Raw genomic sequence first — 72,089 nt, 5'->3', positions numbered from 1 at the left:
AATATCAGCATTTTGTACTTCTGTTTTACAATGTACCAAAGTTACTTCTCCATCATGTTGTATTTCCCTTAAGAAATAAAACTTGATTTTGAAGTGTTTTGTCCTTCCATGGAATACTGGATTACTTGCAATTGAAATTGCAGCTTGATTGTCAACAAAGACTTGTGTGCTCCCAGTTTGCTCCATATTTAAGTATGTTAGCAACTTTCTTATCCAATGTGCTTGATTTGTAGCAGCAGCAACAACAATGTACTCTGCTTCAGCTGTGGATTGTGCCACGATACCCTGTTTTTTAGAGCACCAAGAGAAAAAAACCTGAACCAAGAAACATCTTTCATTTTTTGAGACCTCTACATTCAACTTCAAGAGAAGAAATGGATAAGAATAAATTGACTAATTACATAACACATCATAAAGGTGTATGTTTAGATACTGTACAGTAACACATGCAATTCTTCGAGATGAAAAATATTTATTGAACTTAACATTTGTAACAATCAATGTTAATACAATATAAGCTTCTGTAAACCTACCTTAAGCCTTTCAAAGAGCAACTAATGTTTTATCTAGTGGAACCAAATTTAATATCGATGACGTGTTATATTCTATCAAATCCAAAAGGAACCTTCTTAGCTTTAAAAATACTCACTAAAATTGTTATTAGTATTTTGAAACTATGAATAAAGGTATATTTACATTACTACGTACAATCATTTTTGGATAAAAACATATATTAAAGAAGTTTGATGCATTTTTGCACCAACCAATATCATCACAATATCAAGGTTTATAAATCTTATTCAAGGCTCCGAAAGAGCCACTGGTATTGTTTTATTTGGTGGAATCAAATTTAATATCGATGATGTGTTATATTCTACCATATCCAAAAAGAATCTTCTTGGTTTTAAAAATATTCAATAAGATTGATATTATATTAAAACTATGAATATAGGTAGCTCACCTTAGTCATTTTTGGATAAAAGCATATATTAAAGAAGCTCGGTGCATTTTTGCACCAACCAATATTTAACACAATATCAAGTTTTGTAAACTTAACTCAAAGCTCTGGAAGAGCGACTACCCTTTTATTTGGTGGAACCAAATTTAATATTGATGATGTGTTATATTATACTAGATCCAAATGGATCTTCTTAGTTTTAAAAATATTCACTAAAATTGATATCATATTGAACCTATAAATACAAGTCTCTACACATTACTTTAATCATTTTTGGATAAAAGCATATATTAAAGAAGCTCGATGCGTTTTTGCACCAACCAATATTAACACAATGTCATGTTTTGTAAATTTGACTCAAGGCTTCAGATGAGCCAATGTGGTTTAGAGCTAAGCAAACAAGAGAAATGTTCTCTTCTAGTGAAAATAAAGCCAAAGAATGTTTTGATTTAATTCATTGTGATTTATGGGACCCTATAGAGTTCCAGCTTCTTATGGTGCACTTTATTTTTTAACCATCATGGATGATTGCTCTCGTGTTGTTTGGATATATTTGTTGGATGGGGAAAATGAAGTAGGTCTTGTTCTTAAGAAATTCATGGCAATGATTCAACGACAATTTCAGAAAGACATCAAAATTGTGCGTAGTGACAATGGTAGAGAATTTATGTGTCTGAAAGAATATTTTGATGAGATTGGGATTGTGCATCAAACTTCATGTGTTGGTACCCCTCAATATAATGGGAGAGTGGAGAGAAAACATCGCCATATCTTGAATGTGGCAAGAGCATTGCGATTTCAAGCACATTTCCCTCTTGAATTCTAGGGCAAATGTATTCTCACGGCTGGTTATTTAATCAATAGAACTCCATCTGTGCTGTTAAATGGAAAAAGTCCTTATGAAATTTTATTTGGATAGAAACCATTTTATTAGAGTGTTCAAATCTTTGGATGTTTGTGTTATAGTCACAATTTGAACCAAGACAAGGATAAGTTTGCTAGTCGAAGTCGAAAATGCATTTTTGTTGGGTATCCGTTTGATAAGAAATGATGGAGACTTTATGACTTGGAAATCGACGAATATTTTGTTTCTCATGATGTGGTGTTCGTTGAAACTAATTTTCCATTCGCCGATAAGGATGTTACTACTGATGATTTAAATGTCTATATAACACACAATTAGAGTGCTGGTATTGAAGTAGATTGTGATGAAAGGGAGTTGACCAATGCAGATGTTAGTGCTGAAGAGGGAAATTTAGAGGATGATGTTGTGGAAGAGGATAATACTGTAGAGGAATCTCTTGGAAGGAGACAACGAGTTAAGGTGTCATATGTTCGTTTGAAGGACTATGTGACTCACACCATCAAATCAGGTTCCTCAGTGCGCTCACCGTTCCAATCAAATTCCTTAGGTACTCTCTATCCTATAGCAAATTATGTCAGTTATGATAAGTTGTCTTCAATGCATCGGTCTTTTTTGGCAAATATTACCATAGGACATGAACCAACTACATATGTAGAAGCAGTAAAAGAAGAACGTTGGAGAGATGCAATAAGAAAAGAAATTCAAACTCTTGAGAATAATGGGACTTAGATTGTGGCCGATCTACCACCTGGGAAGAAAGCAATCGGAAGCAAGTGGGTTTATAAGATTAAATACCAATCCGACGGAAGTGTAGAACGTTGCAAGGCGAGACTAGTGATCCTTGGCAATAATCAAGTTGAAGGAATAGATTACCATGAGACTTTTGCTCCTACAGGCAAGATAGTTACTATGCGCACTTTTCTTGTTGTTGCTGCTGCAAAGAACCGGAATTTGCATCAGATGGATGTGCAAAATGCGTTTTTGTATGGTGACTTGGATGAAGAGGTTTACATGAAAATGTCACCTGGTTTTGCTTCCAGTTCTTCCGGGAAGGTATGTAAACTGCGAAAGTCTTTATATAGTTTACACCAAGCTCCTCGATGTTGGTTTGCTAAATTGGCAGAATCTTTGAAAAAGTTTGGTTTTCAACAATCAAGCTCCAATTAGTCTCTCTTCACTTTCCAAGACGGAACTGTTCAGATGAATATTCTGGTCTACGTTGATGACCTTATTATTTTAAGCACTGATGAGGTAGTTGTTCAAAGATTTAAGGATTATTTAAACCAATGCTTTCATATGAAAGACTTGGGCAAGTTGAAGTATTTTTTTGGGATTGAGGTGGCTCGGAATTCCGAGGCTTTGTTCTTATGTCAATGGAAATATGCATTGGATATAATTTTTGAAACTGGTTTATTGGGAGCTAAACCGGCCAAGACACTTCTTGAGCAGAATCATAAACTAGCACTTGCAACGGGTCCAGTTTTGAAGGATCCAGCTCCATATAGGCGCTTGGTGGGTCGCCTTATTTATTTGACCATCACTCGTCCTGAGTTATCTTACTATGTTCATATTCTAGCTCAGTTCATGCAGCAGCCGAAGCAAGATCATTTAGCAGCAACTCTGCATGTTGTTCGTTATTTGAAAGACAATCCAGGACACGACATCTTTTTAAGTGCCCATTGTGATATGAAGTTTTATGGTTATTATGACTTTGATTGGGCTAACTGTCCTCTAACTCGACGATCTTTGACAGGATATTTTGTTTTCTTTGGAAATTCTCCAATTTCTTGGAAAACCAAGAAGTAGCAAATTGTATCTCGCTCTTTTGCTGAAGTAGAGTATCGGTCTATGACTACCACTACTTGTGAACTAAAGTGGTTAAAAGGTTTGCTAAGATCTCTTGGTGTTGATCATTTTGGACCAATGAGTCTCTATTGTGATAGTCAGGCAGCGTTGCACATAGCTGCTAATCCAGTATACCACGAACACACAAAACATATTGAGATTGATTGTCATTTTATTCATGACGAGATCAGCTTTGGGAATATCGTGACCAAATATGTTCATACTTCAGTTCAACTTGCTGATATTTTAACAAAAGCTTTGGGCACGAATCAATTTGATGTTCTTTTACACAAGTTGGGCATTCTGGATATTCATGCTCGAACTTGAGGGAGAGTATTAGGCATAATTTCAGAAATATTAGGCATAATTTCAAGAATATTATTGTGTATATATTTGTTGTTAATATTTTCCTATATTAGAAGATTTCTTATTGTACTCTTTTAGGAGTTTACCTTATTTAGGACTCTCATGTATATAAGATAATCAAGGTGAATGAGAAAGACAGAAGTTTTTCTCCCAATTTTCTTTGTTCTCTACAAGTTCTACTCAAGAAAAGCAAAGTCTCAGTGCTTAATGAAGCTACTGCATCAATTGATACAGCCATAGATAATTTGATTCAGCAAACCGTTAGACAACACTCTGTCGATTCTACAGTCATAACTATTGAACATCGAATTACTTCTGTTCTTGATAGTGACATAGTTCTACTTCTGGATCATGGTTAGTACTATTAACATGAACTAATGGCACTCTTAACTTCATTTGCATTCTTCTTGATTTATTTCCCTAGAAATGTTGATGATGTAGGGCTAATTGAGGAAAACGATACCCCAACCAGATTGCTAAAGAACAAGTCATCATCTTTCGCCAAGCTTATAGTAGAGTAAACTGTGAGGTCAAATTCTGGTCTTGAAAATGCAGGTGATATCTGAACCAGCAAGCCCACGTGATGCACTCTTCAAAAACTTCAACTTAAAGCCTTGCTTGACAATGACGACAACTAAAATGCAGTTACAATCCCATATGCAATAGTTGATTAGCACTCAAAACTGATGTTTTTCCATATATAAAAATAAGTTTTTAAATAACTTTTGAGTGCATATCATTATCTTTTAACTTAAATATTTGCTAAGCCTCAAATTGAGGATCAATGTTTACATCTAGTGAGAAATGCAACGAAAAAGAGGAATTTTGATACGTAAGAGTGGATTTCAACATCACTTCTAAAAAATCGTGGTCCAATAGGGTAACACAGGGGATGCATGAGTGTAATTAAAAATTATAATATAAGGATTAAGAATTAATAACTAAATTTAAAAAGGGAGTAAAGTTTTTAACCTAATTAAACTCGCAAGTTATCAAGGATTAACAAAATATCCAAAATATTCAAAAAAGTAAACAAGCACGCAAAGAACACAATAATTTTTGTGGAAAACTCACACACTTACTATGGAGATATAATAATAATAATAATAATAATAATAATAATAATAATAATAAAATCATAAGATTTAAAACCTCTAATCTAAATCCATTATATGAGATCAAGTTACATAGATTTACTTTATTGTTTTACCCTTAAGACTTATTTTTCAATATCTACAACTTGATCCATGTTTGTCATGTAACAATCTCCAATTACTCTAATGAATACTCCTCAGCCTCATTGAAGGAATGCAAATCTTCCAACAACCCAAGATTCAATCTTTGAATCTTTCTTGAGAGATTGGGAAGGGTAAAGCAAGCTAGGTTGAGTCTCTCTCATCAATGTTGAAACCCAAAATGGTTGGAAATGGAATAAAATATCTACTTTCTAAAGATTAACTAAAAAAATAATTTTCTTAAAAAAAAAAAAAAAGAATATCAACTTTCTAAAAATTAATTAAGAAAAGAATTTTCTTAAAAACAAAATATCAACTTTCTTAAAAATAAAATCCCAAAGTTGTCAAAAAAAAATAATTAAGAGATTTTAACTCAATTTTAAAACTTCTAATTCAATCACATATCTTTTCAAAAAAAAAAAAACAAACAAACAAACAAATTGTCGTTTAACAAACCTTTTTATTTTTTTTTATAAAAAATATATTGATTTACTTTATTCTCTTTAATTACCTAACTTGTCACAAGTCAAACCTTCTTGGATATACCTGTGACTTTTTGGTTGGATGAACAACAACCTTGGATCTTCAATGGAGAGTAAGTCACTATCTAAAAATATTCTTAGGCCAAAAATAGAATGAAACAAAATTGTTAAAATACATTGAAGACTCATTGTCCTAACAACTTCAATATAAGGGAGTAGAGTCAATCCAAACACAATAAGTTTGGAGTGTTATTAGAATACATTTTGATGTCAGGCGATACACAATTTGATGAGAGGACACCATTTTGATACAAGAAATGCATTTCAATATTGATTTCAATGCCACAATAAGGTATTGAAAATCACCAACCTCAACCTCTCAAAGATCCAGTGAGTTTAGGAGTTTATCAAAATGCATTTCAATGCGAAAGATTAATTTTGATAAACATTTCAATATAGTGGAGGTATCCAAATTTTCCTACAAAAGCATTCTAAAGATACAAAAAATTTCAGGGTTTATCAAAATGAATTTCAATACATGGAGATACAATTTCAATACAAGGTGCAGCATTTCAATACATCAAGATACAAAAAGATTCATTAAGATACAATTTTGATATAAGATGCAATATTTCAATACATCATAATACAAAAAGATACATTATGATACATGTCATAATCAACCCAATACCACATTAGAAGCATGCTAGAGGCCTATAAGGTTTAGACATTTATCGAAATGCATTTTGACACCACTAAGAAGGAATCGAAATTTTTTATACAAACTATAATTTCCAAAATTTCACTTTGAGACTTTCCCCATTCGGCTTTTTTGCTTCTCATTGGACATTTTAGCACTTTTATTTATGTTTTTAGGTTAGGTTTTTTATAAATACCATAAATTTCTTCATGAATAGAGAAAGAAAATTAAAAAAGAAAAAAAACTTTTGAGTTTGGATACAACTTTTATAATCATTTAGTTTTCAATAAAATCTCTCATGATTTAGTTTAATTCAATATATTTACATTAATTTGAGCTAATCCTTTCTTTGGAGATGCAATAATAAATCACAAATGATCCGGGAGAAAGGGATGATAAGAAAAGGTGATGTCTTTCCAAGGTAGTAAGTTTCTATTCTTTAAATTTGGTATGAAAGTTTAATTATTTGCTAGTTCATCCATGTGAAACCAATGTTTGGTTAATCTTGATTTTGATGATAACAAAATAAGGTTTAGAACTAATGATCATATTTCAAGTGTGATTAGATTAGGCAAGACGACTTCCAAAGTGGCAATCCAAAGACAAATCAACACTACAAGAAAAAAAGGGAATAATGACGCTTTTTAAGTGTCAAGAAAGGCAAAAGATGACGCTTCCCTCAAGTGTCATCTCCTAGCCTGTCGTTATAGGTTTCAATCAACAATGACACTCTAAGGGGCGCCATATTTGATTTTATGTTTTCTATGACACTTCTAACAAGTGTCATATTTGATTAATGTTAACAATGACCCTTCTAAAAGCGTCATCTCTAAGTGTTTTCTATTAAAGAATTTTTACAAAATTGTCAATCTTGACACTTATAGAAGCATCATCTTTGACTTATTTTAACAATGACACCTATAAAAACATTATTTTTTAACATGTTCTAATAAAAAAATGATTTTATTTTTTATTAAAATAATGAATTTCCTATAATTAAATTAAAGAAAAAACAACTTTACACCATAAAATTGAATAAAACTTTACCAATTAAAATTTCCAAAAACTAATATACAATTACCTAAAATAAACAATTAATATAACTACTTATATAATGATTACATACAAATTATTGGACTATAATTTACAATTCTTTTAATATAAGAACAAAAGCTAAGGAAAAAAAACCATTAAAATAAACCATAATATGCAAAAACCTAGTTCAACCTCCTAATGAGTTCATTCACGGAATCTTCATGATTTCTGGAATCACTTTCTTCTACATGACAATTTCTCTTCTTTTGACACCTTGAAGATCATATTGATTTCATTTGCAACATGTAAACAAAAGAAAAAAAGAAACCTTTAAATTATACATATAACAACCAATAAACATTATTGAAACTATGACCTTCATAGAATTAATTTAGACTACTCAAGCTTGCTTACTAACCTAAACTTTAAAGTTAAAAATAAAAATAAAATAAATAAATATTTTTCATTGTTGTACCATATTATGCTCCACTTGGTTTACTTTGGTAATATTCTAAAAGTACAAAATTATTGAATAAACATTTAAGTCAATTCCTAAGATTTATGTTTTTCTAATTTACTACAACCTGGATTATCATTCTTTAACACAGAGAATTATTTTAATAATGGAAAAAAATGTGTGAAAAGGAAGAGAGGTCCTCGAGCTCCTAAAATTAGGAGTATCTCAACTTCAATGAACTTTAAGAAATGGTTGACTGGAAATTCTAATAGATGGAAATACACCCCACAAAGAGCATTGAAAAGCTAAACTTAGAAAGAAAATAGCATTACCTTAACATTTATATTAATAAGTGGATGGATCAAAATACATATTGTTCCATGGAAAAAATAAAAGTACTAGAGTTATGCTATACAATCATCATGAGATTATACTATAAGAGACATGATTTTAAAAACATTAAAAAGTTCATAAGATAATTAAGTTGATGAAAAAGTAAGTCATATATGAGAACTATGAAAATTAATATATAATTAAATAGCTTATAAGACTATATGTATGATATAGAAAATCTTATCTTGAAAGTAGTAATAGAAAAACAATTTTCATTCTATTATGTGAACAAAAATTTATACTTCAAAGAGTTGAGAATAAAAAAAAACTAATAAAATTTTAGAAGACATCCTTAGCAAAGAAAAAGGGTAAAACATAATAAGATATTGAGATCTTCTTGTATAATAAAACTATCTTTGATGTTTACAATATATTTTGGAAAATTTGAGATGTAAATAAAATAACTCAATACTAAATACTAAAAATTAGCCCACTCATCTTAGCTGTTACATGCATTTTTTATGCAACCTGGATGTCAATTCACTCCATTAGTGGGGTTCATGTTTTGAATTTGAAGACCATTACACTATTATTTATTTATATATTTATTTCAGTAGATTTTCCTTTCCTTTAAAAAATAAAAAATAAAAAATAAAATAAGAATAAGATCCCACGTAACACCATTTAATTGATTAACAAGTTAATAACTACTTCAACACTGATCAAAGATATAAAATAAAATAGCACCTTAATAAAATAATAAGAGGCTACTTTTGCTAGAGGTTTGTTGAACTTGTACAATGATAGAAAAAACAGAAAAAAATTAAGAGGCTGGTTTGAATAACAAAAATAAGAGGTTGGATTGGATAATAGAAATTTTTGTGTGGACAAAAAAGATTCAATGGTCAAGAATCAATTCAAGCATCTCTGAAAAGTCTACCCAACCATTTGACATGATTATGCGAGCAGCTACAAGGATAATGCAAATATAGGCAAGATATTGTTATTTAACAAGCCCCCAAACAAATAGGACCATGAATTCTAAACCTTTGAACCTCCTAAATCCAAGAGCTTCCCTGCAACCACTTTGTGCTTCTAACTTTATCCAACAACCATTCAGATAAAATAAAACACAGTATGTGAGCAGCTACAAGGATTATGCAAATATAGGCAAGAATATTGTTATCTAACAAACAGATAGCACAATTGGTCTTCTCATATTTCCTAGTTCTTGAAGCTCGCAAATCTAAAAACTAAGCCTACTTTGTACAAATAACACTCTTAAGGAACAGGTTAAAAATTGGGTAGCCTAATTTAATTTGATACTAGTTTATACAAGCAGTAGAGCTAGACAATAATCCGTTGGGCCTAATCCCAACTATTAGGCAACAATGCAAATTCTGTTCAGCTTTATCCTTGCCAATGGAATTTCTAACTACTAAGCATCATATAGTAAATATTTTAAACCAACTCTAAACAAAATCAAATTCTAAACCAAATTATAGAATTTTCTATGTTAAATTTTATAATTTGACCATATAAACAATGCACACAATAATGATCTAAACTTAAACTAATATTAAGCTTCCACAAATAGGATATATCATTAATCAATTCCATAAATAAGGTTATGGAAAGGACCACACAATAGATTCATAATAAAACCTACTTTTGACAAATGCTCTGCAATCAGGATCATCTCTTCCCCATGCACAATTGAACCAAGGAACTGCAAAATATTGGGATGTCAAAGCTCCCTTAAGAGAGTATTTTCTTTCGCAGACAATATCCTACATCATGCTCATAGAAAAAATTATCATCATCTAGCATTATATTTCTTTAACATTAACTCAAACAAATTCATCAAACTGAGAAAACGGGAAAGAGAAAGTATAATCTAACAAACATTGTAACACGATCATCATAAATTTGTCTTCTAATTACTGTTTTAACAACCCATGTTCCACACCACTTGACTTTTTCAGATTCACCAATAGACCCTGGCAAGTAACAAAAACAGAAATCTCTATATAATTGCTTCACATGGAGAAAATTATTGGACATAGCTTCAGAATGAATGCATAAAACAAATAGATAAATAATCCAAAACAACAGTCCTTAATTCAGCATTAAATAACAAATACATCATGAGATTTTGGTTGGTAAACTGTTCAAGGAATGATAAGATGACCAGATTCTGTACAAAAATATTTTTGGTAGGTCACCTCCTGTCCAAAAATAGTATGGCGCTTAATTATTGCACAGAGCCAAAATCATTAACATAAAATAAAGTTTTAGGATAACTTATTGTGTTCCTTAGTTTAAATGGTAGACCAAGCCAAACAATGATAGCACTATGACCGTTCTTTTACTTGGCCAAGACTATTACAAGACCAAGCCAATAATTATAACAATAAGACTTCAGTTTTATCACACCCAAGCTATCACTAAACATAACATAGATGGAAGTTATTTTACCTTTTTTTTTAGCATTAATGGAAGGATTTTAACCCTGTATATTGTGATCATTGTCTTCTTGATACATATTTCATAATCTTTTTATATGACCACTTCTTAAATATTTTTTGCAATCAGTAAGACAATCAGACAGTAAAACTCCCCTGACATACTCTACCAAGTTACAAAATGGTTGTTCAAAGAGTTCAAATATAGAAATATTTTGTGGCAATTAAATATTTCCATTCCATATTCTTGACTTGGAAGTAGCAATTAAATATTTCCACACAATATTCTTGACCAGGAAGTACACTTGAGTAACAAGATCCCAAATCCTCTGGCACATTAAACAGGTAAAAAGCCTCTATTAGCTAGTGATTGCAATCTATGTTAGAAGTAAAACTTGTGAGATTAGTTAAATTCAGGAAAAAGAAGAGGAAGAAGAAATAGAAAAAGAAAATAAATTAAGGTTTAGGTTTGTGTAACTTGATTTCCCTGTAGTTGTACTTTCCAATTTATCTATATTACCAAGGGGTATTCTATCTTAATTCTTATTTTGCCCTTAAGACCCATTTCTTTACCTACCTCACCAAACCCATACATCACCTTAAATTTTTGAAAACTCATAAAACCCCCTCTCAAATGCTCACCTTCTTCCACATCTTCCTCATCTCAAAGACTCATCATTTTCTATCATTTTCCTCATTCCATTTGAAATCCCTCTCCTTCCAACCCACAAAGCTCATAGAAATCATGAAAGGACTTTTCCATTGAATCTTTTCTAAAATCATATTAGAATACTATTAACACCAAAAACATGGTTCATAGCTTTAATTCCTTAAAGCAACATTTCTCAATGCTCATATGCAAGCCCGTGATCAACCAATACTATTATTGTAGTACACATTTAAAATTGGACAAGGAAAAAAAAAGACAATTTATTATAAAAACACCACTACCAAACATAGAATCCATCTATTTGTTTCTTAAACAAAATACGGAAGATAAATAAAACAAAAACGAAGGGAATAAGAAATCTAAAAGTACAAAACAAGTCTCTTAGGCAACTTCGATTTACCAAAAAAAAAAAAAAAAAAAGACTTGATAGGGCAACAAATATATATAATGGAGAAATTGACATTCCATAAACGAAAGCAATGACAACCTTGGGAAAAATGAAATTAACAGAGCAAACACAGAAACTAGAAACATATGTTAAAAACCATCAACCAAAATTCAATGAATGAAAGAAAAAAATGGAAGAGGTTCAACTGTAACCTTAATGCAATTTTAAAAAGTTACTGTAACTCAATAGATATGGAATAAATATTATACACATGTAGACTTACCTCATAGATGAGGTGCCACAGATTCCTATTTTTACAATCCTCATGATTCCTTGAAATAAAAAATACATTGCAATCCTCATGATTCCTTGAATTTTCAGGATTTTTTTTTTTTTTTGCCATCAAAACCCACTAATGGAAGTCATTTCTGCTTCTAGAGCACCATCTAGTTGGGTCATTTCTCAAACTTTCCCTTTGCAGGTATTTTAATTTTCATTAACAACATTTAGTTTTTTTTTTTTCTTTTCTCTAATCTATGTTGTAGAAGGGATAACTCTTGTCAAGAAGTTGCCATATAGATGGTGGATTAGACTTCTCAAAATCAAAAGTCCCACAAAATGATTTTGATGAATTTTCACTATCCTTTAAAAAATTCTGCTACTGCTTAGACAAACATCTAAGTATCCAAAATGATAATTTTCATTAAAGTGAAAACTTGAATCTAAGAACTGAAAAACCTATAAGACTGAACATAAAATCCTGGAGTTCAAAATGCTAAATGTCCAAATCTAATAACCAAAGCCTTATCAAATCTCTAAAGAACTAGAGAATTTTAGGAAAAAGGAAAACTCTTATTATACTCATAAAGGAGAAAAAAAAAACCAATGCCACTGATATGGAGCAATAACAAATGATTAAAAATCTAAAAGTCTAACACTAGAACAATAAATTGATAGAAACTTAGGATTAATTTTGCTAAATGATTCCTTAATTTGTAAATTTTAATAAACTTAATACCAAAAACAGAAACATTTTAACAAACACATTAGAAATCTAACTTTCACCTAATTGAGAGTTATGGCCCTACTAAAAAACTCACCAATATATAAGGAACCCAGTTCACCAAAATCTCTCCCATCCCTAAACCAGCAGCCTCATTTCCCTGCGATCAACATCCTCACTGTGGGACCCATAAATGAGAACAACCCATTACACCTAAAACTGTCTCATATTAGAATCACCAACCCCATTTGTGATCCACACAAAAAATCAAGTTCTACCATTGCATTAGAAAAATAATCCACAATCCTAACCTTTAACGTACCAATAAAACATAAATATCCAATCCTACAAATTAAATAAATCAAATTCCAATATTAAATCACAAGCACATTAAAAACTAAAAGAAAAGAAGCATACAAAACAAACAATAAGAACTAGAAACTAAAATTTGCACCTGAGGAGAGCTAAACTTTGTTCCAAGCCCTTATCATGCATACTCTTAGGTTAGATAATAACAGATGGTAAGGAACAAAGTTTTACATGGAAATTACAGAGGATGAGGTATTCGAAATGTCAAATAAGGTGGGGGTTGAAAAAATGAAGGGAAATTACCATAAAGACATGATAGTTGATATCTATAAGCAATAGGGGCTTCTATCTCTCTAGTGCAAAATCACAAAGGCTGTAACACCATCAAAAAAGAATTATAGAAGCTTTAATTCCAGACAAAGCATGAGAAAAAATAAACCCTAAAGAGAGGGATTTACCTGTGTTGATTATTTGAAGAAGTTCCCAAAATCTTGGTGATGGTAGGTCAATTAGGACCTCTCGACAGTGGAGTTCATCTATGAAGAAGGGTTAGGGCTTCTTCGTTCTAGATTTCTCCAGTGATGGAGATAGATGTTATTCACAACAGTTATTTTCTGATGAAAGGTCATCAACAGTGGCTAATAAACGTAGAGATTTAACTTGCCAATGATGTTTATCGAGGTTATCCTCTTGAGTGTAGAAGGAGCATCCCAACTAGTTGATGTTATCACTGATGCGGTGACAGATGGGTTTCTACTGGTTGCCATTGAGTTTGCCGATGGTCTTTGTCTTGGCTGTTGTTAGTAGATTTGGGGCTAGGGTTCCTATCTACGATATCGAGGGTTCATTAATTTGGAAAAGATTGGGAAAAAGAAGGGTATATATAGACTCATAAATAATGACATTTATTACAAATGTCAATGTTACTCCAACAAACAATGACACTTAAAAAAAGTATCAACATATTTAAAGCGCCAATGAAACCTTTAAAGAAACGCCAACTTTCAGCTAAATTCTTTAAGCGCCAATATATTTATTCAAAAAACGTCATTGTTAGTCAAATTTCTATAAGTGCCATTATTAATACAATTCCTTGATGTTTCTTGCAAGCGTCAAGGAAATGAATGTCATTGAATATATTTTTTGTAGTAGTGCAAGCCAAGGAGAAATCATGAAGAAGAAGACCATTTCAAAAAGAAGAGTTTTTCAAGACCAAAGCTTCTTAAGATCTATTTATAAGTTGTTAATGCACTAGGACTTTCATCCATTTCATTCTTTATTTATGCACCAAAATCATCCAAGAGTAATATTATTTTAAATATCTTAAGAATTGGATGATTTCATGTTTTCCACTAAAACCTTGTGTTAAATGATTTTCAAACTTGTATTAAAAGGTTTTAAGTTGAAAAAGGTTGAGTGTTGAGCCAAAAAAATGGCTCAACCGGTTCAACCGGTCGACCGGTTGTGCTCTTCCAGTCGAGGACTGGTTGAGGGAGGCTGTAGACCCCCATTAGGGGCTCACTTTCAGGCAACCTGTTTTGCCAAGTGTCACAATCCCATAGGGCCATGTGTCGCCTCGTGTTTGGTGGTCATAGAATCAAATAGTGCTTTTGAAGAAGCAACCAAAAGGTGACACCTGGCAAAGAATCTGCAGGAGGTTTTCTTTCTGTTATGAGAGAGAGAGGAGCGTATGAGTGTTGAGGAGGCCTGGAGACGGGGGAGAGAGGGAGTGAAGCGAAGGAAAAAAAAAACAGAGAGATTTCCGGAGCGAAGGGGGAAACAGAGAGAGAGAGGAGCTTTTGTTGGGTTTCTGTGAGAGAGAGAGAGCTTGAGAGGGAGAAGGAGATTTTTTCTGGTGAGGATTCCTGGAGCTGAGGCTGCGGCGGAGAGAAGGTGACTAGAGAGGAAAACCAGAGGGAGGCAGGAGAGATTCTGAGGAAGCAAGCTGAGGAAAACCAGAGAGAAATTAAAGAGACAAAAGAGGAAGAGAAGATACGAGAAGCTGAGTAAGCATTGCTTGGAAAAAACTCAGGTATAACCACTATGGTTTTCTTTACTTTGGATTGCTTCACTTTCCTTCTCTGTTATTGTTGCTTTTGAGATAATTTGTTGTTGGTTTGGATGTGGATGATCATAGGCCACAGACTTGTTGTTAATCTCTCTGGTTGCTGTGTTTTTGTTATCGCCCTGTTCCCTTAGTTCTGTTTGAGCATGATTTGCCTCTGCCATAACTTTCCTATAAATGTTTGAATAATACCTGTGTTCTCGTTTTAAATATGTTGATTTCACTCACCTTCATCCGAGCCCATTGATGGACGCATGACATGAGGCTCGAATGGTTTCCCTTTGTTCCCATTATTGGTGCTCTGTTTTGCCGTTTTCCTTTGTTCCTGGTTCTCATCTATGGTGCGCACCAGTTCTGTCATCCCTGCCTGAGAAAACAAAGGACTACTAAGGTGCAAATGTAAGGAGACTAAAGCCGGGATGTTAATCGGATTGTGACTATGTATGCTCTGTTTCTGGGACCTCTCAGCTCTCTGTACCCGGTTCTCAAATACTTTCTTAGTTTCATTATTTCTTGGGGACAGTGCTTGGTTGCGCTTGGTGCTTACTTCATGGTTCCAGTGGCCTGCATGTTTGTCATTGGTTGTCAGAGTTGTTGGTTGGAATTACACGGCTTAGGCTTTTGCTTTCCAAGGTTCGGATTATGGGTTTGGTTCTGTTCTTCTGAAGTCATCTGAATTAGAGGTAATATATGCCAAGTTGAAAAGGATTTAATAGCTGCTATAAAGGGGCAAATAAATTGTGTGAAGATTGATCTAAAAAGAATGGAAGTGTGGTAATTTCTTAACAGAATTCCTGAAATGTCTTGGAGAAACTGAGATAATTCAGTTGAGAATCCTGCCCCAGAAATTGATTCATATCTACAACATGTCGGTATTGTGCTTAGAGATGAATTTAGAAGCTTCTCAGTTTGCCAAGACAGTCCAGCATCGGGTCTTATAAGCAATTTATTCTCGATTGTTTTGCCTAAACTAATTCAGCATGCGCTTGGCCTGGAGCTTGATCTTTCAGAGAAAGGCCTTGGCACTCAGTCTAGGAGGTTTGCCCTCTTGGTGGATGACCTTAAGGTGAAAGTTACAAACAATCAGATTTAGCAAGCCAATGCATTCATAAGAGTTTGATGCCGGTGCAGCCACCAACAGTTTAAGAGACACTTAATTTATCTCCTAGAAAGAGCAAGTAAAGCTGTCTTCAAACGAGCCGCCGGCGGCGAAGTGCCTTCGCCATCACCGGAACGTCAAGCAACCATTGAAGCTCCTTCAGTTTCCCTCTTCACCGTCTGATGGCCGTGATCTTTTTCCTGGATCCCACTTCCAGTGCTCCGCTGCTGTGCCGGGTCAAGATCTCCTTTGCCGACAACATCTCTCTGCTTTGACAAGCTTCTAGAAACACCGCCCGGAATGTGGTGCACTGGACCCACCGTGTCACAATGCCAGGTGTAATTGATAATGCTGATAGTGACAGTGACCTGGAAGTAGTTGCAGATTTCTTTACTGTCAATCTACGATGTCCTATGAGTGGTTCAAGAATGAAGGTTGCTGGAAGAATATAAAGGGCCTCTATGTGAAGATGAAGCAACTGATCCAAGTCTGGAAGATGAACAGGGGATGTTTTGTCTCGATGAAAGGTCCTTGGCTGATATGGATTTGGCACTGGTGCAACTGAAGAGGAATGGAGAAAAATTATACGTGATCATGGAAATTTCTGTCTTCGATCAGATATACAAAGAACGTCTCGGTGGCGTGCGCCCAGGTGGTGATAAAATTTACCATGTCTTTGATAACCAACTTCCTGCTGCTCTGAAAAGGTTGCAATTTGATAAAGCAACCATTCTTTCTGATACAATTCAATTGCTCAAGGACTTGACAGCTCAAGTTGAGAAACTGAGAGCTGAGAATGCATCACTAAATGAAGAATCCAATGAGTTAACTCAGGAGAAGAATTATCTCGGAGAAGAGAAGGCATCCCTCAAATCGGCTACTAAGAACCTTAATGTTCAGTATCAGCAGAGACTTAGAGCTATGTTCCCATGGCCTGCCATTGATCCCTCAGTTGTTGTAAGACCACCTTCTTACCTGTTTCCAGTGCCAGTCCTAGTGCCTATCCCTACAGGTTCAATTCCCATGCATCCATCTATGCAACTTCAGTGGCCATCTGGTCGCATTGCTAGTGGATTTCCCTCCAATAAATTGAAGCTGCCCACAAAAGATGAAGATTCCTGTTTGAAGTCTCATTCATCTGTGTCTCCCTCGGGGAAGAAGCCATTGGTTTTCTCATTTATTCTCAGCTTTCAATTCAGGAATCAGTCTCGATCACATGAATGCCCTCATATTGTTGTTGGAACACTTGGAAGGATACTAGCACTTGCTAGAGACTAGGGCCTTGCTTCAAAGAATGTGAGACGTTTTATCCTTGAGGAATGTGACAAGATGCTTGAGTCACTTGACATGAGGAGGGATGTTCAAGAGATCTTCAGGAGGGCTCCTCATGATAAGCAGGTTATGATGTTTTCAACAACCCCACTGCTAGCCAGTTCTGTAAGTGCTGCTGGACGGTTAGGTCCTGACCCCTCACCAGCAACGCATAGTTATGTACCTCAATCCTATAGAAATGCCACAATTGGTAACTCTGTTTCTTCAAGATTCATCATTGGCAGCCCAGGTTCCTGATCCGGAGTTTCTCAGCCATCAGAATAATAGTGAGTCGGAACTGTTAGAACTTGAAAGACGGGAAGCTATTGGTGAGATATTGAAGTTAAATCCAAGTTACAAAGCCTCACCGGGTTATAAACCATTGTTGAAAGAGGCCAGAGTTCCTATCCTTGTGAAAGAATATCCTGGGTACAATTTCATTGGCTTAATATTTGGGCCTGGGAGTGATACTCTAAAGCGGCTAGAAAAGGAGACTGGAGCTAAGGTACAAGTATATGGTACCAAAACGGATACAAGACAGAAGGTTAAAATTGCTCCATCTGATGGAATCCAGGCTGCTCATGAAGAATTATATCTTCATATATCGGCCGAGACATTTGAGAAAGTTGATGCTGCAGTCGCACTGATTGAATTGCTAGTCACTCCGGTTTCAAGAAATCCAGCTGCTGTTTCCACCACACCAATTTCAGTTTCTGGGGCTAATGTGAATGTTCATAATCAAAGCCATGAGTGGTTTGATGGGATTGATTGGAAGAGGATGGCAGATTCTGAGGGTGCACCTAGTCAAACCTCATTGGCAAAAGCCTTGCATGCCCACCATTAAGCCACGTTCCTTTCTTTTGTTTATTTATTTATTTTTTTTTATTTCTTCACCTTTTATTTTTAAAATAGATCCTAAACTCTAGTTTGCAAATAATTTTTCAAATTCCTTTTTTTTTTTAAATAATTACATCTCTTTAATTTTTCATCCTTAATTTTTTTTTTTTTTTGTTTATGTTCCAAAAATCCGCTTTTCAATCAAATTTGGCCGCCATTTTCTTTTCGGTGAGCCAATTTCGAATTTTTCATCACTTTAAAACGTTTTAAAATAAATATGAATTTAAGTTCCGTAATTCCGAATAATGGAATTTATGGAATTAATTCATGCAAAAATAAACGGGCTTTGGTGGGAGCCCCACATATGTGACTAATTGATTGATTGACTGAGTGATTGACTTGATTATCATTGATTTATCCTGCTCTCTGGCATGCATGCTATTATTTCTTAATTTCACACTGACCCTCTCTCTTGATAGCGCATTGATCGTTTGATGCCCAGGTACGCCCCGCTCTCACTTTGGTCATTCATCATTGAGTGCTCTGATTCTCATACTTGCATAATCATTCTGGGTATTTATTGATTTACTCTTCAATTGCCATGATTGCTTCATTTTATTAGTAGAGACCCGACTTTAGGGACTTAGAGGGGTGCTATGGTTTTTACCGTACCTTCCCGATAAGTAACCTGACCCCCGAACCCGATCCGGTTTTTCACAGACCACCTTTTCCAAAATATGGAGTCACACTTAGGGTTTTTCTTTCTTATTTTGTTTACCCTTTTAAAAATAAAACAAAAATAAGTGGCGACTCCCAAGTCATTTTTTAAACAATAAATAAAATCGACTTTTCAAATAAAATGAAAATCGAGCTCGCCATCGAGTGGGAAACGCATAGAGCCAAAATGCGGGGTCCACAGAGGCCAAAAAGTTTCTCTCTCTTCCAGTGGCCTTCTCTTCCCGGTCAAGGTTGAATCTCAACCGGTTGAGGTCCGGTTGAGGCCCAACGGTCACTTTTCCTAATGGCTAGTCAACCGATCGACCCTTAGCTTGACCGGTCGAACCCCCAACGGCTACTTTGGATTAGCCTCAAATTCCTAACAATCCCTATTAAAGGTACATAGGATACATGCTAGGGATCCTTTGATGCATAAGGGATTAAGATCAATAGCTGACCTAGTATGATCATATGTGATTGATGACCAAAGAGAATCTACCAAATGAATATTAGGTTTTAAATATCTTAAAGGATGAAACATTTATCAAATTATTTGTTGGATGACTACTAAAGAATGGATTTTAAGTTTTAAAATATGGTTCCAAACTTGGATAACCTATATTGTGGTCCAATCTACGAAGACAAAAAATCTTTTAATTAGTATTTATTATCCCTTAATCCTAGGTCTAAGATTGGATTTGTGAAAATCTCTAGATTAGTTTATCATTGTTTCCTTAATTTATCCATCAAATCATAATTTCAATCTAATCATTTTTTCATAAAAATCACTATTTTTAGATAATAAAAAAAATATTCCCTAAGAATGATAACTTGAAATACTACAAGTTGTGGTAACTCTATTCCTTATTTTTTCTTAACTATTTTTATCATGTATTTATGTTTTAGTATTTTATTTGCAATAGATATTTTCAATCAAGAAAATGATGTCATTGCTGGGGAATTGATTACAAGTTTTATCGAAGTCAATTAAGTACTGATTAGTTTTTTGTTTTTTCTTTTAAATAGTTGATTTTCTTTAATAATATGAATTTTATTTATTTCTAGTTTTTAATTTAGTGTTTTTATTTTTATTGTCTTCTTCTTGCTTTTTATACTTTTTTGGAAAAGAGATATTTTCTTCAAAAACAAATTTAGCTATTCAAGCAAGTATGGATGACCTAATAAGTTGAACCAACAACAATAATCAACAAGTTAAGCTTTTCCAAGCCTATAGATCGATGAAAGATCATCTTAACCCTCCTAAGGTCAACAAACCCTTATGCTTCTTTGCCCCTGAAGAACATACCACAATCAAACCACAACTAGTGTCAATGTTACCTGTTTTAAGGGGAATAAAAAGGAGAATCCTTAATCTCACATTAAGGAAGTGAGGGAAATTTGTTTCACATTCCAAGAAGTAAATGTGCCTATTAAGGTAACGAGGATGAAGGTTTTCCCTTTGACATGAAATGACAAGGCAAAGATTTGGTTTAACACTCTTAGACCACAAAGTATCAAAAGTTGGACAAATCTACAATTGATGTTCCTATAAAAAATTTTATCCTCACACAACCAATGCATTGAAGAGGAAGACTTCTAACTTCATAACATTATAGTATTTGTATGCTAGGAGATATTCAACATGATGCTTGGTGCCTACCCCATCATGGATTTGAGACCTGGATGTTGGTAAGTTATTTCTATAAAGGAATGTCTCCCAAAATGAAACAACTAGTGGAAGTATTGTGAAAAAGTGACTTTATGAGCAAAAGTCCAAAAGAAGCCCTTCAATTCTTAGATTATATGGTTAGAGTATCAAGGAGTTGGGAAGATTCATTGAGCAAAGATGTCATCAAGGAAAAAAGCTCCATGAAATGCAAAAACTGGTGGTATCTATTCAATTCCTGAGGCATTCAATGTCCAAGCAAAGATAACTTCTCTATTAAGAAGATTTGAGTAATTAGAAGTCAAGGGAATTCACAAAAGTAAAGGAGATAAGTCAAAAAGTACATTGCTTGATCTGTAAGTTTATGAAGCATGAAGTTTCGAATTGCCCAACACTCCCAAAAGTGAGTGAGATGTTCACAAAGCAAACCAATGCAATTGGTGCCTTCAAGCAGGATTCCAACAATACCCCTCATAACATGTATGATCTAAGTTGGAGGAACCATTAAAACATATCTTAGAGGGAATAATAAAATCAAGGAACAACTTCAACTTAGTAGACAAATTAGTTTGGAGAAACTGATTCAACAATATTCAAGGATGAGGGTAGTAGTCATGCACTCTTTAAACCAACCCTAATGAACCCTCATTTATGAGCACTCATATTTAGGAGGAATTCAAGGATTTGTGCAGTAACCTCAATTAACTTCAACTATTTTGAGTATCAGGAATTTTCTCCAACAAATGTATCATCAATAAATTCAATTTACTGTTGAGTAGTGATAATTCAATGAGGACCACAAGATTGAAACAAAATGAAAATTGGAGGAAAATCAATGCCCAAACATCACAAGCAATCTTCAACGTTCAAGCCACTCTTAATCAAATCACTACAAGTAGGCCTCTAGAGAAAAGACATTTTCAGCCTAATCCCAACAAAATCTAAGAAATGCTTGTGAAGCAACAAATTTTAGGGAAAATGAAGACGTGAAAACTATAAATATTTTGAGAAGTGGGAAGGAGTTAGAAGCACCAAAGCAGAAAAAAAAAAAAAAAAAAAAAGGATGTCACAACTTCTCAAAATGAGAAACCGATTGTTCAACATGTCAACCAACCTATTTTAAAGGATGAATTGTGCGAGAGAAAAGAAAATGAGAAAAAAAATAAGGGATAAAATACAATCAAGAATCACCTACCTTTCCCTTTAGCATTTAAAAAACCTAATATCAATAAGCAAAGTTATGATATTATTGAAGTACTGAAGCATGTCAAGTTGAATACACCCTTCTTAAACATAATCAAACAAGTGTCCACCTATTCAAAAACTTTTTAAGGACTTATGCACAATTAAAAGAAAAATCAAAGTCAATAAGAAAGCCTTCCTAACAAAGAAAGTGAGCATTATAATAGAGAACAAGTCTATAGTGAAATATAAAGACTCTGGCTGCCCCACCATCTTAGTGCAAGTTGAAGAATCATATGTGGAGAAAACATTGTTTAACTTGAGAGCAGGTGTGAACCTATTACCTTAATTTATCGACAATTGGGATTGGAAGAATTGAAGTCCATGTCTATCACTTTGTCCCTAGCTAATAGATCAATTAAAGTGTCTAGAAGAGTGGTAGAAGATGTGTTGGTGCAATTGGACAAATTCTACTATCTAATAGATTTCATGGTTTTGGACAGTGAACATATGAGTAAAAGGGTAAATTCAATTGTAATTATCTTAAGATGTCATTGCCAATACAATCATCAATTGTTGAAATGTGCTTATCATTTGGGAACATGACCTTGGAGCTTATGTGTTTCACCTATGCAAGTAACTAGTTGATCATGAAGAGTTTGAATCTGAGGAAGTATGCTTGATTGACACATTAGTTTAAGAACATGTTGATTTACTCATGGATAAGCACTTAGAGAAACTACTAGTTGACTTTCCTAAGAAAGAAGCTTAGGCATTTGTTACTAAAAATGAGGGTATGTTGCAGAAAAACACTTGCTGGAAAAAGAAGGTTGAGCTAGTTGTTGGCGACACAAAAACAAGAGACAATATGCAAGATAAACCAAAATTGTTTTCGGAAAAGAAACCTAAGTTGAAACCACCAACACAGGGATTGAAATATATTTTTCTTGGTAAGAATAAAAACCAACCAATGATGATTTCATCTTTATTTCATGTGGATCAAGAAATGAAGTAATTCTAAAGGGGTATTCTTAAGACCAAAGGACATTATGTTCCATTCATAATGTCCAAAGGGTACCATAAAGGTAGTCTTATACCTCTCTTTTATGCAATCTAGATTTGCCAAAATCTTAATTTCATATCAAACTTAGAAAAAACTTTAGACTTAACTAACCTTTGAAAGAGGTCTTTCTTATTTGGAATAGGATACCTAATCCATCTTAATGCATCATTAAGAGGCTTGTAGTCGATTACCAGTCTAGGTGTTCCTTTTTCTAATCCAGCTTGTTTCTAAGCATAGAAGGTTGAACAACTCCAAGAGGACTTAGACTTTCTTATCAACTTCTTATCAAGAATATCCTGGATCTCTTTTTCACAATAGCTTAATAAATCCTTATTCATCTAGATAATTTTGGCTTTAGTGGGAATATTTTTCTCACTAAAATATGGTTCATAAGGTGATTCTACCTCATACTGCTTCCTGTGCCAAAATCCATTAGGAGTGTTAGAGCAAACTTCTCTAACAATCTTATTCTTAAACTTTTCTACTACATCCTGAGTTTTCTTAACTTTTAGTTGCGCTTCAATTCATACGAGATTAATTTCTTGTCTTAAAAAATTAACTTGATTTTCCTTAGCCTTAATCACTTGATCCCTTAAAGTGTTTATATTCCTTTCCTCAAGTGGGTCAGTGAATTCAAATAAAATTTTATTATCTAAGAGTGTTGGTCTTAGTCCCTGATCATCTACTTTTATAGGGTAGATAAAGTTTAAAAAGGGGACTCTAAGAAAAGCCTTTTCTCTTATGTCTGTAACTAGGATAAAAGTTTGCTTAATACAAATGCCTTGGTTACAAATGTGAGCATTTGACAATTTATAATTAATGATAAGTCTTTTACCATTGGAACCCCAAAGCGTTTGCCTAGTTTTCTCATAAAACTGGGTTGGTACAAGACCTTCTTATAGGCAATTCAAAGCTGCTCCTAAATCAATCAAAGCAAAATATTAAGGACAAACTCATCCTTGATTACTATAGTTAGGGAGACTTCTCACCTTTAGAAAATAACCCTGCTAACAGTATTCAAGTATGAATTTGTCGCTTAATCATTGACTTGTGAAGATTCTGGAACCTCTTCAAGGTTTTCCTTGTTATCAACAAGGTTTCCTTGGTTAATTACAATCTTGTTGATTTGATCTTGGAGGTCTGTAAAACCTAAGCTTGTGAATTATCTTGAATCCTTAATTTCCTTCTTGTACTATCTTATTTCTAAAGATCCTTAATGGTTAAGTCATTGGGAGACTTCTGATTAAATCTTGTTAAGATTTCATTCAGGTTATAAGGGCTTACTATCCTTTTAATTTCTAGCTTATTAACAGTTTTTTAAAGACTTCAAAAAGTTCTTGCTTAACCTTTTCATCTTCTACTTTTCTTAAAACATCTAAAACTAGCTCTTGTTCCTAACTTATGACATTTATAGTCTTATGATGGCAATCACAATTGCCCTTAATGCAATCTTCCTGGTCACTAGATGTTTGACTTGAAATCTCATCATTGCTATCTATCTTATTAATATCATCTTCATTGCATATCACCCTCATCCATTATGATCAACATAGTACATACATATATAATAGAGAGAAATTTTTATACATAATTTATTTGATGTTAAAGAATCGTATATTCAAAATTCTTCTGTTTTTCTCACCTACGTTGAGAAATGACCAAACATTTAGATGTGGGCAAAACCGATTATTATGGTTTAATATGGAAAACCATCTAAGTCTAAAATATTATCATTCTTAATTAATAAAAATATAATAAAGTATAATATTACACGTAAGTTTTTATATCTTGTATGATTCTACTATGTAGTATATGCATCTTGACAAGTCAGTATAATGCCAAACTCATGTCATTATAAAATAGGCATACTATGGTTTTTTTTTTTTCGGTTTTTTTTTTTAATTCTTGTTTCCAAGAAATTAGCATGCCAAAATTTCAACAAAGTAATTTCCAAGAAATATGGCAGAGTCCCAAAAGCAGACCACAAATATACCAAATAAACAAGAAAGCGGAAACACAGTCAATAGTTCATGCTCAGTCTCAAATGGAAGTCACTCTCATCGCCCACTGTGAAAGGACATTCAAGTTATGACTACCGTGGTCAGCCAACTGGTAAAATATATATATATATATATATATAGTCTATAACTTTCCTTCACCCAGTGAGTTTCTTACAAAGCACAAGGCCACTAGAATGACTTTGTTCCAATTCTACCTTCTAACATTTTTTATACATGCATTAACTTGTACATCTTTCAAAAAAGAGGCATGATGAAAGTTAACCATTTCAAGACTTGCATTATCTTCCTTAACCTGCTTTTCTTCTTCTCATCAATATCCCACACATTGTTGCACTGCCAATACAACTAGGACAAATTTACATGGTACCCATAACAAAACTTTGACATGAATACAAACTTACATTCAACATTAATTTCCAATGCTATAAGCTTGAATAATTTAAGAGGCAGTTTCTTACTAGGACTAAAGTCAGTTTGTTTGAGACTGATTTTGATTAAAGCACTAATTTTAGTACTTCACTGTATTTTTCAAATTTGATTTTTGGAATAATCACATAATAAGAACTGGTTTGATAATGATTTTGTGAAACGTTTTTAGGTGTTTGGAAAAATTTAGGAAATACTTTCAAAAATTTTAAAAACCACTTGTAGTTTTTTTTTTTTGTTTTTTTTTTTTAAATACTTAATAGACAATTCTCCCAAAAAATACTTCAATTAAAAACATTTCAAATAGAAATACTGTGAAACATATAAGTGATTTTTCAAGAATCATTTCAAGTGTCACTTAAAAAATGATTGTCTAAGTTTTTTAAAAGTGATTTCTAAAAATTTACCAAACACTTAATTTCCATAAGAAAACATTTTCAAACACGAAAAAAACACTTCTAAAAACTTTTAAAATTACTATCAAAGGGTCTCTCTAAGAGGATATATAAAATTAATAACTTAGGATTAGTTTTATATTTTTAATTCTTATTTTTTAAGCATTAAGGTTGTTTAAAAAATTAACCCAAATTATCTTTAGGTTATTAAATTTGACATATTTTTTCTTAATAATATTAAATGGTGTATTAACAAGAAAGAACTATGGAAAGAAAAAAGATGATGGTTGTGGTAAAAATAAATTATAACAAATTCAAAGTTTGAAACATGAATGAAGAATAGAACTATTTTTAATTTAGTAAATATGGTTTTTTTAATCATAACTTATTGTATTTTTAAATTAATTTTAATTTGTATGATTTTATTGTTCATATATACATAGATATATATTTAATTTTATTAAGTCATTAATTTAAAATTTATGCCAACCGGAAACAATGATAAAGCTTCTTTCCAACATTAATTTGAGTTTCGAAAAGCTTGCAATGGTTTAGGAAAAAGGCAATCTATTCTCCAGGAAGTTGCAAGATAGACATTTTATAATTAACCTCAAGGATGGCAGTAGGGCTAGTTTGGGACGGGTCACCTCCATCCCAATCCCTAGCCTTCCTATTTATTCAAAATAGTTCACATCTTTGTCCCATTTAAAAAATTAAACAGGGTGGGATGAGGCAAGGTGGATATGAAAAATTCTCATACTCGTCCCGCCTTGTCCCATTTAACTCTTTTTTGAAAAAAAAAATTAAAAAAAATAAATTTATTTTATAAATAATTGAATTATTATAATTTTTATAAATTATTTTATTAAAAAGTATTTTACTATTTTTATTATTATCTATATATTAAAAATAAGAAAATAAAAATTAAATTAAATTAAATTTATATATAATCAAGGTGGAGCGGGATGGGATGGGATAGGATAAAGCAATACCCAAACCCATCTCGAACTTACCTTAGGTTTAAATAAAAAATAAAAAAATAAAAATCTTAAACTCATCCTAAACCTGTTTATTTAAATTTCAAACCCGTCCTATTAAAAGCGAGATGAGACGGGTACTTGAAAAACCCCGTCCCATTGCCATCCCTAGACCTTATAACAGATAGTTTTATTTTTTTATAAAATTTCAATCTATCAATATGATGATGATCTTGATATCTTTGGTAATAAGCTATGGTTTGATAGCATTCACATTAATATTTTCATGGCTTGTTAAAACTTTGGCAAGATGTAGAAGAATAATGCAAGCAAAAATCTCAATGAGTACTGGTATTGGCTGGATTTACATATATCCTATTCCATCAAATTATGTAGTAAAATCATTTCAAACTACTAACAAAATGGTATGAAAAAACATACAAATATTCAATTTGACAAAAATATTTGATCCTAGTGGCGTGAGCCAAACTTATTCAATATTCAATTAGCCTTGGCCTTCTTCTTAATCATGGTCTTGGTCATGGTGTTGACCTTGACCTCGAAGGTAATAGAGCTAATGGGCATTTTTTTTTTTTAATTTAACTTATATATTTTTATAATTGGTAGTTCCACAAAGACTAACATATAGAAGTAAAAGCAAAAGCATTGGAATCAGCATTAACAATGATGTATATATTTTTAAATCCAAACCAAAACATGCTTTTCCCTCGGTTTTTTCTTGATTGGTAGACATCAGACACATGGTCAAACAGCATTTTGAAAGTGAGCTAAGTTTAATGTCCATGGGATGTGTTATATATATAGTTTAAGTTGGGAGACTTAGCACTATCAATTCCAATTTCATTGACCAATATTTGTAATGAGGTTCATCAGCATAATATTCCTCTCCCACGTCTTGATTTTCTCCTACTTTTCGTCATCATCGTCTCATGCAGCAACACCCCGTCTATGTCAAGATGACCAGAACTCTGTCCTTTTGCATTCATGAATGAATCTCTCTCAGAGCCTCATCCCAAATTAGCTTCTTGGAAGCCAGATACAGATTGTTGTTCCTGGGAAGGTATCACCTGTGACAATGCCACAGGCCATGTTATCACCCTCGACCTCAGCAATGGCTATCTTCAAGGCACTATTCATTCCAACAGCAGTCTAGTCAAGCTTCACACACTGCTGAGCCTCGATCTCTCCGGGAACATCTTTCTCACTTACAATTTTTCTTCTGAGAATGGTGAACATCTTTCTGGGTATTCCCAGGTTTCAAGTCTGACCTATCTTAATCTTTCTAACACACGATTCTCTAGCCAAGTCCCTCTTCAAATGTCACGCCTCGCAAAATTGGTCTCTCTCGATCTCTCTTTCAACATGGGGTGGCTCAAACTTGAAAGTCCGAACCTGGAAAGGCTGATCCAAAACATGTCTAGCTTGAGACTACTCTATCTGGATGAGGTTGACATGTCTACACACAACAGCAACTGGTGCGATGCTTTATCCTCTGCTGTCCCTAATCTCGTTGTGCTAAGCTTATCGTATTGTTCAATTTCTGGTCCCATTCATTCCTCTCTTTCAAATCTTCACTCTCTCAGAAATTGATCTCTCTGGAAACTCTCACTTCAGAAGTTCCTGAATTCCTTGTAAATGTCTTAATTGGTCTCTATTCATCTTCGAGACTGTGAACTCCATGGAGAATTCCCAACAAATTTCTTCAGACTTCCAACTCTACAGAAGATTGATGTGTCCCAAAACCCTGACCTCCTTGGCTCCTTACCAGAATTCCCTCATCATAATGCCCTTAGGAATTTGGGGATCAGAGGTACAGGCTTTCATGGGAAAATACCAGAATCAATAGGCAGTCTTGAATTGTTGATTGACTTAGATCTTAATGATCTTAATTTCAGTGGTCCTATCCCAAACTCAATTGGCGGCCTTGGAAAGCTACAGAATTTGGACCTTTCATCGAACCATTTCAAAGGGATAGGTAAGCTTGTACAGCTGAAAAGTTTGGACCTCTCGTCAAACCATTTTCATGGATCAATCCCAAGTTCAATTGGCAACCTCAGGCAGCTGCAGAGTTTGGACCTCTCATCTAACAATTTCTCAGGAAAAATCCCACATTCCATTGTCAACCTCACAAAACTTGAAACTATGGACCTTTCATCAAACCATTTCAGTGAATCAATTCCATCTCTGATTCTACCAAACAAGATGATTACTAGTTTGTCTCCAGACAGCGATCTTGTCTGCCTCACTTGATGGTGTAATAAATTATTCTTTGTTTATATTCCCATCATTGAAGGTATTAGATCTTCACGAGAACCGACTCCAAGCTCTGCCTACCCAGCTTCCTTACAAGCCTTCCCCATTTTTGAAGGAGCTAGATCTTAGTGATAACGTGTTGCAGGGCCCTATTCCAAGATGGATTGCTCAACTCACGAGTCTAGAAGTCATTTATCTTTCTTCCAATGACTTCAAAGGTAGCATGGACTTGGACATGTTCTCAAACTTGACCACTCCTCGTTATCTTGATCTATCTGATAATCACTGGTCATTGACTGCTAGTCCTAATTCAACCTTTCCCCAATTTCAGACATTAGTATCATATTCATGCAATATGGTAGAATTCCCAACTTTCCTCCAAAACTTTCAGAATTTGGTTGAGCTGGACCTGTCCAACAACAGAATCAAGGGGTCACATTCCTACTTGGATTTGGATTAGGCCATTGAGATTTCTGAATCTTTCTTTGAACTTCCTTACTGGTATGGATCAGCCTTTTCCAAATGCTTCTACACCTCTATATATATTTGCTTTTTCTGGACCTTCACTCTAACAACATACAAGGTCCTCCAGTTTTTCCCCAAGATGCTCATTTTCTGGATTACTCAAATAATAGTTTCACATCGATCATCCCTGCTGACATTGGTTCATACCTCTACAATGCAGCCTTCTTTACAGTTGCAGGCAATAAGTTCCATGGAGAAATTCCTACATCAATTTGCAGTGAAATTGTACTTGAAGTCCTTGATCTATCCAATAACAATTTGGATGGCACAATACCAAGCTGTCTAGGTAACTTCAGCAGTTCTCTGTCAGTACTAAATCTAGGTGGGAATGGTTTGAAGGGAGCCATGCCTCGGGTTTATGCAGAATCATTAACTATACTTGTGTTCAACGGAAATCAATTAGAAGGAAAGGTGCCGAGCTCTTTGTATGGTTGTCAAAAATTGGAGGTTTTAGACCTGGTTAACAACCAGATAAATGATATTTTTCCGTTCAGGTTGGAGAATGTACAACAACTGCAAGTTCTCATCCTGCACTCCAATAGGTTCTATGGCCAGATTAAACATCCCCGGATGAGGAATGCTTTTCCAATGCTTCATGTGATTGACCTATCTTCCAATGCCTTCGCAAGCCAGTTGCCCTCTGCGTACTTCCACACTTGGAAAGCAATGATGAAAGAGGAAGATGAAAATTCCGGACCAAATTACCTTGAAGTCAAAAGGGGTTATTATGAGTTTCAGAGCTCAATGAAGATAACAATGAAAGGAGGAGAGTTTCAACTAGAAAGGATTCTAGATGTTTTCACAAGTATTGATCCCTCCAATCATCAATTGGAAGCGAAAATCCCAGAGTCCATAGGAGAGTTTAATTCATTGCATAACCTGGACTTGTCTAGTAACAACCTTGATGGCCCTATACCATCATCACTGGAGAATGCTTACCAGCTTGAGTCATTGGCTCTCTCAAACAACAAGCTATCAGGGGAGATTCCTGTGCAGTTAACAAGTCTAACATTCCATTCCTTCTTGGACTTGGCAGGAAACAACCTCGAAGGAGCCATACCTAGCGGAGGTCAATTCAACACATTTCCTCTAAAATCATACGAGGGGAACCCAATGTTATGCGGATTTCCATTATCCAGGAAATGCAGAGTCGATGAGGAAGCAGAGGCATCAACTCATGAACGACTCTTGGACTCTGATCCGAGAATTGAATTTGATTGGACAGTGGCATGGATGGGATACGGGTGTGGGGTGGTGGCAGGGTTGAGTATTGGCTTCATTCTATTCTGGGGGAATGGAATCTTCGCCCAAACCATTCCAATAAACAGGCAGCATCCTCAATCAACAAGGAGGCGAAGGAGGAGGATTTAATGTAAACGTAGTCCTACGATAGCAGATTGTGAGAGAGAATTTTAAATCTAGTGCAAGTCATTAAGAAAATGCCCGTAATCCGTCTTTGAAAAAATAAAAATGTTGGTGAGATAGTTTTATCTATATGGTTTTAGCCAATATCAAACACCTTTTAATTAGTCAACTTAAATTTAGAAAAATATTAAAAAAAATTAAAACTTAAAAATGAAAAGATAAACGGTACAAAATTTAAAATGAAGATGAATGGGTTACCATTAAAAACTTTTCTCTTTGCCCTCTTGTCACAGGCCCAAGCAACTTGTCTCTTTTAGGCTTAGAGATGATCCAAAGATCTGAATCGAGACTCTCCCAATTCTTCTAACTCCATATGCATTGCTTGAGCTTCTCCCAATTCTTTTAGGCCTAGAGATGATGTAAAGATCTCAATCGTTGGCATGCTTGACATCTCATGCATATCAATGCAATCTTTTAAGATGGACGGCTAATATTTATTTCCCATTCAACCTTTGAGGGATAGGGTGTGACAACATCGTATTTTGCTACATCTATTTTTGCTATCATCTAGACTATGGTAGGCAACATACAATGTTTGAGCTTTATGGAAAAAAATTAGTGCTAGATATAATACTCATATTGGATAATAATTCTTTCCTACTTTAGTTATCAATCGACTGAAATAATAGACTGGTTGCTTTTTTTTTTTTGCCTATATTATCTTGGGCTGAAAACTACCAATGGAACCCAGGACTACTATATCATTGATATATACCTCCATTATTTTACCAATTAAATCATGAAAAATTACATTCATAGAATGTTGATATATAGCTTAGCATTTTTTTAATCCAAATAACATTACAACCTACTCAAAAGTCCTTAGAGCTTTAGGACACTTGAATGTTATTTTGTGAAAACCTAGGCACAAGTCATTTAAACCCATGGGATGGTCTATAAATACCCTCTTAGGGATTAGGGTTTCAATCTTTTGTTTTTTATCTTCCAAAGAGAAACTCTAACCACTCTTAGGGAGGAAGAGTAGTTTATACTTCTCTTGCGTGTTTGGATTCGTGTAAGGAGAGATTAGGTGGAAGAACACCAAGTAAACGAGATCTATAACTTCTTCGTCGACGACTTCAACAGATTGAAATTGATCTAGAAACGTCCAAATCACAAGTATGAGTTACTTTTTCTCTAGATTAATTAATTTTATTGGCTTTTATAGCCATTTTTTTATGCTTTGATCAGATCTAGGGAAGCCTAAGGTTAGAGGCATGCACCAATTATAAAAACCAAAAGCTTAATTTTTTTAATTTTTTTTATTCATGAAATCTATCTGTATATATAAAAATAATAATAAACTAAAAATTAGATAGAATAGCTTCAACCTTATCAATTAATAATGAGAGAATAAAGTCTGGGTAAATACTAATACCTATTACGGGTAGAAAGATAGAGATCAAAACAAATAACTATATATTCAATCCAGGGATAGGAAATAAAGTAATTTGACATTGCCAACAATTGGTTTGTACCAATTATCTTTTTATCATTTCAACTTTGAAGAATCATCTCCATGATTGCTTTGCCTTAAAAGATCTTGGTCCACTTAAATATTTTCTTAGACTTGAAGTTTCATGCTCCCGACATGATATTTATTTTTCCCAACAAATATATGCACTTGATATTTTAGAGGATACTAGCTTCCTTGGTTCTCGGCCTACCAAGACACCTACGGAACCCAACCTCTCGCTTACTTCAACTGATGGAGACCTTTTACCTAATCTTCTTTGGAACAATTGTGTTTTGGACCTAGTTGGACCCAAAAATTAAGCTTTAGTCCATATAAGTTCACCATTTAAGCCCAAGACCTAAAGAAAATGTGAAAATTGAGAAAAATGATATGGATATTTTATCTTTTCAAAATTGACCTTTATTAACTATGAAAAAAAGAGAGTACGAAAACATTATTTAAATTTTATTCCTTTTGTAAACCTCAATAAAATTTAATTTAATTTAGTGTTTAGAAAAAAATACACCATTTTAAAAATAAAAATAAAAAGAAATTATTATTATTATTATTATTTAAAAATCAAACATCTTGAAAAATGTATATTTTTAAAATTGTGTATGTAAAAAATAACTAAAAATATGTTAAAGTTGTTTTTTAAAATGATATATTTAAAAAAAATAGTTTTCTAAAAATAATAAATTTTCAAAATAATTATTTAAAAAAATTAAGATAAAAAAGTTTATCAAACATTGTGGTAGAAAATACTTAAAATAGTTTTGAAAGGTATATTGGTATCTTCACATTTTATATCCTTCTCATCAATTATGTAACTTTTATGGGTCAAATCTTAATTTTTGGGCTCAGTTGGGTTCAAAACACAATTGTTTCATCTTCTTTTATATCATAGGCTTATTAGATGCCTCATCTATCTCACTATTAGTTGTCCAAGCACTATTTTCTTAGTTCAAATTCTTAATCAATTCATGGCTAATCCTAAACAACCATATCTTGGATGTTGCTCATCGCTTGCTTTGACACATTGAACAATCACTCAGTCGAGATCGACATTCTTTTTTCTCCATCTAGTACACTTCAACTTAATGCGTTTTGTGACTTTGATTGGGTGACTTGTCTAGAAACCCATCGTTCCATTACCAAGTATTATATATTGTTGGGTTCTTCTCCTATATCTTGGAAATCCAAGAAGCAACACAAAATTTCTTGCTTTTCCACTAAAGCTAAATATCGTGCAATGGCTATAACTTCTTGTGAAATTCAATGGCTCCTTTCCAACATGTTTTGTGATAAGAGTTCTTCTCCATATTGCTGCAAATCTAGTATTTCATGAACGCACCAAGCTAGTATTGTCATAGGATTCATGAAAAAATTCGAGCTAGTTTAGTTTGTACTACATATGTTTATACTAAGAAACAATTGGATGATATCTTTACCAAGGCTTTGGAAGCTACTGTTTTTTCCTCCCTTAATTCGCAAGTTGAGTCTTCATAACCTCCATATTCCAACTTGAGGGAGAGAATTAGGCATCCTTTATTAGCGCTTTATGTATTGATAGAACAATAGGATAATGCATAACTTTTGCCCATTACAGTTCCAAAAGTTTCACTTATGCCTTTGATAACTTAGCACTAGCTAGATGATTAAAGAGTGACTGACCTTGAGGTTAGTCTACTAGTCACTCTTTATTGATATATGCATTTTCTACTACCACAATTATAGTATACTTAACTTGTATGATATGTGATCCATGCTAAATGAACCCTCCTTAGACTATTCCTTAAGAAATGATACTAAATTGATGACTGAAATATCAGTCAAACTTACACAATTCCTTAAGAAACGATATTAAATTGATGATTGAAATATAAGTCAAACTCTATCCGCACCATTGGTTTAAAACTAGATACGAATCCTTCCTCTAATTCATTGACTTAAATTAACTCAAAGAACAAGGACTTGCACTAGGATTCCCCTTCACAATTGTAATTAACCTATTATAACTTACTCCTACTAGGACACAATTTAAGAATATATATATATATATATGTTTATATGTGTGTGTTTATGTGCACCATTACATTAAGTAGGATAATTTGTTGATGAGACTATCTCCATAGAGTGTCCTTTCTATCTTAGGTCCAAGATTAGCGTCACTATCAAGTGTTAGCACACTAAGGAAAGTTTTGTTCCATTCTCTTTCTGTACTAGAATTCCAACTTCAAACTAGTAGTTAGTTGCAAGGCTAAAATAACAAAAAGCTAAATGAGATTCCCTTCATTCTACTAAAATTTCAACTTCAAAGTAGCTGCTAGTTGTAGCCAAGGTTTGAAAAATCAGATTTTTTTTTCATCAAAATATAGGTGAAAAATCGATTATCGGTGTGGTCGAAATGAAATCAACCATTGATAATCGATTAATCAAAAAATCGCATAAATGTCAAAAAAATTGTCAATATATCAGCGAAATTTCGGTTTTGGAGCAAAAAATCATTAAAAATCAAGACGTGGGAGTGACACATGCATGGCACAGGGCAATATGAAAAAATTGTCATTTTTTTTTATCCTATTTTATTTTTAAATTAATCATTTTTAATTTATCTTTGATTTTAAATTTATATTATCCATTTATTTTTCACTACTTTTCATATTTATCTCATTAATCCTATTTTAAAAAATTACTATCACTTAACTCTTAATTTTTTTTTCTTTTTAATTTTATTTAATTTTAAAATATTAAAAAATAATTTTCCTCAAAAATTGCTAGAATATAAAAAAATTAATGAAGTCCTAATCTTCTATAATTAAAATTAATTTGATAAGATAAATTATTAATAAAATATTTTATATAAATAAATTTTATTTTTTATTTAAAATATAATAAAAGTTTTTTTAAAATTTTAAAATAAATGAATATAAATATATTAAAGGAATTTTTAAGCTATTTTTTAAAAAAAAATTGATAAATATTATCTTTAATCATAGTTATGTCAATTACACTTACAAAATAACTTTAATATGTGTATTCTTATTTATTTTATCATTTTTATTTTTTATTTTATTTTTTTTGTGTTTTTTAAAGCATTCCCATGAATTTTGAATAATTTTTTTCCATAGATAATTTTTATCAAAATATTCATCGATATTTCTCCGATATTTCTTATATATTCGTAAAATCCAAGTACTGATATATCCATGTTTATCGATATTTCAAATCTTGGTTGTAGCCTAGAATTCTCTCTTAACAAAAATTTCAACCAGAAACTAGATATTAATTGCAAGGCCACAATAAATAGAAAGCTAAATGAGATTACCTTTGTTAAAGAGTTTAAATTCTTAAGTTAAAACAAATATTTAAATCAAAAGTTTTACACAAATAAATATGATATTCATAATAAAAATAAAAAATAAAAATTCCAGTAAAGTCTCTCAAATGTTCATATAATAAATAGAATAGCATACACCCAATATTTGAAGATGTTTAAAAATATATTTTTTCTTAAATTTTACAACAATACAGGAGTTTTAATAATAGACGATTGAGATGTGATGATTTTATCATTCTCCCAATATGCTTGATGTCGAAGTTATATAAATTTATATGATTGCACATGCCTAGATATGGTGGACTCAAATTTTATGCAACACCACCCCTCCATGGATAATTAACCATGGTTTTAAAAATTTGACTAGATCGGCTGGTCCGATTGTCCATTGGTCACAGTTCCAGTCTGATCCGGTCAATTGGTTCAAAAATAGGTTGAATTGGAATCGAACTGGTTAAACCGATGGTTCGACCAACGAACCGGACGGTTCTATTAATTTTATTTTATTTTTAATATTTAAAATATCAAAACGATGCCGTTTTGGAGGATATAAAATGTAACACCTCAAAATTTAATCTAGGGGCAAACTAGTAATTTATAAAGTAATTAAGTAATTCATTGAATTCATTAAAGGTGAAAGAGTCCTTTTACAATTAAAAATCCTAGGTATAAATTGGATTTTTCCTCTTGTCTTCTTCATTCAGAAAACCCTATCAACCAGAAATAGAGAATTGGAGATCATAGGGCCCAAGGGTTAGAGATTCAGAGTTGAAGTTCAGGTTTTTTTTTTTTCAGGTAAGATTCTAACTCTAAATTAATATATTATATTCTTTAGTTAGTTTTGGACACGCTAGTTATTCTTTCAAAAAAAATTTAATTTAGATTAAGGTTAGTTTATTTTTTTAATTCGTTTTAATATCAAAATATTGGAAATTTAGGATTATTGGTGGTTTTATTGTTAGAAATTGGGAAATCTTAGGTTTAAAAAACAATGATTCTCTGGAAGATTTTGATTTAGGTTAGGGTTAACTTATTTAAAACTTTTAGGTCAAAATTTTGAAATTAGAAATATGGATTATTCTATTGATGAAAATAGGGAAATTCAAAATTTCTTAGATGAATAGATCTAAGTAATGAATTTTTTTTAAAAAAAATAATAAATGAATAAATATATTGTTATATGTGGCTAAAAGGATTAGAAAATATTAGGAAAAAAGAGAATATGTGTGCACTAGAGGAAGTGTACGGATGGTGTTTGGTGGTTAATATATATATATATATATATATATATTATGTTAGCAATAATGGAGAATTGTTAGGGATACAGTTTATGTTTAGTGAAAAAAAAAAAAACTGAAAGTGAGAGAATAAAAGTTATCAATATTATTATACTAATGATGAGTGTAAGTTAATAAGTAGCATAAAATTTAATTAGTAGAATAAATTTTAATTTAATTAAATTATGTTGTGACCTAAGAAATAAATTGAAAATAAAATTTAAGTTTTATATGAATTTGAAATTTATTAATTTTTCTAAAATAGGAATAGATTAAATTATCTTTCATAATTAAAAACATTAGTTTGAATACCTAAAATTTTAGGATTGTTAAACCTATAATTTTATATAAATGTAATGGTTATTTCTCTTACACTTTGTTAGGTGAACCCCACCTTCTAGGGGTTTGGTTAGAGGTTACTAGTACTAGTAGTGTTTGGTTCCGTCCACCTTAAAATGAACGTGTAAGGCTAGCCACCTATTTGTGAAGTCCCACTTAAATGAGGACTATTTGTTATTTGATAACCAGAGTGAAAACAATTGAAATGTATTTGATTTGAAATGGATATGAAATGATTTTGATATATAGGAAAATGTATGGTTAAACACCTTAAAGTGTATTAGCATATTTGTACTCAAACGTTCTTATGAAAATGATTTTACACTAAATCTCCTATTTGTAAGCATGATTGAAACTATTTGATCCATGAAACTGTATTAATATTTCTTATTGGGCTTTGAGCTCATTCCCCTTTGTTGATTACTTTTCAGGTACCCTTAGTTCGGGCAAGGAGTGATGGCTAGGTTGGGGAATAGTCATCATTAGGATTTTGCTTAGGATGTTATTTTCGAACATTGTTAGCTTATAAGTTTATGTTCATTTGGATTATTTGGTTTTTGGAAGCTATTTATATATTAAACTTTAAAAATTTTTTGTGATAATTTGAAGTTGAGATTTGGAGATTATGAAAATTTTGTTAGCACTTGAATTGTTTGAGTTTGCAATTTATTTGAATGATGGATTTTGGTTGATGTGCTTAGTTTTAAAGTTAAGTTTTGAATATTTTAGAATTTTGTTCTACTACTCTAAATAGGTATTTGGTAATTGGTAACTTCTAGTTACAAGATAATTGTTTGGGTAAGGTTACACTTTAACGCTTCGGGTTTGAGGTGTGAAATGATCGTCACGCCCTTGGAGTGGGTCTTGGGGCGTGACAGTGTGGTATCAGAGCACCAGGTTGTGATCTTGATGAGAACTTGTTTAGTTTAAGTTTCAAATTCATCTAGTCCGATTTATTCCTTAAATTTTAATTTGCTTATTTGGCTTTTTAGTGACTAATTTAGTTATACCTGTTGCATTATAGGACACCATGCCACCAAGGAGACCTGCATCTTCCCAAAACAGTCAGCCTAATGATGATATACCTCCTCTACTTGAGGCTTTGCGCACTATGAGTATTGAAGGTCTTTATAGATATTTAGGGACTTTGGCTGGCTTGGTTTAGCATCAGGCTAGAGCTGTTGGAAGTAATGGTCAAGGACAATCCTCATCTACTAAGGGTAGCTCCTTTGATGACTTTAAGAAGTTGGGTCTCCCTTACTTTTCTGGTACTTCAGATCCAACAGAGGTAGAGACTTAGAATATGAAGATAGAAAATTTTTTTGATATCATTGATTGTTCTGATGAGCAAAAAGCCTCTTATGCAGCATTTATGTTAGACAAAGAGGCAGATCATTGGTGGCGTATGACTAAGAGGCTTTTGGAGGATTAGGGGCCTATTGTTTGGAGTCAATTTAGAAAGGCGTTTTATAAGAAGTACTTTTCTGACAGTGTTCGACGACAAAAGGTGGGAAAGTTTGTCTGTTTGGAATAGGAAAATTTGATTGTAGCCTAGTATGAGGCTAAGTTTACTGAACTATCACGTTTTGCCCCACTGTTGATTGATATAGAGGAGAAAAAAGCATTGAAATTTCAGGATGGACTGAAGCCTTATTTGAAGAATAAGATATCAATTATGAAGCTTAGTGTTTATTCACAGGTGGTAGACAAAGCCCTTATTGCAGAGAAGAATAATGAAAAGCTTCACCAGTATACGGAACAACAAAGGAAGTGGAATAGAAATGATGGTGCTCATGGTAACCAAGCACAGAAAAAGTCTGCTCTAAGTAGAAATCAGAATAAAGAACAAACAGTACAAAATTTAGATGGGATTTGTCCTACTTGTGACAAGAAGTATGGGGGTAGGCCATACTACAGAGAGATAGGAGCTTACTTTAGTTGTAGAAAATGGGGACATATGGTTTGGGATTGTCCAAAGAATAAGAAATTTGTATTTGGGAAGCCTAAGAAGGACAATAAAGAGGATAAACAAAAACCCAGGGCTCGAAGGCGGGTATTTACTATGACTCATAGAGATGCTCAAGCTACTTCTGATGTGGTGACAAGTACTCTTCAAATTCATACCTTATTTGCTAGAGCCTTGAATGATCCTGGTTCAACGCATTTTTTTGTTTCCATATCTTTTGCTGGTTTGTTGGGTATGTTGATTGATAACATGGACTTTGATTTATTTGTTGCTACTCCTTTGGAGATTTTGTTGTGGTTAATAAAATACTTAGAGATTGTTGTGTGATGATTGGGTATAGAGAGATGACAGTTGACTTAGTACTTTTTGACCTCAAGGATTTTAATGTGATTTTGGGGATGGATTGGTTAGCTTCATAGCATGGATCTGTTGATTGTTTTGGGGAAAGAGTGGCGTTTAACATTCCTGGTCAGGCTGATTTTAGTTTTGAGGGGAAGCATGTGGACAAACCATTGCATATGATCTCAACCTTGCGAGCTAGTTCTTTGCTCAAGAAAGGTTGTCAAGGCTTTTTGGCTTATGTTGTGAATAGGAAAAATGATTTAAAGTTGGAAGACATTCCCATTATAAGGGACTATCTTGATGTCTTTCCAGAGGATCTACCTGGCTTGCCACTAGGGAAGGAGGTGGAGTTCACCATTGATTTGGCACCAAGAACAGCTCCTATCTCTAAGACCCCTTATAGGAAAAGACCTATGAAGCTTAAGGAGTTGAAGGTTCAACTTCAGGAGTTGTTAGATAAGGGTTTCATTAGACTTAGTGTTTCACCTTGGGGAGCTCATGTTTTATTTGTAAAGAAGAATAATGGATCTATGAGACTCTGCATTGATTATAGAGAGTTAAAAAATGTGACGGTGAGGAACGAGTATCCCTTTCGTTGGATTGATGATTTGTTTAATCAACTTTAGGGTGTATGTGTGTTCTCTAATATTGATCTTCGGTTTGGTTATCATCAGTTAAAGGTTAGAAGTGAAGATGTATCCAAGACTGCTTTTCGAACTAGATATGGGCATTATGAGTTTTTGCTTATGCCTTTTGGTTTGACTAATGCACCTGCTGCTTTTATGGACTTAATGAATAGGGTATTCAAGTCCTATCTAGATCAGTTTGTGGTGGTTTTTATAGATGATATTTTGGTGTACTCAAGGAGTAGGGAGGAGCATGAGCGCCATTTGAGTATTGTATTACAGACTCTCAGAGATAAGCAATTGTATGTTAAACTAAAGAAGTGTGAGTTCTAGTTAGACAAAGTCTCTTTCCTTGGGCATATGGTGACCAAGGATGGCATCTCTATTGACCTTGGAAAGGTAGATATTGTGTCAAATTAGAGGAGACATAATACTGTGATCGAGATTGAAGTTTCTTAGGACTAGCTAGTTATTATAAGCAGTTTATTAAGTGGTTCTCTAAGATCGCCCTTTGAAGTTCTTCTCCAACATTTCAGATCTTCAATTCCTTTTTAAGTGTAAATCACTAAAAGTGAACCCCTTTTTAACTTTTAGAAACTTATACAATACATAAATCAAAAGAAAATAATTCCACAATAATTATTCATTAGTCAAACACGTGGCTAGAAAATCAGTGGCATCATAAATAGGGAATTGGTTATATGTCATTGTTGCATATAAAGTCATGTGAGTGGCCCTGATTTTCAAGGCTTTGTGGTCCACCAAAGTGGGACTTTCCAAATGGTGGAGCAGAAAGTATTTTGTGTTTCATGGATATCCACATGCTCTACCTTTCAAACAGTCTCCTTTTCCAAAAAGATAAATATATACATATATATAAAACCAATATTTTGGAATCTCCACATTTTGTGTAGTCTATTTTTAAGGTTATTTTTTGACCACTTGTTTAGAAGCAAAACACATGATGACAAGATGATGAACTGCCAATTCTGACTCTTACTATAATTTTGACTTTTAATAAATATAGTCATTGTGATGATGAAAAGGGGATTCAATGCATTTTCTACTTAAAAAGAAAAGAAATTTCATAATTGAATTTAAATTTAAATAAATAATGAAATTATAATTAAAGTGCTAAATAATTTTTATTTTTTTTATCAGTTTGAAATTTGTCTCCAAGAAATATTATAAAAAATAAGATAGTAGAAGAGAATTTTTTAAATATTTATAACCTTGAGGAGTAGTTTAATTGGTCCGATCTTAGGTTTGTTTTCCGTCACCAATTCGAGTTCTCTGAGAGTTACTAGAAATTTACTAGATTGTTAACTTCAGGTCTGTAAGCTGATCCGAATATCCACGATTATAAAAAAAAAATCCTATATATTTATAACACCAGCAAGTAATTGATTAGAATGAAATCTAAATGTGTTTGGTTTTGGAAATAAAAATTCTACTAAAAGGATAATCAATAGAATAAAAAAAAAAAAAAAAACAATAAAATTGTCTCGATCTCCTTAAGGTTCTCTCTCTTCGTGCCTGCCACGCTTCCTCACTATCTCCGTCAACTGAAGCTCGGCTGCCAAGTTATCCCGCGCCCAAGGAAATATCCTTTGACTGACTTCCTTTGTGGAATACACTCTTAAAACCGGGGACATACCGTCTTATTTTTCGTATATAAAGCACCAGAAATCATCCCTTTCGATTCATAAGCACACCTCCAAAATACCCTTTTAGCAGAGGCCAAAGATTCTCAAAAAATGGTGGGATTCGAAGCCATGGTTACGTATCCAGGTACTGGTTTTCTGCTAAACCCCGTTTTTTTACGTGCATGTTCTGCCTCATTGCATCTAGTTTTGTTGCTTCTCCTATTTGTATCATGGGTGTGCAAGAGAATCAAGGGGGGTGCTCCTGAAAATTGTAAGAGGACTAGGTTTTTGTACTATAAGCAAACGTTTGCTTGCTGTCAGGGTCTGTCGCTGTTGAATTTGTTGTTGTGTTTTTTGAACTACTTTTATTGGTATAGAAATGGCTGGTCTGATGAAAGGCTGGTGACCCTTTTGGATTTAGTGCTCAGAACACTTGCCTGGGGAGCAGTTTGTGTATATTTGCACACTCAATTCATTGGTTCTGTTGAACCAAAGTTCCCATTTTTGTTAAGAGTTTGGTGGGGATTTTACTTCTCCATCTCATGTTATTGCCTTTTTCTAGATATTGTCAAGAAACACCAGTCCCTACGAATTCAATATTTGGTGCCCGATATTGTCTACGTCATAACTGGTCTGTTCTTGTGCTATTCGGGGTTTTTGGGAAAGAATCAAGGCGAGGATTCGATTCTTAGGGAACCCCTTTTGAATGGTAGTACCAGTATAAGTAGAGTGGAGTCTAATAAATCCAAGGGGGAAGCAACTGTGACCCCCTTTTCAAAAGCTGGTTTTTTTAGCCTTCTAACTTTCTCTTGGATCGGTCCCTTGATTGTTGAGGGTAACAAGAAAACATTAGACCTTGAGGATGTTCCTCAGCTTGATACCAGCAACAGCGTTGTGGGGGTCTTTCCAGCATTTAGTAATAAGCTCCAGTGTGATAGTGGTGGAAGTAGTGGAGTGACGACGCTTAAGCTGGTGAAAGCATTGATCTTTGCATGCTGGGCAGAAATCCTATTGACGGCTTTGTTGGTACTTGTAAAAACATTAGCATCTTATGTTGGGCCCTATCTTATTGATACCTTCGTTCAATATCTCAATGGGCGGAGGGAATTCAAAAATGAAGGCTATCTTTTGGCTATGACTTTTTTTGTTGCGAAGCTTGTTGAGCGCCTTTCAGTGAGGCACTGGTTCTTTAGATTGCAGCAGGTTGGAATTAGGATCAGAGCAGTACTGATCACAATGATCTACAACAAGGGTCTGACTCTTTCCTGCCAGTCAAAGCAGGGTCATTCTACTGGGGAGATCATTAATTTTATGTCTGTTGATGCGGAGAGAATTGGGGATTTCAGTTGGTATATGCATGATCCATGGATGGTGATTGTGCAAGTTACTTTAGCCTTGCTAATCTTGTATAAAAACCTGGGCCTTGCTTCAGTTGCAGCTTTCTTTGCAACTGCAATTGTTATGTTGACAAATATTCCACTGGGAAAATGGCAAGAGAAGTTTCAGGACAAGTTGATGGAATCAAAAGATAAAAGGATGAAGGCAACATCCGAGATCTTAAGAAACATGAGGATTCTCAAGTTTCAGGGATGGGAGATGAAGTTTTTGTCTAAAATTGTAGACCTTCGGAAGAATGAGACAGGGTGGTTGAAAAAATATCTTTACACTTCAGCCGTGACCACTTTTGTTTTCTGGGGTGCCCCAACATTTGTGTCTGTGGCCACCTTTGGAACTTGCATGCTTCTAGGGATCCCGCTTGAATCAGGGAAGATCTTATCTTCACTTGCAACATTCAGGATACTTCAAGAACCCATCTACAGTCTTCCTGACCTAATCTCAATGATAGCTCAGACTAAAGTTTCCCTTGACAGAATTGCATCCTTTCTTCATCTGGATGACCTGCCGAGTGATGTTATCGAGAGGCTTCCAAAAGGTAGTTCTGATACAGCAATTGAGATAGTGGATGGGAATTTCTCTTGGGATTCATCTTCCCCTAATCCAACACTGAAGGATATTAATTTGCGGGTGTGCCGTGGCATGAGGGTTGCTGTTTGTGGTACTGTAGGCTCAGGCAAGTCAAGCTTACTATCTTGTATGTTGGGAGAAGTGCCTAAGATATCTGGTATCCTTAAGCTGTGTGGAACAAAGGCCTATGTTGCTCAGTCTCCTTGGATACAGAGTGGCAAGATAGAAGAGAACATCTTGTTTGGCAAGGAAATGGACAGAGAAAGGTATGAAAGGGTCCTTGATGCATGTTCCTTAAAGAAGGACCTGGAGGTTCTCTCATTTGGTGATCAGACGGTTATAGGTGAGCGGGGAATCAATTTGAGTGGTGGCCAGAAGCAAAGAATACAGATTGCACGTGCACTTTACCAAAACGCTGATATTTATCTGTTTGATGATCCTTTCAGTGCTGTGGATGCTCATACAGGAACCCATCTCTTTAAGGTAATTTCTCTCTTCTAAAAGCCTGAGTTTGATCAATATACATATATATATGAAATAAAACATGTTATCTATACAATGCCATTGCATTAAGTAGAAATTGAGCTATCCTTGTATGTTTAAATATGCACTGCTATGGGCTATATGAGATTTGGTTCTTGGTCTGGCTGAGGTAATTAGGGACCCTTGCCAACCCATTGCCCTTTGTTCTGTTTCCTTTCCCTTTTATTATATATAATAAATGAAATAAAAATAAAAATAAAATCTTTCATTGATCTTATTTGTAAGTAACCTTCATATAACAGGAATGTTTGCTGGGTCTCTTGGGTTCGAAAACTGTGATCTATGTTACACATCAAGTAGAGTTCTTACCTGCTGCTGATCTCATACTGGTGAGTAATTACCATTTTTTTTCTTCCCTGCCTTTGTTTCCATTAGATAAACTGAAGAAATGTAGCATACCCGCAGGTCATGAAAGATGGAAGAATTACACAAGCTGGAAAGTACAATGAAATTCTCAACTCTGGAACTGATTTTATGGAACTTGTTGGTGCACATAAGAAAGCTTTGTCAGCACTCAATTCTGTAGAGGCAGGGTCACTTTCAGAAAAATTAAGTATCCATGAGGATAGTGATAATATTGGTGGTACTTCTGAAGTAGTTGAAAAAGAAGAAAACAGAGGTGGCCAAAATGGTAAAGCAGAGGAGATAGATGGGCCAAAAGGTCAACTTGTTCAAGAAGAGGAGAGAGAGAAAGGTAAAGTTGGGCTATGGGTTTATTGGAAATACATCAGGACAGCATATGGAGGAGCTCTTGTGCCCTTTATATTGTTGTCACAGATTCTCTTTCAGCTGCTTCAGATTGGAAGCAATTATTGGATGGCTTGGGCAAGTCCTGTGTCAGATGATGTGAAACCTGCAGTTAGAGGTTCTACTCTCATAATTGTTTATGTAGCTTTGGCTGTTGGAAGTTATTTTTGCGTCCTTTCCAGAGCCATGCTTCTTGTAACAGCTGGTTACAAGACAGCTACTATACTCTTCAATAAAATGCATTTGTGCGTCTTCCGTGCCCCAATGTCATTCTTTGATGCCACCCCAAGTGGGCGAATTCTAAACAGAGTAAGTGAAAATATGAATATATATCTATTTCTGCCTTGCATTTTTCCCCATTTACCAAAGTTAGTGTTAGAATATCACTTAATTGATCCTTCCCTTTTTTACAGGCTTCTACAGACCAAAGTACGATCGATACAACCATGCCAATGCAGTTGGGGCATTTGCCTCCAATTGATTCAGCTCCTGGGAATTATTGCAGTTATGTCACAGGTTGCATGGCAGGTTTTCATTGTCTTTATTCCTGTGATTGCAACCTGCATCTGGTATCAGGTAACCATTGTGAACTTATTAGACCTCTTCTTGTTAGTTAATGCCACACATGGCTTTGTCACATGACATCTCATGCTCTGTAGTTGAGATCACCTTATGTTTCTCATATTACATTATTTATTTTCTTTGCTTACATATGCCATGTACTCTTCCACATTAGATTATCAATCATATGTCCGTGAAAATGCCAGTAGGCTCAAAACCATTTTGGGTATAAACTAAGCTTTACTCCAAAATGTTGCTTAGAAAAAAAATTGGAGTAGTGCATTGCTTACTGAGAAATTTGATTCGTTTTAAACCAACTGCATTAAAATGGAATCCTAATTCAGGATAACTCTTACAATTCATGGCATGTTCATGTTCCTTTCTGATCCAGCTGAGCTGGGGCTCAGTCACAAGCATTGCATATTAAGGAGGTGCAAATATGAATGTGCCATGCCAATTAATATGGCGTCAGAATGAAAGTTTCTTTAGTGTTGATATGGTGGTTTTTGAGTGCCAATTCACTTTTCAGATAAGAGTAATGAAATTGGCTGCAAGATAGACTGCAGGTTTTGCTGTTTAGATGCAATGTTTAACTAATGTATTTCTATTTTTTTATCATTTCCAAAACCATTTTTCTCCTTTTTTTTCAATACCCCTTGAAGCTTAGATTTATATCATATATGAGCAAAAGGTTCTTACAACATTATAATTATGCAGCAATATTACATACCTTCAGCACGAGAACTGTCAAGATTGGCCGGAGTATGCAAAGCTCCAGTAATTCAACATTTTTCTGAAACTATAGCAGGATCTATGACCATCAGAAGCTTTGATCAAGAATCTAGATTCAGGGATACAAACATGAAATTGGTAGATGGGTATATACGGCCCAAGTTCAACATTGCCGGTGCAATGGAATGGCTGTGCTTCCGCTTGGATATGCTATCTTCTGCTACATTTGCCTTCTCTTTGGTTTTCTTAATCTCTGTTCCAGAGGGAGTAATTGATCCTGGTATATTCACTGATTATCCATTTCACTCTCAATAGCAAATGGCATAGGAGAATTACTAACACTCTTTTCCACTTCCATTAAAGGTATTGCGGGCCTAGCAGTGACATATGGACTTAATTTGAACATGATACAAGCTCGGGTAATGTGGAATCTTTGCACTATGGAGAATAATATTATATCAGTTGAGAGAATACTTCAATACACTTCCATTCCAAGCGAGCCTCCTCTTGTCATAGAAGAAAACAGGCTAGCATGTTCTTGGCCTTCACATGGAGAAGTTGATATTCAGGATTTGCAGGTAATTTCTATTTATATATGCTAGAGGGTTATTCATGGCTTCCTCTGGTCAGAGGAATTTCCATATGTTTGATGACGGTGAGTGTGGATGTAGGTCCGCTATGCCCCACACATGCCACTTGTATTGAGAGGTCTCACATGCACTTTCCTGGGAGGAATGAAGACTGGCATTGTAGGGCGAACTGGCAGTGGTAAATCAACCCTCATACAGACCCTCTTTCGAATTGTTGAACCTGCCACTGGTCAGATTATGATAGATGGTACCAACATCTCTTCCATTGGATTACATGATTTGCGGTCCAGACTAAGCATTATCCCTCAGGATCCAACCATGTTTGAAGGGACTGTACGGAGCAACCTTGACCCACTTGAAGAGTACTCAGATGAACAGATTTGGGAGGTAGGTTTTGTTTATTCTATTGATTTACGTAAGTATGGTAGACATGTAGTTTTCCTCTACTATGTTTTCTTAATACAGTAGAAATATAGTTTCCTTTGCTGCATTTCTTATTACTGTAGAAATGCAATGTTGTTAACTAACTTATTGGTTCAGGCTCTGGATAAGTGCCAGCTTGGAGATGAAGTCAGGAAGAAAGAAGGAAAGCTAGATTCTGCAGGTTATTTCTCCCGCCATGCTAACGTAAAATCTAAATAGTAACCTCATATAAGACTCCTAATGTTGGCATGCATTTGGCAGTTATTGAGAATGGAGAGAATTGGAGCATGGGTCAGAGGCAACTGGTTTGTCTTGGCCGAGTTCTACTCAAGAAAAGCAAGGTCTTGGTGCTTGATGAAGCTACTGCATCAGTTGATACAGCCACAGAAAATCTGATTCAGCAAACCCTTAGACAACACTTTGTCGATTCTACAGTCATAACTATTGCACATCGAATTACTTCTGTTCTTGATAGTGACAAGGTTCTACTTCTGGATCATGGTTAGTACTATCAACATGAACTAATGGCACTCTTAACTTCATCTGCATTCTTCTTGATTTATTTCCCTGGAAATGTCGATGCAGGGCTTATTGAGGAATACGATACCCCCACCAGATTGCTAGAGAACAAGTCGTCGTCTTTTGCAAAGCTTGTAGCAGAGTACACTGTGAGGTCACATTCTAATCTTGAAAATGCGGGTGATATCTGAACCAGCAAGCACGCCTGTTGCACCGGTCAAAAACTTCAACTTAAAATCTTGCTTGACAATGACGACAACTAAAATGTAGTTATAATCCCATATGCAGTAGGTGATTAGCACTCAAAACTGATGTTTTTCCATATATAAAAATAGGCTTTTAAATAACTTTTGAGTGCAAATCATTATCTTGTAACTTAAATATTCGCAAAGCCTCAAATTGAGGGTTAATATGTACATCTAGTGAAGAATGCAAGGAAAAAGTGGAATTTTGATGCATAAGAGTTGATTTCAAAATCACTTCTAAAAAACTGTAGTCCGATAAATCAAGAAGAATGGGTGTAAATAAAAATTATAATATAAGGATTAAGAATTAATTACTCAATTTAAATAGGGAGTAGAGTTTTTAACTTAATTAAATCTATAAGATAGTAGGGATTAACAAAATATCCAAAATATTAGAAAAAAAAAAAAAAGAAAGTAAATATGCATGCATAGGACACAAGAATTTTTATGTGAAAAACCCCAACACTATTATGGAGATAAAAAAAACATGGGGTTTAAAACCCTTAATCTAAATCCGTTATATGAGATCAAATTATAGAGATTTATCGTTACCCTAAAGACTTACTTTTCGATAGCTACAACTTGATCCACACAACACAGCAATCTCCAATTGCTTTAATGAATACTCCTTAACCTCGATGAAGAAATGTAAGTCTTCTAACAATCCAAGATTCAATCTTTGAAACTTTCTTGAGAGAATGGAAATGGCAAGTTAGGTCAAATCTCTCTCAATAATGTCCAACCCCAAAATGTGTTAAAAGCCAGGGTTTATACATATAGGCGTAAAAGCTTAGAGACTTGGAAATGGAATTAAATTTCAACTTTCTAAAGATTAATTAAGAAAATAGTTTTCTTAAAAAAAAAGAATATCAATTTTATAAAAATTAATTAAGAAAATAATTTTCTTAAAAATAAAATATCAACTTTCTAAAAATTAATTTGAAAAAAAAATTACCTTAAAAAATAAAATATCAAATTTCTAATAAAAATAAAATTTCAAAGTTGTCAAAAATTAATTAAGAGATTTTAACTCAATTTTAAAACTTCCAATCCAACCTTACTTTATTAAAAAAAAAACTAATAATAATAACTTGCCTTTAACAAACCTTTTTAATTCATTAAAAAAAATATATTGATCCGCTTTATTCCCTTTGTTTACCTAACTTGCCACAAGTGAAACCATTTTAGATGTACATGTGACTTTTCAATTGGACAAACAATAACCTTGGATCTTCGAAGAATGGGACAAAATTGTCAACATACGATGAAGACTCATTGTCCTAACAACTTCAATACAAAGGAGTAGAGTCAATTGGAACATAGTAAGTTTGGGGTGTTATTGGAATGCATTTTGATACTATGTGATACACAATTTGATGTGAGAACACCATTTCAATACAAGAAATGCATTTTGATATTGATTTTGATGCGATAAGAAGGCATAAAAAATCGCCAACCTCAACCTTCCAAAGATCTAGTGAGTTCAGTTCAGGAGTTTATCAAAATGTATTTCGATACGAAAGATGAATTTTGATAAACATTTTAATATAGTGGAGGCATCCAAATTTTCCTGGAAAAGCATTCCAAAGATGTAAAAAATTTCAAGGTTCATCAAAATGAATTTCAATACAAGGAGATGCAATTTTGATACAAAGTGCAACATTTCAATACGAAAAAATACATTGAGATACAATTTTGATATGAGGTGTCAATACAAAAAGATACATTATGATACATGTTGTAATCAATCCAATACCACATTGGAAGCATGCCAAAGGTCTATAAGGTTTGGGCATTTATCGAAATGCAATCTGATACCACTATGGAGGTATTGAAATTTTTTCTACAAACTACAATTTCTAGAATTTCACTTCAAGGCTTTCCCTATTTGGCTCTTTTACATGTCTTTGGACATTTTAGCACTTTTATTTATGTTTTTAGCATTAGTTTTTTATAAATACCATAAATTTCTTTAGGAACAAAGAGAGTAGAGAAGAAGAGAAACTTTTGAGTTTGGATACAACTTTTATAATTATTTAGTTTTCAATAAAATCTCTCATGATTAGATTTAATTCAATGTATGACATTAATCTGAGCATGAGTGGCTAAATCCTCTCATTGGAGATGTAACAATAAATCACGAATAATTCAAGACAAAGGGATGATAAGAAAATGTGATATCTTTTAATGGTAGTAAGTTTCTAATCTTTAAATTTTTGTATAAAAGTTTAATTATTTGCTAGTTCGTCCCTATTAGAGATACATAGGATACATGCTAGGGGTCCTTTGATGCACAAGGGATTATGATCAATAGTTGACCTAATGTGATCATATGTTAATGTAATTGATGACTGAGGAGAATACACCAAATGAATATCGGGTTTTAAATGTCCTAAAGGATAAAACATTGTATCAAATTATTTGTTGAATGACTATTAGAGAATGGATTTTAAGTTTGAAAACATGGTTCCAAACTTGGATGGCCTATATTGTGGTCTAATCTACGAAGGCAAAAAATCCTTTAATCATTATTTATTATCCCTCAATCCTAGGTTTGAGATTGGATTTGTGAAAATCTTTAAATTGGTTTATCATTGTTTTCTTAATTTATCCATCAAATCATAATTTCAATCTAATCATTTTTTTTTAAATAAAAATCACTACTTTTATATAAAATTAGTTAAAAGAAAATTTATTCTCTCAGTATGATAATAACCTGAAATACTACAAGTTGTGATAACTCTATCCCTCATTTTTCTTGACTAATTTTATCATGTATTTATGCTTTAATATTTTATTTGTATTAGGGATTTTCAGTCAAGAAAATGATGTCATTGCTAAGGAATTAATAACAAGTTTTATCCAAGTCAATTAAGTACATACTAATTAGTTTTTAGTTTTTTTGTTTTAAATAGTTGGTTTTCTTTAATAATAGGAATTTTATTTATTTCTAGTTTTTACTTTTCATCTTCTTACTTTTTATGCTTGTTTAGAATATGGATATTTTTACTAGACGCGAAAGACAAATTTAGCCAATTCAAGCAAGTATAAATGACCTAACAAATCAAAGCAACAACAACAATCAACAAGTTAGGCATTTCCAAGCCTATAGGTTGATGAGAGATCATCTTAACCCTCCTAGGGTCAACAAACCCTCATGCTTCATTGCCCCTTAAGAACATATCATGATCAAACCACAACCAGTGTCAATGTTACCTATTTTCAGAGGGAATGAAGGGGATAATCCTTTATAAAGCATAAAAGTTCAGGAAAAAAAAAAAAAGAAGTTTACAAACCTTAAAGAATAAAAAAAAAAAATAGAAATTATTTTCTAGGCTTTCTTTGTAGTAGACTAGTAGTTATTTTTAAGGTTATCTTTTGACCAGTTGTTCAGAAGCAAAACACATGATGACAAAATGATGAGCTGACAGTTGCGATGCCTACTATGATTTTGACTTTTAACAAATGTAGTCATTGTCTGGATCTATATGATTGTAAAAATATCAATGGTTCTACTATGAAATAAAAAGGGATTAACTAAATTCCATAATTGAATTCTAATTTAAAATTAACTAAATAATGGTAATTAAATTAAATTGCTGAATAAAAAATATTATTTTTCTTTTTCTCTTGTGTGTGGTTTTTTTTTTTTTTTTTTTTTTTTTTTTTTTGTCATCCGGGTAATTTGAAATTTGTTTCTAAATTTTTTTATGGAAAATAAGATAATAATGGGGAATTTCCCAAATATTTATGATACCATAGAGTAGTTTGTTGGAATGAAATGTGAATCAAAAAAATAAATCATAAATCTTTTGGATTTTGGAAATAAAAATATTTGGCAATGAAAATTCTACTAAAAAGATGATCAATAAAAAAAAGGGAAACAAGAAAATTGTCTCTATGTCCTTGAAGTTGTCTCTCTCTTCATGCCTGCCTAGCTTCTTTGCCATGTCCGTCAACATTCGATGGCTGCCAAGTTATCCGACGCCCATGGAAGTATCCATTGACTGACTTTCTCATGTGGAATACACTCTTAAAAAACCAGTGACATCCCATCTTATTTCTCATATATGAAGTACCAAAAAATCTTCATTGTCAAGTGCCAATTCATGAGCACACCTCCAAAATACCATTTTTGTAACCACCCGCTCCCAACCATGTAGAGATTGTTCGCTTTGGGCCCAAGGGGGCCCTCACCGCTTCAAAACGCGTCTACTTGGTTAAGAGGAGTCTTTAACTATATAGCGTCAGGAACTTGCTCCCCTATCCGATGTGGGACATCACAAATACCCCCCCATGCAGACACAACGTCCTCGTTGTGTCCCATGGGATTACAGGGCCAAACAAGCAAACACCCCTTTCGAGGCCAAACAAACCCCTACACCGGGGTCGGGGATCGGCTCTGATACCATTTGTAACGACCCACTCCCAACCATGTAGATATTGTCCACTTTAGACCCAAATGGCCCTCACGGCTTTAAAACGCGTCTACTTGGTTAAGAGGAGTCTCTAACTATATAGCCCTAGGAACTTGCTCCCTTATCCGATGTGGGACATCACAAATACCCCCCTATGCAGACACAACGTCCTCGTTGTGTCCCATGGGATTGTGGGGCCAAACAAACAACACCCCTTACGGAGCCAAACAAACCCCCACACCGGGGTCGGGGATCGGCTCTGATACCATTTTGTAACGACTCACTCCCAACCGTGTAGATATTGTCCGCTTTGGACCCAAATGGCCTCACGGCTTTAAAACGCGTCTACTTGGTTAAGAGGAGTCTCTACATATATAGCGTCAGGAACTTGCTCCCCTATCCGATGTGGGACATCACAAATATTTGTAACGACCCACTCCCAACAGTGTAGATATTGTCCGCTTTGAACCCAAATGGCCTTCACGGCTTTAAAACGCGTCTACTTGGTTAAGAGGAGTCTCTACATATATAGCACTAGGAACTTGCTCCCCTATCCGATGTGGGACATCACAAACACCCCCCCCCCCCCCCCCCATGCAGACACAACGTCCTCGTTGTGTCCCATGGGATTGCGGGGTCAAACAGACAAACACTCTTTACTGAGCCAAACAAACTCCCACACCGAGGTCGGGGATCGGCTCTGATACCATTTGTAACGACCCACTCCCAACCGTGTAGATATTGTCCGCTTTGGACCCAAATGGCCCTCACGGTTTTAAAACGCGTCTACTTGGTTAAGAGGAGTCTCTACATATATAGCGCCAGGAACTTGCTCCCCTATCCGATGTGGGACATCACAAATACCCCCCTATGTAGACACAACGTCCTCGCTGTGTCCCATGGGATTGTGGGCCCAAAGCGGACAATATCTACATGGTTGGGTGTGGGTCGTTACAATTTTAGTGGAATCCAAAGGTTCTCAAAAAATGGTGGGGCTCGAAGCCATGGTTACGTACCTAGGTATTGGTTTTCTGCTAAACCCCGTCTTTTTACGTGCCTTTTCTGCCTCATTGCATCTAGTCTTGTTGCTTCTCCTGTTTGTATCATGGGTGTGCAAGAGAATCAACGGGGGTGCTCTTGAAAATTGTAAGAGGACTAGGTTTTTGTACTATAAGCAAACGTTTGCATGCTGTCAGGGTCTGTCACTGTTGAATTTCTTCTTGTGTTTTTTGAACTACTTTTATTGGTATAGAAATGGCTGGTCTGGTGAAAAGCTGGTCACACTTTTGGATTTAGTGCTCAGAACACTTTCCTGGGGAGCAGTTTGTGTATATTTGCACACTCAATTCCATGGTTCTGTTGAACCAAAGTTCCCATTTTTGTTAAGAGTTTGGTGGGGATTTTACTTCTCCATCTCTTGTTATTGCCTTGTTATAGACATTGTTAAGAAAGACCAGTCCCTACAAGTTCAATTTTTGGTGCCCGACATTGTCTACGTCATAACTGGTCTGTTCTTGTGCTATTCGGGGTTTTTGGGAAAGAATCAAGGCGAGGAATCAATTCTTAGGGAATCCCTTTTGAATGGTAGTACCAGTATAAGTAGAGTGGAGTCCAATAAATCCAAGGGGGAAGCAACTGTGACCCCCTTTTCAAAAGCTGGTTTTTTTTAGCCTTCTTACTTTCTCTTGGATCGGTCCCTTGATTGCTGAGGGTAACAAGAAAACATTAGACCTTGAGGATGTTCCTCAGCTTGATACCAGCAACAGCGTTGTGGGGGTTTTTCCAGCATTTAGTAATAAGCTCCAGTGTGATAGTGGTGGAAGTAGTGGAGTGACCACGCTTAAGCTGGTGAAAGCATTGATCTTTGCATGCTGGGCAGAAATCCTATTGACGGCTTTCTTGGCACTTGTAAACACATTAGCATCTTATGTTGGGCCCTATCTTATTGACACCTTTGTTCAATATCTCAATGGGAGGAGGGAATTCAAAAATGAAGGCTATCTTTTGGTTATGGCCTTTTTTGTTGCGAACCTTGTTGAGTGCCTTTCAGTGAGGCACTGGTTCTTTAGATTGCAGCAGGTTGGAATCAGGATCAGAGCAGTACTGATCACAATGATCTACAACAAGGGTTTGACTCTTTCCTGCCAGTCAAAGCAGGGTCATACTACTGGGGAGATCATTAATTTTATGTCTGTTGATGCGGAGAGAATTGGGGGTTTCAGTTGGTATATGCATGATCCATGGATACTGATTATGCAAGTTGCTTTAGCCTTGCTAATCTTGTATAGAAACCTGGGCCTTGCTTCAGTTGCAGCTTCCTTTGCAACTGTAATTGTTATGTTGACAAATGTTCCACTGGGGAAATGGCAAGAGAAGTTTCAGGACAAGTTGATGGAATCAAAAGTAAAAGGATGAAGGCAACATCTGAGATCTTAAGAAACATGAGGATTCTCAAGCTTCAGGGATGGGAGATGAAGTTTTTGTCTAAAATTATGGACCTTCGGAAGAATGAGACAGGGTGTTTAAAAAAATATCTTTACACTTCAGCCACGACCACTTTTGTTTCCTGGGGAGCCCCAACATTTCTATCTGTGGTCACCTTTGGAATTTGCATGCTTCTAGGGATCCCGCTCAAATCAGGGAAGATCTTATCTTCAATTGCAACATTCAGGATACTTCAACAACCCATTTACCATCTTCCTGACTTAATCTCAGTGATAGCTCAGACTAAAGTTTCCCTTGACAGAATTGCATCCTTTCTTTGTCTGGATGACCTGCAGAGTGATGTTATCGAGAGGCTTCCAAAAGGTAGTTCTGATACAGCAATTGAGATAGTGGATGGGAACTTCTCTTGGGATTTATCTTCCCCTAATCCAACACTGAAGGATATTAATTTGCGGGTGTGCCGTGGCATGAGGGTTGCTGTTTGTGGTACTGTAGGCTCAGGCAAGTTAAGCTTACTCTCTTGTATGCTGGGAGAAGTGCCTAAGATATCTGGTATCCTTAAGCTGTGTGGAACAAAGGCCTATGTTGCTCAGTCTCCTTGGATACAGAGTGGCAAGATAGAAGAGAACGTCTTGTTTGGTAAGGAGATGGATAGAGAAAGGTATGAAAGGGTCCTTGATGCATGTTCCTTGAAGGACCTGGAGGTTCTCTCATTTGGCGATCAGACAGTTATAGGTGAGCGGGGAATCAATTTGAGTGGTGGCCAGAAGCAAAGAATACAGATTGCACGTGCGCTTTACCAAAATGCTGATATTTATCTGTTTGATGATCCCTTCAATGCTGTGGATGCTCCTACAGGAACCCATCTCTTTAAGGTAATTCCTTTCTCTTCTAAAATCCTGAGTTTGAGCAACATACATGCATAGATACATACATACATACATATATTCATAATTCTATGAAATAAAACAACTATACAATGCCATTGCATTAAGTAGAAATTGAGCTATCCTTGTATGTTTAAATATGCACTGCTATAGGCTATATGAGATTTGGTTCTTGGTCTACCTGAGGTAATTAGGGACCCTTGCTCTGCCATTGCCGTTTATTTTGTTTCCTTTCCCTTATATTAGAATAAATAAAATAGAAAAAAAAAACAAGCCTTTCATTGATCCTATTTGTAAGTAATCTTCATATAACAGGAATGTTTGCTGGGTCTCTTGGGTTCGAAAACAGTGATTTATGTTACACATCAAGTAGAGTTCTTACCTGCTGCTGATCTCATACTGGTGAGTAATTACCATGTTTTTTCTTTCCTGCCTTTGTTTCCATTAGATAAACTTAAGAAATGTACCATCCCTGCAGGTCGTGAAAGATGGAAGGATTACAGAAGCTGGAAAGTACAATGAAATTCTTGACTCTGGAACTGATTTTATGGAACCTGTTGGAGCACATAAGATAGCTTTGTTAGCACTCAATTCTGTAGAGGCAGGGTCACTTTCAGAAAAATTAAGTATCCATGAGGACAGTGATAATATTGGTGGTACTTCTGAAGTTATAGAAAAAGAAGAAAACAAAGGTGGCCAAAATGGTAAAGCAGAGGAGATAGATGGACCAAAAGGTCAGCTTGTTCAAGAAGAGGAGAGAGAGAAAGGTAAAGTTGGGCTATGGGTTTATTGGAAATACATCAGGACAGCATATGGAGGAGCTCTTGTGCCCTTTATATTGTTGTCCCAGATTCTCTTTCAGCTGCTTCAGATTGGAAGCAATTATTGGATGGCTTGGTCAAGTCCCGTGTCAGATGATGTGAAACCTGCAGTTAGAGGTTCTACTCTCATGATTGTTTATGTAGCTTTGGCTGTTGGAAGTTCTTTTAGCGTCCTTTCTAGAGCCATGTTTCTTGTAACAGCTACTATACTCTTCAATAAAATGCATTTGAGCCTTTTCCGTGCCCCAATGTCATTCTTTGATGCCACCCCAAGTGGACGGATTCTAAACAGAGTAAGTGCAAATATGAATATATATTTATTTCTGCCTTGCATTTTTCCCTAATGACCAAAGTGAAGTGTTAGATTATTACTTAATTGATCCCTCCCTTTTTTTCAGGCTTCTACAGACCAAAATGCGATCGACACAAACATTCCCATGCAAGTTGGGGCATTTGCCTTCTCATTGATTCGGCTCCGGGGAATTATTGCAGTTATGTCACAGGTTGCATGGCAGGTTTTCATTGTCTTTATTCCTGTGATTGCAACCTGCATCTGGTATCAGGTAACCATTGTGAACTTGTTAGGACCTCTTCTTGTTATTTAATGCCAGCCAACACATGGCTTTGTCACATGACATCTCATGCTCTGTAGTTAAGATCACCTTATGTTTCTCATATTACATTAATTATTTTCTTCGCTTGCTGATGCCATGTACTCTTGCAGATTAGATTATCAATCATATCTGTTCCTGAAAATGCCAGTAGGTTCAAAACCATTTTTGGTATAAACAGAACTTTACTCCAAAATGTTGCTTAGCAAAATATTTGGAGTAGTGCATTGCTTATCGAGTAATTTGATTCATTTTAAACCAACTTAAAATGGAATCCTAATTCAGGATAACTCTTACAATTGATGGCATGCTCATGTTCCTTTCTGATCCTGCTGAGCCGGGGCTCAATCACAAGCATTGCATATTGAGGAGGTGCCAATTTGTATGTACCATGTCAATTACTATGGCCTCAAAATGAGAGTTTCTTTACTGTTGATATGGTGGTTTTTTAGTGCCAATTCATTTTTAAGATAAGGGTAATGAAATTGGCTGCAAGATGGACTGCCGGTTTTGCAGTTTAGATGCTGTGTTTAAGTAATGTATTTCTGCAGTTTAGGAGGAATGAAGACTGGCATTGTAGGGTGAACTGGCAGCGGTAAATCAACCCTCATACAGATCCTCTTTCGAATTGTTGAACCTGCTGCTAGTCAGATTATGATAGATGGTACCAACATCTCTTCCATTGGACTACATGATTTGCGGTCCAGACTAAGCATTATCCCTCAGGATCCAACCATGTTTGAAGGGACTGTACGGAGCAACCTTGACCCACTTGAAGAGTAGTCAGATGGGCAGATTTGGGAGGTAGGTTTTGTTTATTTTATTGATATACTTAAGTATGGTAGACATGTAGGGAGAATCGAGAGAATTGGAGCATGGGTCAGAGGCAACTGGTTTGTCTTGGCCGAGTTCTACTCAAGAAAAGCAAGGTCTTGGTGCTTGATGAAGCTACTGCATCAGTTGATACAGCCACAGAAAATCTGATTCAGCAAGCCCTTAGACAACACTTTGTCGATTCTACAGTCATAACTATTGCACATCGAATTACTTCTGTTCTTGATAGTGACATGGCTCTGCTTCTGGATCATGGTTAGTACTATCAAGATGAACTAATGGAACTCTTAACTTCATCTGCATTCTTCTTGATTTATTTCCCTGGAAATGTCGATGATGTAGGGCTAATTGAGGAATACAATACCCCAACCAGATTGCTAGAGAACAAGTCGTCATCTTTCGCCAAGCTTGTAGCAGAGTACACTGTGAGGTCAAATTCTAGTCTTGAAAATGCGGGTGATATCTGAACCAGCAAGCCCACGTGATGCACCCTTCAAAAACTTCAACTTAAAACCTTGCTTGACAATGACGACAATCCCATATGTAGTAGTTGATTAGCACTCAAAACTGATGTTTTTCCATATATAAAAATAGGCTTTTAAATAACTTTTGAGTGCATATCATTATCTTGTAACTTAAATATTTGCTAAGCCTCAAATTGAGGATCAATCTTTACATCTAGTGAGGAATGCAACGAAAAAGAGGAATTTTGATACGGAAGAGTGGATTTCAACATCACTTCTAAAAAGTCGTGGTCCAATAGGGTCACACAGGGGATGCATGAGTGTAATTAAAAATTATAATATAAGGATTAAGAATTAATAACTAGATTTAAATAGGGAGTAGAGTTTTTAACCTAATTAAACTAGCAAGTTATCAAGGATTAACAAAATATCCAAAATATTTAAAAAAGTAAACAAGCATGCAAAGAACACATTAATTTTTGTGGAAAACTCACACACTTACTATGGAGATATAAAATAATAATAATAATAATAATAAAATCATAAGATTTAAAACCTCTAATCTAAATCCATTATATGAGATCAAGTTACATAGATTTACTTTATTGTTTTACCCTTAAGGCTTATTTTTCAGTACCTACTACTTGATCCATGTTTGTAATGTAACAATCTCCAATTACTCTAATGAATACTCCTCAGCCTCGTTGAAGGAATGCAAATCTTCCAACAACTCAAGATTCAATCGTTGAATCTTTCTTGAGAGATTGGGAATGGTAGAGCAAGTTAGCTAGGTTGAGTCTCTCTCAGTAATGTCCAAACCCAAAATGGTTGGAAATGGAATAAAATATCTACTTTCTAAAGATTAACTAAAAAAATAATTTTCTTAAAAAAAAAAAAAAGAATAACAACTTTCTAAAAATTAATTAAGAAAAGAATTTTCTTAAAAACAAAATATCAACTTTCTTAAAAATAAAATCCCAAAGTTGTCAAAAAAAATAATTAAGAGATTTTAGCTCAATTTTAAAACTTCTAATTCAATCATATCTTATTTAAAAAAATAAAAACAAACAAATGAATTGTCCTTTAACAAACCTTTTTAATTTTCATTTTTTTTTAAATATATCAATTTACTTTATCCCCTTTGATTACCTAACTTGTCACAAGTCAAACCTTCTTGGATATACCTGTGACTTTTCGGTTGGATGAACAACAACCTTGGATCTTCAATGGAGAGTAAGTCACTATCTAAGAAGATTCTTAGGCCAAAAATAGAATGAAACGAAATTGTCAAAATGCATTGAAGACTCATTGTCCTAACAACTTCAATACAAGAGAGCAGAGTCAATCCAAACACAATAAGTTTGGGGTGTTATTAGAATATATTTTGATGTCGAGCGATACACAATTTGATGCGAGGACACCATTTTGATACAAAAAATGCATTTCAATATTGATTTCGATGCCACAATAAGGTATTGAAAATCACCAACCTCAACCTCTCAAAGATCCAGTGAGTTTAGGAGTTTATCAAAATGCATTTCAATATGAAAGATTAATTTTGATAAACATTTCAATATAGTAGAGGTATCCAAATTTTCCTACAAAAGCATTCTGAAGATACAAAAAATTTTAGGGTTTATCAAAATGAATATCAATACATGGAGATACAATTTCAATACAAGGTGCAACATTTCAATACATCAAGATACAAAAAGATATATTAAGATACAATTTTGATGTAAGATGCAATATTTCAATACATCATAATACAAAAAGATACATTATGATACATGTCATAATCAACCCAATACCACATTAGAAGCATGCTAGAGGCCTATAAGGTTTAGACATTTATCAAAATGCATTTTGACACCACTACGAAGGTATCGAAATTTTTTATACAAACTATAATTTCCAGAATTTCACTTTGAGACTTTCCCCATTTGGCTTTTTTGCTTCTCATTGGACATTTTAGCACTTCTATTTTTGTTTTTAGGGTTAGGTTTTTTATAAATACCATAAATTTCTTTATGAACAGAGAGAGCAAATTAAAAAAGAAAGAAAAAAACTTTTGAGTTTGGATACAACTTTTATAATCATTTAGTTTTCAATAAAATCTCTCATGATTTAGTTTAATTCAATATATTTACATTAATCTTAGCTAAGCCTTTAATAAATCACAAATGATTAGAGAAAGGGATGATAAGAAAAGGTGGATATCTTTCCAAGGTAGCTAGTTCATCCCTATTAAAGGTAGGGATCAAGGAGGAAAATATCGCGATATATGGCGATATACGAGAAGATCTGAACCCCAAACCAAAAGGTTTGAGGTTCAACCCACTTACCATCTGGTCAAACTTACCCTTGTTATATAATATGGACTAAACATATATATAGTTAAACTCATTATATAAAGAAAATATTAAAAGAATATTTTAAAGAGCAAATTAATTATAATTATTTTATAATTAAATGCAAAATTTTCTTTTAATTGATTACCAAAAATATAAAAATTATGTAATTTTCTTTATAATGTTTTTAATATCATAATAATTAATTAAATATTAAAAAATTATACATATATCATAATTTATTTTATATTGTTTAATACAATTGAATTAAATGAATCATAATTTTAATATTAATATATATTTTAAAATTAGACATTTTACAATCAAATATCATAATATTATATTAGATGTAATTTAATAATAAATTGACTTAGATCTTAATGGTCTTAATATCAGTGGTCCTATCCCCCAAACTCAATTGGCAGCCTTAGAAAGCTACAGAATTTGGACCTTTCATCGAACCATTTCAAAGGGATAGGTAAGCTTGTACAGCTGAAAAGTTTGGACCTCTCGTCAAACCATTTTCATGGTTCAATCCCAAGTTCAATTGGCAACCTCAGGCAGCTGCAGAGTTTGGACCTCTCATCTAACAATTTCTCAGGAAAAACCCCACATTCCATTGTCAACCTCACAAAACTTGAAACTATGGACCTTTCATCAAACCATTTCAGTGAATCAATTTCATCTCTGATTCTACCAAACAAGATGATCACTAGTTTGTCTCCAGACAGCGATCTTGTCTGCCTCACTTGATGGTGTAATAAATTATTCTTTGTTTATATTCCCATCATTGAAGGTATTAGATCTTCACGAGAACCGACTCCAAGCTCTGCCTACCCAGCTTCCTTACAAGCCTTCCCCATTTTTGAAGGAGCTAGATCTTAGTGATAACGTGTTGCAGGGCCCTATTCCAAGATGGATTGCTCAACTCACGAGTCTAGAAGTCATTTATCTTTCTTCCAATGACTTCAAAGGTAGCATGGACTTGGACATGTTCTCAAACTTGACCACTCCTCGTTATCTTGATCTATCTGATAATCACTGGTCATTGACTGCTAGTCCTAATTCAACCTTTCCCCAATTTCAGACATTAGTATCATATTCATGCAATATGGTAGAATTCCCAACTTTCCTCCAAAACTTTCAGAATTTGGTTGAGCTGGACCTATCCAACAACAGAATCAAGGGGTCACATTCCTACTTGGATTTGGATTAGGCCATTGAGATTTCTGAATCTTTCTTTGAACTTCCTTACTGGTATGGATCAGCCTTTTCCAAATGCTTCTACACCTCTATATATATTTGCTTTTTCTGGACCTTCACTCTAACAACATACAAGGTCCTCCAGTTTTTCCCCAAGATGCTCATTTTCTGGATTACTCAAATAATAGTTTCACATCGATCATCCCTGCTGACATTGGTTCATACCTCTACAATGCAGCCTTCTTTACAGTTGCAGGCAATAAGTTCCATGGAGAAATTCCTACATCAATTTGCAGTGAAATTGTACTTGAAGTCCTTGATCTATCCAATAACAATTTGGATGGCACAATACCAAGCTGTCTAGGTAACTTCAGCAGTTCTCTGTCAGTACTAAATCTAGGTGGGAATGGTTTGAAGGGAGCCATGCCTCGGGTTTATGCAGAATCATTAACTATACTTGTGTTCAACGGAAATCAATTAGAAGGAAAGGTGCCGAGCTCTTTGTATGGTTGTCAAAAATTGAAGGTTTTAGACCAGGTTAACAACCAGATAAATGGTATTTTTCCGTTCAGGTTGGAGAATTTACAACAACTGCAAGTTCTCATCCTGCACTCCAATAGGTTCTATGGCCAGATTAAACATCCCCGGATGAGGAATGCCTTTCCAATGTTTCATGTGATTGACCTATCTTCCAATGCCTTCGTAAGCCAGTTGCCCTCTGAGTACTTCCATACTTAGAAAGAAATGATGAAAGAGGAAGATGAAAAATCCGGACCAAATTACCTTGGAGTCAAAAGGGGTTATTATGTGTTTCAGAGCTCAATGAAGATAACAATGAAAGGAGGAGAGTTTCAACTAGAAAGGATTCTAGATGTTTTCACAAGTATTGATCTCTCCAATCATCAATTGGAAGGGAAAATCCCAGAGTCCATAGGAGAGTTTAAGTCATTGCATATCCTGGACTTGTCTGGTAACAACCTTGATGACCCTATACCATCATCACTGGAGAATGCTCACCAGCTTGAGTCATTGGCTCTCTCCAACAACAAGCTATCAGGGGAGATTCCTGTGCAGTTAACAAGTCCAACATTCCATTCCTTCTTGGAATTGGCAGGAAACAACCTCGAAGGAGCCATACCTAACGGAGGTCAATTCAACACATTTCCTCTAAAATCATACGAGGGGAACCCAATGTTATGCGGATTTCCATTATCCAGGAAATGCAGAGTCGATGAGGAAGCAGAGGCATCAACTCATGAACGACTCTTGGACTCTGATCCGAGAATTGAATTTGATTGGAGAGTGGCATGTAAGAATATTTGCCAAAACCACCACACTTTAGAAGGTGGTGAGAGTTTTCTATTTATAATCATTTACAGAATATTGCAAATCAAATAATATCAAACTGATTACAAAAGAAATAGAAAGTAGGAAATAATATCAAACTGATTACAAAGGAATAGCATGTAATCAAGGGTCAAATATGATACATATGGTAAATTGTAATGGAAAAGCTAAGTATCCTTAACACCCCCCCCCCCGCAAGCTGAGCGTCGGATTGGAACGAATGTGAAGCTTGGATCGGAAAAATTCAAAGAGAGGTCGAGAGACACTTTTGGTGAATATGTCAGCAACCTGGAGGTGGGAGGGCACATACTGGGTGCGAAGTTTGCCAGCGACGACGAGTTCCCGAAGGAAGTGGTAATCTAATTCAACATGCTTGGCCCGCTTGTGAGAAACAGGATTGGAACTCAAAAAGATAGCACTTTTGTTGTCACATAAGAGTAGGGGCTGCTGTGGAATGGGGACCTTGAGGTCATGCAAAAGATGCGTAAGCCAAAGAAGTTCAGCAGCAGTCATAGCAAGGGCACGATACTCAGATTCACAGCTAGAGCGTGAGACAGTAGGTTGCTTCTTTGCACTCCAAGATACTAGATTGTTACCAAGATAAATAGAGTAGCCGGATGTAGAACGACGAGTATCGGGACAGCCAGCCCAATCAGCATCCGAATAAGCCACTAGCTCACTAGGAATAGTGGATGGACGAAAGGTAAGGCCAAAGTGGAGTGTGCCCTTAACATAGCGAAGAATACGTTTGAGAGCAAGAAAATGATCTGTAGTAGGGGCGTGCAAAAATTGGCTGACAGAATTGACAACATGGGCAATATCTGGACGCGTAATGGTCAAGTACTGAAGGGCGCCAACAAGAGATCGATAGAGAGTAGGATTAGAGAAAGGAGAACCAACAACAGTCAGGTGTTGGGAAACAACCATGGGGGTGTGAACAGGTTTGCTGTCGAGCATCTGAGCACGAGTAAGAATATCTCGAGCATATTTTAACTGACTGATAAAGAGACCATCAGGAGTGGGCGAAGCTTCAAGACCAAGAAAGTAACTGAGGGAGCCCAAATCCTTGGTAGCAAACTCAGAATGAAGCTTGTGAGTAAAACTGTTAAGAAGTGATGGGTTGTTGCCAGTAACAATAATGTCATCAACATAAAGAAGTAAATCAATAAGGCTAGACTACTGATGAAAGACAAAAAGAGAGGTGTCAGCGCGGCTAGAAGAAAAACCGAGTGTAAGAAGAAATGAGCTGAAACGTTAAAACCAGGCACGAGGAGCTTGCTTTAAACCATAGAGGGCTTTCTTTAACAGGCATACATGAGTGGGAAAACGAGAATCAATATACCCAGGAGGTTGTTCCATATAAACATGTTCAGTAAGGGTGCCATTGAGGAAAGCATTCTTGACATCAAGTTGCCGAAGAGGCCATTTATTTGTGACAGCAAGAGAAAGCACAACACGGACAGTAGTATCTTTGACAACCGGACTGAAAGTGTCTGTGTAGTCGAGACCAGGTACCTGGGTATAACCTTTAGCAACAAGGCGAGCCTTAAGACGCTCGACGGATCCATCCAGAAAATATTTAGTGCGAAACACCCATTTAGAGCCCACGATGTTGGTGTTGACAGGCCGAGGGACCAAAATCCAAGTACCATTTTGTTGTAAAGCTTGAACTTCTTCATCCATGGCAGCAAGCCAAGAAGGATTCTTAGCAGCAGATTTGAATCCTTTTGGCTCAGTGGATGCAAGAAGAGCAGAAAGAAGTCCAGAGGAGCCCAAGACACCAAGATTTGCTGGATGACGAGTCTTGAAAATACCAGCTTTGGCTTGTGTGATCATAGGATGAGAGCCCAAAGAAGAAGAGGAATCAGCAGCAAGCTCAATAGAATGTGGACTGGAAGCCAAGGGTGGCAAAGAGGAACCTGCAAGAGAAGTATCAACCTGCACAGACTCATCCACAAGATCAGAACAAATATTACATGGAGAGGAGTTGGATCGAGGAATGTGCGGGGAAGGAAATGTAGGGGAAGGGGGGGTGGATCAATATGGTGAAGACGTGGTTCCAAGAAATTTGAAATATGAAGAGAGGAAAGAGGTTGGGCCTGGGAGCTTGGGGCAGTAGGAAAGTGAGTTTCATCAAATTGAGCGTGGCGGGTGATGTATAGCCTAGAGGTGGTGGGATCAAGACAACGAAACCCTTTATGAGAGGGACTATAACCCAAGAAAATGCAAGGAATGCTGCGGGGAGAAAGTTTGTTAGGCATATAATCACGCAAGCAAGGATAAACACGACAACCAAAAGGATGAAAATTCTCATAATGCGGAGAGTAGCCGTATAAAAGTTCAAAGGGTGACTTACCACCAAGAAGTGGAGTGGGCAACCGGTTGATGATATAAGTTGCAGTGCTGAAAGCGTCAACCTAGAAACGAGGAGAAAGGTGAGAGTGGAAGAGAAGGGCCAAGCCAGTCTCAGTCACATGACGATGTTTTCTCTCAGCACGACCATTTTGAGCAGGTGTATATGGACAAGAGAGTTGATGATGGATGCCAGAAGTACGTAAGTGAGCTTTGAAGCAAGTATTAGTAAATTCAGCACCTCCATCACTTTGAAAAACCTTGATACGAGCGGAATGTTGGTTTTCCACAAATTTTTGAAATTGAAGAAAAATATCAAAGAAATCAGATTTAAATTTCAAAGGATAAAGCCAAGTAAACCGGGAATAATCATCAATAAAAATAACATAGTAAAGAAAACCTGAATTTGATTTGATGGGGGAAGGGCCCCAAAGGTCACAATGAATAAGATCTAACACATGAGACGACCTATGTTCATTTCGGGAATAAGGTAATCGATGATTTTTCGCAAGTTGACAAGTACTACATAGTGAGGGAGAAGGCAATAAAGACGTAAGAGAAATATGTCCTTTTTTATTTAAAAAAGAAATTACAGAATAATTCACATGACCTAGGCGAGCATGCCATAAATCATATGAAGCACGTAGAGATTTATTTTTAAGGACAGAAATAAAGGCAGAGTTGCCGCGCTCCAGCACATATAACCCTCCATCTCTTTTACCGGTCGCCACCACCCTTCCTGATTGACGATTCTGGACAGTAAAAAGATTATTAGTAAATGTAACGGAGAGAGGAAAATCAGACGTTAATTTACTAATTGAAAGAAGATTTTTAGTGAGATGAGGGACAACCAAGACATCTAATAAGTGAATATTTGGAACAGGAGAAAGAGTACCAGTGTGGGTAATGGGTAGAGAGGCACCGTTTCCTACGATCACAGAATCCTTACCCATGTAATTTTTGGACTGATCCAAAATAGATGGATTGGTGGTCATATGAGCCGAAGCTCCGGTGTCCAAAAACCAGTCAGCAGCCTCGGGTCCAGAAAGAGAACAAGATGTGTTGAAGGCCTCGGCAAGATGAGCAGAGGAATCAGTCCGAGCATACCGTTGGTTGCAGCGGTCAGCATAATGGCCCTCTATGCGACAAATTTGGCAGCGAGGTGGTCGATGAACATGACCAGAGTAGGTTCGTCCTCGGTTGGAAGAGTTGTTGTTGTGGGAATGAGAACGACCTCGCTGGTTGTTACGGAAAGCAAATGGAGTTCCATGGGAAGTGGTGCGACTGCGATTAGTGGCTGTGAATGCCGCAGTGGTGGGTTCAGAAGACTCGAGGGATCGCTGGAACAACTCAAAGCTTTCAGCTTTGTAAACTAGATCTGCAAAATAGGGGAGAGGGGTGAGAGCCATCTGAGCTGTAGAAAAACTGGAAAAATCGGTGCCGAGTCCACGAAGGAACTAGTGCACTTTGTCAGTGTCCTCGACGGGTCTTCCAATGGCATGAAGCTGGTCACAAAGTGTTTTGAAGGTACGGGCATACTCAGCAACGGGTTTGGTGCCGCGTTTCATCAGCTGCAAGTCATCCTTAAGTCGTAGTTCACGGGCTTTCGAATGATGGCTGAATGTATTCTCCAATGCGAGCCAAACTTCACGGGCAGTGGAGAGACCAACAACGACAGCAATGGCTTCCTCGGTGAGAGAGGAGAGCAAGAGACAGAGAAGCTGTTGATCAGCTGCTTTCCATGCCAGATATTTCGTGCTGAGTGTGGTAGAAGTTTCTGGTTCAAAACGGGGTGGTGGAACAAGAGTTCCATCAACGTAGCCCAACAGGTCTTGACTCTCAAGGAGAGGAAGAAGTTGGCTTTTCCAGAGAAGATAATTGGAGGAAGAAAGTTTGATGGTGATCATGTGGATTAGAGTGTTGAAAGGAAGAAGATGAGAGGATTCGGAAGCCATGGAGAAAAATGGATTGGGGTTGCTAAACCAGATTGGCTCTGATACCATAAGAATATTTGCCAAAACCACCACACTTTAGAAGGTGGTGAGAGTTTTCTATTTATAATCATTTACAGAATATTGCAAATTACAAAAGAAATAGAAAGTAAGAAATAATATCAAACTGATTACAAAGGAATAGCATGTAATCAAGGGTCAAATATGATACATATGGTAAATTGTAATGGAAAAGCTAAGTATCCTTAACAGCATGGATGGGATACGGGTGTGGGGTGGTGGCGGGGTTGAGTATTGGCTACATTCTATTTTGGGAGAATGGAATCTTCGCCCAAACCATTCCAATAAACAGGCAACATCCTCAATCAACAAGGAGGCGAAGGAGGAGGATTTAATGCAAACGTAGTCCTACGATAGCAGATTGTGAGAGAGAATTTTAAATCTAGTGCAAGTCATTAAGAAAATGCCCGTAATCTGTGTCTTTGAAAAAATAAAAATGTTGGTGAGATAGTTTTATCTATATCAAACACCTTTTAATTAGTCAACTTAAATTTAGAAAAATATTTTAAAAAAATAAAACTTAAAAATGAAAAGAAAAACGGTACAAAATTTAAACTGAAGATGAATGGGTTACCATTAAAAACTTTTCTCTTTGCCCTCTTGTCACAGGCCCAAGCAACTTGTCTCTTTTAGGCTTAGAGATGATCCAAAGATCTGAATCGAGACTCTTCCAATTCTTCTAACTCCATATGCATTGCTTGAGCTTCTCCCAATTCTTTTAGGCCTAGAGATGATGTAAAGATCTCAATCGTTGGCATGCTTGACATCTCATGCATATCAATGCAATCTTTTAAGATGGACGGCTAATATTTATTTCCCATTCAACCTTTGAGGGATAGGGTGTGACAACATCGTGTTTTACTACATCTATTTTTGCTACCATCTAGACTATGGTAGGCAACATACAATGTTTGAGCTTTATGGGAAAAAAGTAGTGCTAGATATAATACTCATATTGGAGAATAATTCTTTCCTACTTTAGTTATCAATCGACTGAAATAATAGATTGGTTGCTTTTTTTTTTTTTTTTTTTTGCCTATATTATCTTGGGCTGAAAACTACCTATGGAACCCTGACTATTATATCATCAATATATATCTCCATTATTTTACCAATTAAATCATGAAAAATTACATTCATAGAATGTTGATATGTAGCTTTAGCATTTTTTTAATCCAAATAACATTACAACCTACTCAAAAGTCTTTAGAGCTTTAGGACACTTGAATGTTATTTTGTGAATACCTAGGCACAAGTCACTTAAACTCATAGGATGATCTATAAATACCCTCTTAGGGATCAGGGCTTCAATCTTTTGTCTTTTATCTTCCAAAGAGAAACTCTAACCACTCTTAGGGAGGAAGAATAGTTTATACTTCTCTTGCGTGTTTGGATTCGTGTAAGGAGAGATTAGGTGGAAGAATAGCAAGTAAACGAGATTTATAACTTCTTCAACGACTTTAGCAGATTGGAATTGATCTGGAAACATCCAAATCACAAATATGAGTTACTTTTTCTCTAGATTAATTAATTTTATTGGCTTTTATAGCCATTTTTTTATGCTTTGATCAAATCTAGGGAAGCCTAAGGTTAGAGGCGTGCACCAATTATAAAAACCAAAAGCTTAATTTTTTTTTTTTTTTTTTATTCATGAAATCTATCTGTATATATAAAAATAATAATAAAATAAAAATTAGATAGAATAGCTTCAACCTTGTCAATTAATAATGAGAGAATAAAGTCTGGGTAAATACCAATACCTATTACGGGTAGAAAGATAGAGATCAAAACAAATAACTATCTATTCCATCCAGGGCTAGGAAATAAAGTAATTTGACATTGCCAACAATTGGTTTGTACCAATTATCTTTCTGTCATTTCAACTTTGAAGAATTATCTCCATGATTGCTTTGCCTTAAAAGATCTTGGTCCACTTAAATATTTTCTTAGACTTGAAGTTTCATGCTCCCGACATGGTATTTATTTTTCCCAACAAATATATGCACTTGATATTTTAGAGGATACTAGCTTCCTTGGTTCTCGGCCTACCAAGACACCTACAGAACCCAACCTCTCGCTTACTTCAATTGATGGAGACCTTTTACCTAATCTTCTTTGGGACAATTGTGTTTTGGACCTAGTTGGACCCAAAAATTAAGCTTTAATCCATATAAGTTTACCATTTAAGCCCAAGACCCAGAGAAAGTGTGAAAATTGAGAAAAATGATATGAATATTTTATCTTTCCAAAAATGACCTTTATTAACTATGAAAAAAAAAAGAGTACGAAAACATTAATTTAAATTTTAGTCCTTTTGTAAACCTCAATAAAATTTAATTTAATTTAATTTAGTGATTTAGAAAAAAAATACACCATTTAAAAAAAATAATAAAAGTAAATTATTATTATTATTATTATTTAAAAATCAAACATCTTGAAAAATGTATATTTTTAAAATTGTGTATGTAAAAAATAACTAAAAATATGTCAAAATTATTTTTTTAAATGATATTTAAAAAAAATATAGTTTTCTAAAAATAATAAATTTTCAAAATAATTATTAAAAAAATTAAGATAAAAAAGTTTATCAAACATTGTGGTAGAAATTACTTAAAATAGTTTTGAATGGTATATTGGTCTCTTCACATTTTATATCCTTCTCATCAATTATGTAACTTTTATGAGTCAAATCTTAATTTTTGGGTTCAGTTGGGTTCAAAACACAATTGTCTCATCTTCTTTTATATCATAGGCTTATTAGATGCCTCATCTATCTCACTATTAGTTGTCCAAGCACTATTTTCTTAGTTCAAATTCTTAATCAATTCATGGCTAATCCTAAACAACCATATCTTGGATGTTGCTCGTCGCTTGTTTTGACACATTGAACAATCACTCAGTCGAGATCGACATTCTTTTTTCTCCATCTAGTACACTTCAACTTAATGCGTTTTGTGACTTTGATTGGGTGACTTGTCTAGAAACCCGTCGTTCCATTACCAAGTATTATATATTGTTGGGTTCTTCTCCTATATCTTGTAAATCCAAGAAGCAACACAGAATTTCTTGCTTTTCCACTGAAGCTAAATATCGTGTAATGGCTATAACTTCTTGTGAAATTCAATGGCTCCTTTCCAACATGTTTTGTGATAAGAGTTGTTCTCCATATTGCTACAAATCTAGTATTTCATGAACGCACCAAGCTAGTATTGTCATAGGATTCATGAAAAAATTCGAGCTAGTTTAGTTTGTACTACATATGTTTATACTAAGAAACAATTGGATGATATCTTTACCAAGGCTTTGGAAGCTACTGTTTTTTCTCCTCCCTTAATTCGCAAGTTGAGTCTTCATAACCTCCATATTCCAACTTGAGGGGGAGAATTAGGCATCCTTTATTAGTGCTTTATGTATTGATAGAACAATAGGATAATACATAACTTTTGCCCATTACAGTTCCAAAAGTTTCACTTATGCCTTTGATAAGTTAGCACTAGCTAGATGATTAAAGAGTGACTGACCTTGAGGTTAGTCTACTAGTCACTCTTTATTGATATATGCATTTTCTACTACCACAATTATAGTATACTTAACTTGTATGATATGTGATCCATGCTAAATGAACCCTCCTTAGACTATTCCTTAAGAAATGATACTAAATTGATGACTGAAATATCAGTCAAACTTACACAATTCCTTAAGAAACGATATTAAATTGATGATTGAAATATAAGTCAAACTCTATCCGCACCATTGGTTTAAAACTAGATACGAATCCTTCCTCTAATTCATTGACTTAAATTAACTCAAAGAACAAGGACTTGCACTAGGATTCCCCTTCACAATTGTAATTAACCTATTATAACTTACTCCTACTAGGACACAATTTAAGAATATATATATATATGTTTATATGTGTGTGTTTATGTGCAC

General features: G+C 34.8%; 3 protein-coding genes and 2 pseudogenes across 3 annotated transcripts; all 5 read left to right on the top strand.

Annotated features, from left to right (window-relative positions):
* The first annotated feature begins 27,875 nt into the window (after nt 1-27,875).
* On the top strand, nt 27,876-31,040 carry LOC117908143 (receptor-like protein 7). The gene is made up of 4 exons (XM_034821807.1): nt 27,876-28,417; nt 28,598-29,126; nt 29,185-29,432; nt 29,657-31,040. Exons 1-4 carry the CDS (start codon nt 27,876-27,878, stop codon nt 31,038-31,040), a joined length of 2,703 nt encoding a protein of 900 aa, XP_034677698.1.
* An 11,011-nt stretch (nt 31,041-42,051) lies between these two features.
* On the top strand, nt 42,052-48,627 carry LOC117909156 (annotated as a pseudogene).
* Nucleotides 48,628-53,815: 5,188 nt separating this feature from the next.
* LOC117909157 lies at nt 53,816-58,205 on the top strand (annotated as a pseudogene).
* A 247-nt stretch (nt 58,206-58,452) lies between these two features.
* Nucleotides 58,453-59,147, top strand: LOC117909158 (ABC transporter C family member 3-like). Its single transcript, XM_034823061.1, has 2 exons — nt 58,453-58,682; nt 58,770-59,147. Exons 1-2 carry the CDS (start codon nt 58,469-58,471, stop codon nt 58,892-58,894), a joined length of 339 nt encoding a protein of 112 aa, XP_034678952.1. The 5' UTR covers nt 58,453-58,468; the 3' UTR covers nt 58,895-59,147.
* A 2,740-nt stretch (nt 59,148-61,887) lies between these two features.
* Nucleotides 61,888-63,183, top strand: LOC117908142 (receptor-like protein 7). The gene is made up of 3 exons (XM_034821806.1): nt 61,888-61,980; nt 62,039-62,286; nt 62,511-63,183. The coding sequence occupies exons 1-3, from the start codon at nt 61,888-61,890 to the stop codon at nt 63,181-63,183; spliced, it is 1,014 nt and encodes a 337-aa protein (XP_034677697.1).
* The last annotated feature ends 8,906 nt before the right edge of the window (nt 63,184-72,089 follow it).

The sequence above is a fragment of the Vitis riparia genome, chromosome 19, assembly GCF_004353265.1.
Source record: "Vitis riparia cultivar Riparia Gloire de Montpellier isolate 1030 chromosome 19, EGFV_Vit.rip_1.0, whole genome shotgun sequence".
In the NCBI taxonomy this organism is placed as follows: domain Eukaryota; kingdom Viridiplantae; phylum Streptophyta; class Magnoliopsida; order Vitales; family Vitaceae; genus Vitis; species Vitis riparia.
This window is presented reverse-complemented; position numbering and strand designations above follow the sequence as displayed.

Bases quoted from the DNA above. Each gene is read 5' to 3' on its own strand.
- LOC117909158 (XM_034823061.1), top strand. From the start codon at position 58,469: ATGGGTCAGAGGCAACTGGTTTGTCTTGGCCGAGTTCTACTCAAGAAA. The intron at 58,683-58,769 runs GTTAGTACTATC...TCGATGATGTAG, and splicing joins GGCTCTGCTTCTGGATCATG to GGCTAATTGAGGAATACAAT.
- LOC117908143 (XM_034821807.1), top strand. From the start codon at position 27,876: ATGAATGAATCTCTCTCAGAGCCTCATCCCAAATTAGCTTCTTGGAAG. The intron at 28,418-28,597 runs GTATTGTTCAAT...AAATTTCTTCAG, and splicing joins CTCGTTGTGCTAAGCTTATC to ACTTCCAACTCTACAGAAGA. The intron at 29,127-29,184 runs GTCTGCCTCACT...CCATCATTGAAG, and splicing joins TGTCTCCAGACAGCGATCTT to GTATTAGATCTTCACGAGAA.
- LOC117908142 (XM_034821806.1), top strand. From the start codon at position 61,888: ATGGACCTTTCATCAAACCATTTCAGTGAATCAATTTCATCTCTGATT. The intron at 61,981-62,038 runs GTCTGCCTCACT...CCATCATTGAAG, and splicing joins TGTCTCCAGACAGCGATCTT to GTATTAGATCTTCACGAGAA. The intron at 62,287-62,510 runs GTCATTGACTGC...GGTATGGATCAG, and splicing joins GATCTATCTGATAATCACTG to CCTTTTCCAAATGCTTCTAC.